This window comes from Nicotiana sylvestris, chromosome 7 (genome assembly GCF_000393655.2).
Source record: "Nicotiana sylvestris chromosome 7, ASM39365v2, whole genome shotgun sequence".
In the NCBI taxonomy this organism is placed as follows: domain Eukaryota; kingdom Viridiplantae; phylum Streptophyta; class Magnoliopsida; order Solanales; family Solanaceae; genus Nicotiana; species Nicotiana sylvestris.
This window is the reverse complement of record NC_091063.1, coordinates 81,170,894-81,242,982: the sequence shown is the minus strand read 5'-3', so window position 1 is coordinate 81,242,982 and position 72,089 is coordinate 81,170,894. Positions and strand designations below refer to the sequence as shown.

Genomic DNA, 72,089 nt, shown 5'->3' with positions numbered 1-72,089 from the left:
TGTTTGTTATATTTGTGGTTATCCAGGCCACATTATGAGGGATTGTCCGATGAGAGGTGATGCAAGCATAGCTCAGTCAGTGGGATCTATAACTGGATTGTCATCATCAGTACGCCCCCTAGGCAAGGTCCCCAAGCACCAATGAGTCGTGGTAGAGGCAGAGGCGGAGCATCTAGCTCGAGCAACCCTCAGAACCGCATTTATGCGTTGGCAGGACGACATGACCAAGAGTTATCAACTGATGTTGTTACAGGTATATTATCAATCTCCTCCTACGATATATATGCACTGATTGATCCAGTTCCACCTTACCATAAAGTTTGAAATAAAACCTGAATTGGTTAAACCTTTTGAGGTGTTTACACCTGTTGGGGACTCGGTGATAGCTAAGCAGGTATATATGGGTTGTATAATAATAGTTCATGGTCGACCTACCGTAGCAGACTTAATCGAGTTAGATATGGTAGAATTTGATGTTATAATGGATATGGATTGGTTGGCTTCTTGTCATGCCAATGTTGATTGTAGATCACAGATAGTCCGTTTTCAATTTTTAGGGGAGCCTGTTTTGGAGTGGAGAGGTAACACGACATCGCCGAGAGGTAGATTTATTTCCTATCTCAAGGCAAGGAAGATGATCAAAAAGGGCTGTATTTATCACTTAGTTCGGGTTTAGGATGTGGAAGTAGAGTCACCAACTATTTAGTCCATCCTTGTGGTAAATGAGTTTCCAGATATCTTCCTTGATGAACTTCCGGGTCTCCCGCCAGAGCGAGAAATTGAGTTTTCTATTGACCTACTACCAGATACTCACCCAATATCTATTACTCCCTATAGAATGGCCCCCGTAGAGCTAAAAGAGTTGAAAGAACAACTAAAAGACTTGCTTGAAAAAGGTTTTATCAGACCTAGTACGTCACTGTGGAGAGCTGATCACAGCAGACTCTACCTAAGGATGAGTGGGCGCTAATACCTTTACCCAATAGCGATATCGGGGTCGATTTTCCACTGGGAACTTCCAATTGGAGTCGAGTATTTGTATGGTCTAGGATAGTGTTTTAGCTCATAATTGATCTTCTAACATTTTTGGTTTTCTTTTGTTTAAGAGCTACAATTTATCAACTACAGTTGTAAAACTAGGTTATGCTAAAATTACGATTCTAAATTGTATGCAAGATAGATAAAAGCACTAGGGATGCAACATTTACCTAGGTGGTCCACTAACGGGTAGAAATTCCTAATGCCAGAATGACACATATGGGGCTTATGCTATAACCATTGCACCTTTTACACCCACTCTCACACCTCTCGGTAGAGAGAGTGATTTTGCCCAATTGACTCTCTCGAGACCAATCAGGTAGGCTAATTTGCCCAAGCAACTTATGGTTCAAGTTGGGTAATTACTCTCTCGAGGTCTAACCCGTTAATTGGGACTACCATTCTCATGGGTCCATCTCGATTCCTTGTTGGAGTTAATCTTGAGGTCATAGACTCTCTTTCTCAAGGAGAGTCAAGACCCACTAAGCTAGACTTAGTGTTTGCAACCACCAAATCTTAGTGAAAACTTAAGATTAATCCAAATAGCAAACACCCACATCATTCATGCACTAAACAATCACACCCATCAATTTCCCACACTAGGGTTGAGCCACAACCCTAGCTAATGGGTTTAGCTAGACATAGTAGTAACAAAAATCAAAGAAATAATAGATGAAATTGACATAATAGTTAACTACAATGTTAATCTACTTGATTCCCCTTTAAAACTAGAAGAAATGGCCCAAAATAGGCTGATAATAGGGTAACACGAGTTCAGCTTCTCTCTACTCTCGAACCGCCTTCCTCAAAAACTCCGTGCTAAAAAGTAAAATGTTCTATTTATACTTCACAGGAAAAACCGGACAAAAATACCCCTGAGGGTCTGGCGTGGACCGCGCACAAATGATGCGCGGCCGCGTAGGGCTCTAGGTCTTCATTACTTCCATCTGGTACTGGGGGGCGCGGACCGCACAAAAGTGACGTGCGGCCACATGAACTTCATCCATGCGGACCGCACTGATTAGGTGCGCGGTCGCATGAGCTTTTGTCTCGAGTGATTGCTTCTCTGATTCTCTTAGGTGCGGACCGCACAAAAAAGGACGCGGACCGCGCGAGAAGAGGCGCGGACCGCGCAGCTTATCTTAAAAATATCATGGCCTCTGAACTTTCCTGCGCGGCCGCGTGGCAAAACAGTGCGGTCCGTGCAGGTTGAACTTGGATATGCCCAGCTTCTGAACTCTCCTGCGCGGCCGCGTGACTAAACAGTGCGGACCGCACAGGGCCTTTTGATCCCCCCTTTCAGTTGTCTCTTGACACTCGGCAGATTTCACTCCTTTTTTGAGCTGATCTTTAGTATTTGTCATCTTGTCGCTCAAACCTGCAATCAAGTGTCATTTGTAAGCATTTTGGGACTATTATATGGCAATAAATGCACAAAGCTCAGGTAAGAATGGGTATAAAAAACATGCAGAAATCGCAGTTATCAACTCTCCCAAACTTAAACCTTTGCTTGTCCTCAAGCAAATAGAATGAGACCTACCCCTCAATGGAAAACAACCAAGTAATTCCTGTTTATCCTAAAGTAACCTCAGCAGGCATCAATTGGGACTAGCAATTGCCCTCAATGCAAATGCATCCTCAACATATTTAAACTTGCAAACTTGTGGATCAAGTGCGACACAAGAGCATCAAGAGTTGACACATTTCATCACGGAACCTTTCTCAATTTCTTTGGTCATCATGGAACCCAAACTCACACATCCTTGACTTTCTCTGAGTGAATCTCACCTATTAGGGTATTTGCACACAAATCGAGATGAATGGATTTCTCTCTCGTCTCTCACAAAGAAGAGGCCCTGAGTCCGGCTCTAAGTACCATATGCTTGCCCCTTATGTAAGTATCCACTAATGTAGGCTTCCCTCAACTCAAGATCATATAGGGCTTTTGAGGAGTCATTGTGAAGGCTTTTGGTAAAGGTAGGACGTGTTTTTGTTCAAATGGGTTTAATCTTCCCTTAAGCCCTTCTTTTGATTTATTTTGGCACACTTTCTTGACTCAATTGAGTAGTTCACTTCTTTCAAGGGGTTAGAGGGACACATTGTCACTCTTTCTTTTGCAATTCAAATCCTTTCTCCTTTTTATCACTTTTCTACACCTTTTCACTTCTTTTTGTCGTCCTTGGATTCCCTTTTTGGTTTTTATTCATTTTTGTCTTTCTTTTTGTCTTTTTCTCTTTTTCATTGCCTTCCCCCCCCCCTTTTTTTTACACATTGATGCCCTTCCTGTCTCTCCCCCCAAACTTAGACATTTTCCATTTACTCAAGGGAAGATTTGGGTGCCAAGAGGGGGTTTCGTTAGGAACGGGTATAGGTTTTTAACTTGGTTCATGAACGAAAAAGATTTAAGGCTCAAAAGGGTTGAACTAGGGATTATTTCATTGGTAGGTCATGAAAAGTGTTCAAATTTTGTATTTTGGATCAAGGAGAGCCTATACTCATGTCTCAAGTCAAGTTCTACCTATGATTTCGCCTCAACAAACATTCAGGGCAAGTTCTAGACCATCGGCTCGGTACTTGGGCTCGCAATTCGAATTCTCACCACACACACTCAAGGGTTGTCTAAGACGGAGTCGAGGGCCCACAACAACCTTAGATATGATTCAAGCGCCCCATGGCCCAAAATAACCACGTGATGATTATTTGGTCAACACAAGAGTCTCAAGGCCACAACTTTCACCATCCTAAACACAACATAATGTCTTCGACCATAAGATCAAAGGCAAATGTGTTAGGCCCAAGTGAGGCTTTGCCTGAGGTATCCTTAACTACAAAAACTTGAAGATAAAAAAAACGGACTCAAACTCTTAAGAAGGTTGTCACACCATCTATCATTGGGAAGAGCCACCCGGTTCGCACAATATCTACTCTTGGAAAGAACCGTGGCATTAAGAAAACCAAGGGCTTATTGCAAACGCCAAAACAAAACACAAAGGCTACGAGCCTAACTTTGCAACTAATAAAACGAAAAATAGGAAATCAAGATGAAAACCTAATGAATATGAACAAACGGGGAGTAGAATATACAACCAGGGAGAAATGAATATATACATAAACTCTGAAGATCATCTGGAATGAACAGTTATATACAAACCATCTATCCACTACTAATGTATAGAAATTAAAAGAAGGTAAAATAATATATACAGTCATCCTAACAGTTAATTCAAATAGTAGGGCCACACCCCCATGAATAAGAGCTAGCATTGTCCCCAATACTAACTACCAAATAAGACATCAAAAATCAAAAATAAGCAAAGGATATAGGGCGACCCCTCAAGCCTCATCAAACTGGTCCCCAGCCTGCTGATGTGTTGCTGGGACAGGTGTCTGCTTATGATCCTGCTCATCAACTGGTGGAACTGACAAGGGCTCAACATCTGCTGTACTAGACGGGGGAGCCACCTCGATCACTATTCCCTATGTATTCGGGAGCTTCCTCTTCTTCCTTGGCCTATCCTCCTCTGCTTGTGGCTGCTCTGTTGCTGGCTCTCCAGCTGGATCTCCAAATAATAAGTCGAATGGCATCTGATCCGCTAGCAGCTTGTCCACATCCCCTCTCAACTGTGCAACTGACTCCTTGGAAGCTTTCTGTTTCCTTAGCTTTTTGTGCTCCCGAGCCAATTTTTCCAAAGCTTTTCCATGTTCCCCAACCGCCTTGGTCAAGGTATCCTGTGTTGCCATCATCTTTTCCTGGTTGGCCAGGATCTTTTTCAAAACATCCTCAATGGCGGAGGGAATCTCTACAGTAGCTGGTGCTCCCTGTGCCTGCACAGCAGTGGTCAAAGAAGATAACTTGGATGTCGCAACTGACATCCAGTTGTTTAAACCTGGCAAGAGAGTGTGCTAGCTGGTTAGCAGTGAACCGGTGAGTCTTTGATGAAGGAATCACCGGATCAGATGCAACTGATGGACCAGCTGTGGAGGAAGGACCTGGGGGAAGTGTCTCATCAGGAGTAGGGCCAGAGGGCTGCTCTGTCGCAACTGGCTCTTCAGACTGGCCAGGTGCGGAGGAGGTAGAAGCTGGAGTTTTCTGTCCTCTCTTTGGGTTGTCCGTACCCAACTGATCATACCATGAGTAGGGGTCCACTGGAGGTACCGTAACATCATATCTTTTCTTCTTCAATTTCAACTCTCTGAAGTAAAGGGAGAGTGTGTTCGGAAAGGGGAAGTTTGTTTTTGTTTCGTTCCCGACTTGATAAATCACCCTCGACATTATGTTTCCCACATTCAGAGGGAAGCCCGCCATGATAGCTGCCACCAAGACATCCCGAGGAAGGGGGACAGAGTGATCGTGTGTAGACAGGTTAAGTCGACTACACACGAAAGTTAACCACCCTTTTGCTTCAAAGTTGAGGGTGTTCCGCAAAATCTTTTCCTGTGCCTTCAACCACACAGGGACTGTACCTGGAGCTGCTAAATGCTCGGCCAACCACGGACGAACCTCCTCTTTCAATGCCAGCTTCTCAAGATATTGAGACTCGTCCTCATCTGCAAACCCCAAAAAGTCATTTAGCGACTTCCCATCAAAGACTACTATCTTGTCCCTCACTTTTGTTGCTTTGGAGTTCCGAACTGTGTGGTGAACATTGCAATAAAACTCCTTCACCATATGCTCGTTTGCAAATTCAACTCTCTCTTTGAAGAATCCCCAACCCTCTCTAGTGCGGAATTGTGCTTGCATGTGAGGGTTGAGTGGGACAAGATCGGCGTCTATGAACCGCCTTTCCGGAATCAACTTTCTCTTTGGCCACCATTCCCTGAATTTGTGGAAAGCGACCTCGTTGACAAACCTATCCTCCCATACTTCTGGTTTCCTGGTTCTCTCTATACCTCCAACCTGTGGTTCACCCCCTTCAGCATATCCTCCACTATCCCCTGATATTGAAGCTGTGGGAGACGTGGAGTAAGTGCTCCCCTTGTCTTTTTCTGCTCCGGACTCATCAGACGAGTCCAAGATAACATCGACCGGCTCCTTGGAAGAGGCTATATCAACATGATTCGGGGAAGGAGGGTCACAGAGTTGGAATGAAGTGGCCCTATGTGTTGGAGAAGACTCCGAGCTAATGCTCCGTGACGGAGCATATTCACTCCCCGTGGAGTGAGATGCAGCTTTATCTGCTTCCCTGGTCTTAGGATTTAGCTTTCCAATTCCTTTTCCCCTTCCCCCACGGGAGGAACTACCTCTCCCGGATTGTATTTGTTTCCCCGTTCGCTTCTTAGCCACATGTTTTTGAACCATTGTCTGCAAAGAGGACATGTCTAGCATTGTTAGTAAAAGCACATGATATGAAATGGACAGTTCAATTGAATGAAAGAATTGCAGACACAGTTTCACAGACAGAGGAACGCAGACCGCACCAAAAGGCACGTGGTCCGCGCAGTTTACTGATTCACACAATGGTTTCTCTGAATGAACCGACGCGGTCCGCACTGTTTTGCGTTGCGGCGCGTAACTTCAACGCGGACCGCATAGAGATGGACGCGGACCGCACAGGTGAACTGCCAAAATGGTGACTTCTCTGAACTTTTCACATGCGGTCCGCACTGTTTTGATGCGCGGCCGCGCTGGACTCACGCGGACCCTATAGAAATGTCACACGGACCGCATGTAGGCGATTCATCATAGCACACAAAAAAAAACATGCGGACCGCGCAAAAATGTTGTGCGGCCGCATAGGGCAGATTTAACTGAGGCGGAAAATTTTTTCTCTTTAAGTCCCATTTTGATCGGAATGACCCCTCAGTGTCCCTACTCAATTAATTACATGGATTTATGCCCCTAAGTCTCACTAAACAATAGAAATCCAAACTAACAGTCATTAAGAAGAAAAAATGAAAATAAGAAGTTATACTAGTAGAGAGTAATGAGAAGAAACAAAAAATTAGGCTATGCATGAAATGAACAAGATTTGTTACCAGGGATTAGTGAAAAATCGACTAAATGAGCAGGGAGTGCGGATGAACAGTGAAAATTTAGAGCTCCAGATGAAAATTTGCGAAAAGGTTCAAATGAGGCCCAAGGCTTCTATTTATAGAAAAACCCTGGGGCTTTCAGCTTACCTACCAGCGCGGCTGCATAAAAATGGTCGCGGTCCGTGCTGGTTTCTTTTAGTCACATTTTGACTACTCAGCCCACGCGGACCGCACTACTTTGATGCGCGGCCACGTGGGAGTTTATCAGAGACTTGGTAATTCAAGCTTCTCACACGCGGACCGCACAGAAAGGGACGCGGACCGCATTGAATTTTTTTATGAGGATGAACTCACTGCTGCTCAAGCCCACGCGGACCGCACTACTTTGATGCGCGGCCGCGTGGGGCAATTTCTATGGATTGATCATTTTTTTTGTACTTCTTCCCTATACTGGTTCAACAAAATTCCTGCAACACTTCACAAATTATCAGCTCAAAAATCCTACTCTACAACAGAAAAACAAAGAAAAGGAAAAAGACATGGGTTGCCTTCCACGAAGCGCCTGATTTAACGTCGCGGCACGACGCATGTTACCATCACAGTCATTTCAAATGAATGCGTGCCACCACGTGGCTGTCATCAATCTTTCCCAAATAATGCTTGACGCGATGCCCATTTACTCGGAAGACTTCACCATTTTTATTTTTGAGATCAATGGCACCAAAGGGAGTTATCCCAACCACTTCAAAAGGGCCACTCCACTTGGACTTCAACTTGCCCGGAAATAACCTCAACTGGGAATTGAAAAGAAGAACCATATCACCCATTTTGAATTCCTTCCCTCTGGCATACTTGTCATGAAGGTACTTCATCTTGTCCTTATACAAGGACGAGCTGGAGTAAGCACGAAACCTAAACTCATCAAGTTCATTCAATTGCTCCACCCGAAGATTTGCAGCTACATCCCATTCTAAGTTCAACTTTTTCAGCTCCCACATAGCTTTATGTTCCAATTCTACCGGAAGATGACAAGCCTTCCCAAACACCAACCAATACGGTGACATACCAATCGGCGTCTTGAAAGTTGTACGATAAGCCCAAAGAGCATCATCCAACTTCTTCGACCAGTCAGTCCTATTTGCATTGACAGTTTTGGATAAAATACTCTTAATCTCACGGTTGGACACCTCAACTTGGCCACTCGCTTGAGGATGATAAGGAGTGGTTACCTTGTGATTTACCCCATACTTGGCTAGCAGAGAGTCAAAAGCCCGGTTGCAAAAATGAGAACCCCCGTCACTAATTATGGCACGTGGAGTGCCAAACCTCGTGAAGATACTCTTTTTCAAAAATGCCACCACACTTCGAGCTTCATTATTTGGAAAAGCTATGGCCTCAACCCATTTCGACACATAGTCAACCGCTACCAAGATGTAAGTGTTGCCACAGGAACTTACAAATGGTCCCATAAAGTCTATCCCCCAAACATCAAAGATGTCAACCTCTAGAATTGTGTTAAGGGGCATCTCATCTTTTTTCGAAATCCCTCCGGCACGTTGGCATTCATCACATCTTTTCACAAAGTCACCGGCATCCTTGAACAACGAAGGCCAATAGAAACCACAGCTCAACACTTTAGACGCCGTCCTTGCCCCGCCATGATAGCCACCATAGGGCGAAGAGTGACAAGCTTCCACAATACTCAGTTGCTCATCTTCAGGAACACACCGGCGAATTACACCATTGGTACAGATTTTAAAAAGATACGGCTCATCCCAATAGTAATCCAAGCAATCCCGCTTGAGCTTCTTCCTTTGGTTAGAAGAGAGCTCATACGGAACCACACCGGTAACAAGGTAATTGGCAATGTCGGCAAACCATGGCATGTCTAGCATTGAGACCGAGAGGAGTTGTTCATCCGGAAAAGCATCATTTATCTCAAGGCCGTCCAAAGGCCTCCCTTCCTCCTCCAATCGAGACAAGTGGTCCGCCACTTGGTTTTCACTACCTTTTCTATCAATGATCTCCAAATCAAATTCTTGAAGAAGAAGCACCCATCTCATTAACCTCGCTTTAGAATCTTTCTTCGTCATCAAATACCTAAGGGTGGCGTGATCGGTATGAATAATCACTTTGGCCCCCATAAGGTATGGGCGAAACTTCTCCATGGCAAAAACAATGGCAAGCAATTCCTTTTCGGTGACCGTATAGTTCCTTTGAGCTTCATTCATTGTCTTACTTGCGTAGTACACCGGATGGAACATCTTGTTGATTCTTTGGCCCAAGACCGGCCCCACCGCAACATCACTAGCGTCGCACATGAGCTCAAAGGGCAAGCTCCAATTTGGTGCGGTAATAATGGGGGTAGTCGTCAACTTTTGCTTTAGAAGCTCGAAAGCCTCCATACATTTCTCATCAAACACATATTTGGCATCTTTCTCAAGCAATTTACACAACGGGTTAACTACCTTAGAGAAGTCTTTGATGAATCTTCGGTAGAAACCCGCGTGTCCAAGAAAACTCCTCACCCCTTTGACAGAAGTAGGGGAGGGAGCTTCGAGATAACCTCAATTTTCGCTTTATCAACCTCAATCCCTCTTTTTGAAATTTTGTGACCCAACACAATGCCTTCTTCTACCATAAAATGGCATTTCTCCCAATTGAGAACCAAGTTTGTATCTTCGCGTCACACCAATACACGATCCAAGTTTTGCAAGCAATCACCGAAAGAGTCCCCGACCACACTAAAATCATCCATGAAGACCTCCAAAATGTCTTCCACCATATCGGTGAAGATTGCCATCATACATCGTTGGAAAGTCGCCGGTGCATTACATAACCCAAATGGCATTCGAGAGAAGGCGAATGTGCCATAAGGACATGTGAAAGTTGTCTTTTCTTGGTCTTCCGGGGCAATGAGAATTTGGTTATAGCCTGAATACCCATCCAGAAAACAATAGAAAGCCCGGCCTGCAAGATGATCAAGCATTTGGTCCAAGAACGGCAGTAGAAAATGATCCTTTCTAGTCACCTTGTTCAACTTCCGGTAGTCCATGCATACCCTCCAACCCGTCACAGTGCGAGTCAAAATAAGTTCATTATTCTCATTAGTCACCACAGTCATTCCTCTCTTCTTTGGCACACATTGCACTGGAGAAGTCCACGAACTATCAGAAATTGGGTACACCACACCGGCGTCAAGCCACTTGATGACTTCCTTTTTAACCACCTCTTGCATGGCTTAATTGATTCTCCTTTGATGTTCAAGAGACTTCCTAGCATCATCCTCCAATATTATCTTGTACATGCAAAACGCGGGGCTAATACCCCGAATATCCGCCAAGGTCCATCCAATTGCCCGCTTGCGCTTTTGAAGAACCGCCAAAGTGGCTTCAACCTGCACGTTAGTCAAGCAAGAAGAAAGTATAACCGGCAAAGTAAAATTAGGACCAAGAAATTCATACCTGAGGTGAGGAGGAAGTGGTTTCAACTCCAACACCGGTGGCTCCTCAATAGATGGCTTGGTGGGAGGAGTTTTGCGATTTTCAAGATCAAGAGATAACTTCCTCGGTTCATAAGAATATGAGCCCATGCCATGTAATGCATTCACACACTCCACCCTTCTAGCATCATCATCAACATCCATGTTCAATAGCACGGCCTCAAGTGGGTCCTCAACATTAGCCATAGCGCTTGTGTCATCCACTATCACTGCCGTGACAATGTCAACAAACGAGCACACCTCGTTGCTATTTGGTTGCCTCATTGATTTGCATACGTGAAACACCACCTTTTCATCACCAACACGGAAGGTCAATTCTCCCGCTTCCACATCAACCAAGGCCTTTCCCGTAGCTAGGAAGGGCCTCCCAAGAATGATAGGCACCTCAAAATCCACTTCACAATCCAAGATCACGAAATCGGCTGGCAATATGAACTTATCAACACGAACAAGGACATCATCAATAATCCCCAAATGCCGCTTCATTGACCGGTCCACCATTTGAAGCCTCATAGAAGTTGGACGAGGTTGTCCGATTCCCAAGGTCTTGAAGACCGAATATGGCATTAAATTGATACTTGCCCCCAAGTCGCAAAGGGCTTTTGCAAAGTCGGCACTTCCAATGGTACATGGGATAGTGAATGCACCGGGATCCTCAAGTTTTGGAGCCATAGAATGCACAATTGCGCTCACTTGATGGGTCATCTTGATTGTCTCACACTCCATTGATCTCTTTTTGTAACCAAATCTTTCATGAACTTTGCGTATCCCGGCATTTGCTCGAGTGCCTCCACCAACGGCACATTGATAGTCAAACTCTTCATCATTTCAATAAATTTCTTAAATTGGTTGTCACCCTTTTGCTTGGCCAACCGTTGAGGGTAGGGCGGAGGAGGTCTAGGCAAGGGTGCCTTGGCTTTTGGCACCACCGGTTCGGGCATATCAATGACGTGTTCCCTAGATGGGTTCACGGCCTCTTGAGTCTCCTCCTCACCCTCATCAATTGCAATTCTCCCATCATCATTTGCACTTGGCTCGACAACATCCTCAACTACCAACAGAATCTCATCATTTTGCAACTCATCTTCATCTACCGGAACTCGGTTATCTCTTGAGGCATGCACATCACCGCCTCTTCCACTTCGTGTTGTCACTGCCATCACATGATTGTTGTGCCCTCCCTTGGGGTTTACTACCGTGTCACTTGGTAGAGCACCCTTTGGGCGAGTATTTAAAGATTGAGAGATTTGGCCTAATTGCACTTCCAAGTTCCTGATAGATGTGTTATGCGAAGCTAATTGGGCCTCGGAATCTTGACTTTTTTTCATCATTTGTTCGAACATGCTCTCTATTCGACTCATGTCATTGCCCGACGAACTCGACCCTTGAGATTGGAACGGAGGCGGGTTATTGGGCTGTTGATACATTGGGGACCTTTGATAGCCTTGCTCCCTATTACCTTGACCACCATTGTTGTTGTTCCAATTGTTGTTCCCGCTCCAATTTCCTTGATTCCCAGAATTATTGTTCCCCCAATTGCCTCCTTGATTGTTGTTGTAATTCCAATTGCCGCCTTGTTGATTGCCCCAATTACCTTGGGGTCTCCATTGCTGATTCCCTTGGTTGCCTCTATTCCCTTGGTAGTTGTTGACATATTGGACTTCCTCACTTTGGTCATCAAAACCTTCATTCGAATACCCACCACCATCATTGTTGTTGTCATATTGTTCACAATTACCTTGAGGTTGTTGTCCTCTTTGCCTCCTTTTCAACATAGAAACACCTTCCATTGCATTGACTTGGCGCGGGTTTTGGACTTGTTGCAATTGCGCCTTTGCTAATTGATTCATAGTTGTTGTAAGTTCGGCTATCGCTTGGCCATGATCATGCAATTCCTTGTGCAAATGGATGACCGTGGGGTCACCTTGTGGCACGTTTGCTCGGCTTTGCCATGCCGAAGAGGTGTCAGCCATTTCATCAAGTACATAACATGCCTCTTGGTAAGAAAGTTTCATAAAATTCCCTCCGGCCAATTGGTTCACAATGCATTGATTTGTGGTGTTGATGCCCCGATAAAAAGTTTGTTGAATCATAGCCTCGGTCATGTCGTTATTAGGGCACTCCTTCACCATTGTTCTATATCTTTCCCATATTTCATGCAAAGGTTCTGTTGGCTCCTGCTTGAAAGCTAGAATTTCATCCCGAAGAGCCGCCATATGACTTGGAGAGAAGAACTTGGCAATAAATTTGTCCGCCAATTCATCCCATGTTGTGATAGAATGATTGGGGAGCCTTTCTAACCAATCCAATGCTTTACCCCCAAGAGAGAACGGGAAAAGCCTCAATCTCAACGCATCCTCGGACACATTTGTCTGCTTGCTACCCCAACAAGTATTCACGAACCCCTTCAAGTGCTTGTAGGCATTTTGATCGGAGGCACCCATGAAATAACCTCGTTGCTCGAGCAAGGGCAGCATAACATTTGTGATTTGAAAGTTCCCCGCCCGGATTCTGGGAGGAACAATAGCGCTGGCGTATCCTTGATTTGGTAGAACTCTGGGAGCCACTCTCGGCGGTTGCGGAGGAGGGTCTGGAATGTTGTTGTTCTCATTTGCATTTATATTGACATTTCGGCCTCTCCGTGGAAGTTGAGGTAAGACCTCATCTTGTTCTAGATCTTCTACCTCCTCCCCCGCTATCACATTGCCGAGAGGGTCATTTGCATTAAGAGCCATGGTACATGATTGATCAACACACAAAATTAGTGAATAAGAAGGAAAGAGAAGCAAAACACAATACTAGCTACACAGATAGTCAACACCGTAAAGTTCCCCGACAACGACGCCAAAAAGTAATCACAGCAGACTCAACCTAAGGATGAGTGGGCGCTAATACCTTTATCCAATAGCGATATCGGGGTCGATTTTCCACTGGGAACTTCAAATTGGAGTCGAGTATTTGTATGGTCTAGGATAGTGTTTTAGCTCATAATTGATCTTCTAACATTTTTGGTTTTCTTTTGTTTAAGAGCTACAATTTATCAACTACAGTTGTAAAACTAGGTTATGCTAAAATTACGATTCTAAATTGTATGCAAGATAGATAAAAGCACTAGGGATACAGCATTTACCTAGGTGGTCTACTAACGGGTAGAAATTCCTAATGCCAGAATGACACATATGGGGCTTATGCTATAACCGTTGCACCTTTTACACCCACTCTCACACCTCTCAGTAGAGAGAGTGATTTTTCCCAATTAACTCTCTCGAGACCAATCGGGTAGGCTAATTTGCCCAAGCAACTTATGGTTCAAGTTGGGTAATTACTCTCTCGAGGTCTAACCCGTTAATTGGGACTACCATTCTCATGGGTCCATCCCGATTCCTTGTTAGAGTTAATTTTGAGGTCATAGACTCTCTTTCTCAAGGAGATTCAAGACCCACTAAGCTAGACTTAGTGTTTGCAACCACCAAATCTTAGTGAAAACTTAAGATCAATCCAAATAGCAAACACCCACATCATTCATGCACTAAACAATCACACCCATCAATTTCCCACACTAGGGTTGAGCCACAACCCTAGCTAATGGGTTTAGCTAGACATAGTAGTAACAAAAATCAAAGAAATAATAGATGAAATTGACATAATAGTTAACTACAATGTTAATCTACTTGATTCCCCTTTAAAACTAGAAGAAATGGCCCAAAATAGGCTGATAATAGGGTAACACGAGTTCAGCTGCTCTCTACTCTCGAACCGCCTTCCTCAAAAACTTCGTGCTAAAAAGTAAAATGTTATATTTATACTTCACAGAAAAAACCGGACAAAAATACCCCTGAGGGTCTGGCGTGGACCGCGCACAAATGACGCGCGGCCGCGTAGGGCTCTGGGTCTTCATTACTTGCATCTGGTACTGGGGGCGCGGACCGCACAAATGTGACGTGCGGCCGCATGAACTTCATCCACGCGGACTGCACTGATTAGGTGCGCGGTCGCATGAGCTTTTGTCTCGAGTGATTGTTTCTCTGATTCTCTTAGGTGCGGACCGCACAAAAAGGGACGCGGACCGCGTTGGAACTGGGTGCGGACCACGCGAGAAGAGGCGCGGACCGCGCAGCTTATCTTAAAAATATCATGGCCTCTGAACTCTCCTGCGCGGACGTGTGGCAAAACAGTGCGGTCCACGCAGGTTGAACTTGGATATGCCCAGCTTCTAAACTCTCCTGCGCGGCCGCGTGACAAAACAGTGCGGACCGCGCAGGGCCTTTTGATCCCCCCTTTCAGTTGTCTCTTGACACTCGGCAGATTTCACTCCTTTTTTGAGCCGATCTTTAGTATTTGTCATCTTGTCGCTCAAACCTGCAATCAAGTGTCATTTGTAAACATTTTGGGACTATTATATGGCAATAAATGCACAAAGCTCAGGTAAGAATGGGTATAAAAAACATGCAGAAATCGCAGGTATCAGGAGCATCTGTGTTTTTGTAAGGAAGAAAGATGGTTCATTACGAATGTGTATTGATTATAGGCAACTGAATAAGGTGACGATCAAGAATAAGTATCCGCTCCCGAGGATTGATGACTTATTTGATCAGTTGCAAGGTGCCAAGTGCTTTTCAAAGATAGACTTGAGGTCCGGGTACCATCAGGCAAGAGTTAAGGATGAAGATATTCCGAATACAACATTCAGGACTAGATATGGGCACTTTGAGTTTTGGGTTATGTCGTTCGGTCTGACCAATGGCCCAGCAGTATTCATGGATTTGATGAACCATGTGTTCATGCTTTTCTAAGATCTGTTTGTAATTGTATTTATTGACGATATATTGGTATATTCTCGTTCAGAGGATAAGCATGTTGGTCATCTGCGTACTGTGCTCAGAGTTCTACAAGAAAGGAAGTTGTATGCAAAATTTTCTAAGTGTGAATTCTATTTGAACTCTGTAACATTCCTTAGGCATATCATTTCGGTAAAGGCATCTGGGTGGATACACAAAAGATTGAGGCAATAAAGACTTGGCCTAGGCCCACAACACTAACGGAGGTTTGTGGCTTTCTTGGGTTGGCAGGTTATTACAGGAGATTTATGGAAGGATTTTTTTCCCTTTCAGCACTTTTAATAAAGTTGACTCAAAGGGAGCAAAGTTTTAATAGACTGATGCTTGTGAATGGAGTTTCCAGGCATTAAAGGACAGGTTAACTTCAGCACCGATTCTAAAGCTCCCAGAAGGGATCGATGGTTATGTTATCTATTGCGATGCTTCAAGCATTGGATTGGGTTGTGTGCTGATGCAACATGGTAAGGTTGTGGCTTATGCTTCTAGACAACTAATAAAGCACGATAAGAACTACCCAACACATGATTTAGAGTTAGCTACGGTAATCCATGCACTAAAGATGCGGAGGCACTACTTGTATGGCATTCATGTTGATATCTATATGGATCATAAGAGCCTCCAGTACATCTTCAAGCAAAAGGAATTGAATCTTTGTCAAAGGAGATGGTTGGATCTACTTAAAGACTATGACGTTGATATTTTATACCATCTGGGGAAGGCGAACATAGTAGCCGACGCCCTCAGTCGTAGATTTATGGGTAGTCTGTCGTATTTATGGCTAGAAAAGAGGGGAATAGCCCATGAAGTTCATCATCTAGCTAGTCTTGGAGTTCGGTTACTAGACTCATGTGACATTGGAATTACTCTTCAGGATACGACATCATCCTCTTTAGTAACTGAAGTAAAGGAATGCCAGTACGAGGATCATGTGCTAGTTCATTATAGAGATACCACTCTTCAGAAGAAGAAGACACCATTTGAAATTATCGAAGATGGGGTTCTCAGATATGGGAGAAACTCACTATATCCGTTATTCTATCCATCCAGGAGCGACAAAGATGTATCATGACATCAGGGAAATATATTGGTGGAACGGAATGAAAAAGGATATAGCAGAATTTGTTGCTTAGTGCCCTAACTATCAGCAGGTTAAGATTGAGCATCAAAAACCCGGTGGATTATTGCAGGCTATGGAGATTCCGACTTGGAAATGGGAAATAATCAATATGGACTTTATTGTAGGCTTACCTCGTACCCAGCGTAAGTTCGATTCAATATGGGTGATTATTGATAGGCTCACAAAGTCAACCTATTTTCTACCCGTTAGAATTACATATTCCTCAGAAGATTATGTGAGGCTTTATATCAAGGAGATAGTACGACTGCATGTTGTCCCTGTATCTATTATCTTGGATAGAGGAGCTCAATTTATAGCTAACTTCTGGAGGACCTTCCAAAAGGGATTGGGGACTCAAGTAAGTCTTAGTACAACATTTCATCCCTAGACAGACGGACAGGCTGAGCGTACTATTCAAACACTGGAGGATATGTTGCGAGCTTGTGTAATAGACTTCAAAGGTAGCTGGGATAATCATCTTCCGCTTATTGAGTTCGCGTATAATAATAGCTACCATTCCAGCATTCAGATGGCTCCATACAAAGATCTTTACGGACGAAAGTGTAGGTCACCTATAGGGTGGTTCGACGTTGGAGAATCTGGATTACACGGGCCAGACCTGGTTCAACAAGCCATAGAAAAAGTAAAGAAGATTCGGGATCGACTGTTGACAGCTTAGAGTCGTCAAAAAACATATTCTGACATGCGGTGACGAGATTTAGAGTTCAAGGTTGATGACTGAGTATTCTTAAAGGTGTCGCCTATGAAAGGTGTGATGAGGTTTGGCAAGAAAGGCAAATGTAGCCCACAGTATATTGGGCCTTATAGGATCATTCGAAGAGTGGGCCGAGTAGCTTATGAATTAGAATTGCCCTCGGAATTAGAGTCTGTCCATCCAGTTTTTCACGTATCTATGTTATGAAAGTGCATTGGCGATCCTACCTGAGTGGTACCCATGAATAATATACAGATTATAGAGAACTTATCATACGAGGAAATTTTGATTGCCATCCTAGACCGACAAATCCCCAAGCTGCGGAATAAGGAGGTAGCCTCCGTGAAAGTGCTTTGGAGAAACAACAATGTGGAAGAGATGACTTGGGAGGCCGAGGAAAACATGAAGTCTAGATATCCCTACTTATTTCCTCCTCCAGAGAAGGGTTTGACTGAGACGTCATAATTATAAGGTACGTGTATAATTCTTGTGTTGATTATTGTCATTGGTTATGTGAGGCCATTATCGTTAATAATAATTGTGATCCGGTGTGGCGTTGGATTATTAAGCTTCTACAGGGAGATTTGGTAGTAGTGTTGTTACAAAGGCGACCCTGCCAAAGTTATATAGATCACGGGGAGTTGAATATTCAAGGACGAATGTTTCTAAGGGAGGAAGGATGTTACATCTCGCATTTTCGTACGTAAAATTTCGTCTTCAAGTTAACCGACGTAGACTCGAGGATGAGATCATCTTGACGTTAACGTACTTACGCTATTTATAACAAGCGATAAATAAGTGTTATGAAGGATAAAGGGGTACACGGATTAAAGAAAACGAGGTTCGTTGAAAGTGGCCAATTTGGAATAAAATACAGGTCGAGCGATAATACCCGATAATTATGAACTAGTACCATGCAAGGTACCATATGACCACGGTAGTATAATATATAAAGTATATATGAAGTATTTTAAAAATAAATAGAATTTTAAGTAATTTGTGGCAATTTTTAAATTATACAGGTAATTAATTAATTACCAAATAACAGGACATTACACAGTTAACTAATAAGTAGATAAAAATTATAAATTATACCACCCTCCCACGTGTCACAAAGCCACTAATTAGGGAGGATGATTCATAATATACATGTATAGGTGTCTTCAAGGTAAGTCATAAGTAAGATTTATGAAGTCTTATCCACAAAATGTTGAATAAGACTTGAAAACCAAGAATTTATAAAAAGCAGACTTTAAAACGTTAAAGCCACTTATTCCAAGCCAAAAGTTAACAAAGATAAAGACTTAAAAAGTCTCATCTCTTTTCAACGTTAGGGACTTCTGATCCTTGGTAACATTTAAAAGACAATTTTGTCTTTAAGAATAAAAAAATCATTCAAGAACAGAATGGAAATCGAAATTTGTCCAAAATTTCAAGACCAAGCGAAGTTCGTCTAATTTAAAAGAAATCCAGTGTAAATTTTGTAGAAGCAGATTCGTTCAAGTAATTCCAGGAACAGGTATGTTAAGGCTCTCCCTTCTTTCTTTTAGCGTGGTCCAAATTATACTGGAGAAACGAGCAAATACAAAATTTTCTATAAGTTACTCTATTCATAGAAATTGTAGGAGTGTCTATATTCTTGATTCCCCATGAGAATTATTATTATATTCTATTAATGGGTGTCAGAATAATACGCAGTTGGGAAAGGTTTATCCGTAAGGAATATCGAGATTATTATGTATTTTTCATGCATTTCAATCATTTATACATGTGCATTGACACATGACCAGATGACGTTATATACGCATATATATGTAAATATATGTATATGAGATATGGGAAAATGTTACGACATTATATACACACCACCACCTGATCAGCTGGTATATGATGATGATGTTGCTCATAGTGGCTGAAATATAATTCAAACGGCGTTATATACACGTATATATGTATGCATATGTATATGGGATATGGGAAAAGGTTACGACATTATATACGCACCACCACCTGATCAGCTGGTATATGTTGATGACATTGCCCACAGTGACCAAGATGATATGATGGGATGCCCTCAATGACTTGATGATATTATGTACACCCATACCTATGAATGGCATGACATTTACACGCACGTGCATAACGTTATAAACGTTTCAGAATTTACAAAGTTATTCAGATTTAAAGATGTGTTTCAGTATTCCATGTTTCATATATGTCTTTTACGTACTAATTTCCATACCTTACATACTCAGTACATTTTTCGTACTGACGCCCTATTTCACGGGGCATGCATTTCATGCCCGTAGGTGCAGGTAGGCAAGTTGACGGTCCCCCTTCTTAGGATCCCTGATCAGCCAGAGTTGGCATGCTCCATTTGATCTGGAGCTACTTTTGATATTGGTACAACACGTTTGTACATATATATGTATATGGGTATGATGTGGCTTAGTCCCGTCTTTGTACAGTTATGTTTCTGTTAGATGTCTGTAGACAATATGTCTAGTTGGGTTGTATGTGGCCTTGTCGGCTTTCAGTTTTGGATGTACAATTGTCTATAGCAGCCTTGTCGGCTCGCCCACTGTATTCTGCACGTATACGTACATATGCCTTGATGGCAGGTTTCCTTCACGTATGTTATTTTCGTGATACATCAGATGTTATACAGGTTCATATCTTAGACGCATGCTTAAGGTGTTTGACAGATAGTACTCAGGCAACCATTGCGGCCCATCGGTGTGGATCGTGACATAATAAAATTTTAGTACTAGAATCAACAGATTCGCACGACAGAAATTTCAAGAATGTGAAGTTTCCTAAAGGTTCTGCAGCCTCCCGAGGATAAGTACAGACGTCTCTGTACAGATCCGCGAAACTCTACTAAACCGGCTCATGACCCATGAGACCTATGTAACCTAGGCTCTAATACCAACTTGTCATAACCCCAAATACCCCGGCCGTGATGGTGCCGATCGCAGTACTAGGCCAGCCAAAACAACACGAACAATATGAAGATCTTTTGCAAGATTCATTTTTTCTAAATAGATTAAGTCTTAAATCTTTCATTTTTAAAAAAATCAAGGAAACACACAGAAATAAGTATATAAATACATCACACAGTCCGAATCTTGTGTCACTAGTCATGAACCATAAGTACAACTCAACACTATCTCCTTAATACAAAATAAATCTGAAATACGAAGTACTAGAATAGAAAGGATAAAGGGAGGGTTGAGAACGCCGTGCAGCTACTTTGCAATATCCGGATAAGACTCTAAGAGTGTTGGAAGCTCTCACTCTGATGCTCGGGAACCTGGATCTACACACAAGGTGCAGGGAGTAACATGAGTATGCCAACTCAGTAAGTAACTAATGTAAATAAAGTCTGAGTGTAGTGACAAGCAATTTAATATCATATGCATACTTTATCAAAAATTTCAATAGAATTATCAAAGTTAAAATCTGCAGTTCAATAACCGAATACCTCGTAAAAGCTTCGATTTCATTGAAAATCTTTTAAAGCATTTATTCAACATTTTTCAATAGAGGCTCAGTATAAACAGAAGAGTGAAAATAGGAAATCTCATAAACAAGCCCCTCGGGCAAAGTATCACTCATAAGTATAGCATCTCGCGCAAGCCTCTCAGTCACTCGTGACTCAACTCTTGCCAATCAGTACCCACACTCAGCACTCCAGCTCAATAGCTATCTCATAGTAATAACTGTTGTGGCGTGCAACCCGATCCATAGTATATAAACGACTATGCTCAGTGGGGGTGTATAAACTCCGGAGGGGCTCCTATAGCCCAAGCATCATATCGCTGTGGTGTGCAGCCCGATCCAATATATAATTCGTTGTGGCATGCTGCCCGATCCATATATATATATATATATATATATATATATATATATCGCTGCTGCGTGCAGCCCGATCCATAACATATATATAATCCTCACCATTAGGTCCTCAACCTCTCTCAGTCATTAACCTCACGGTCACTCGGGCATTTCAGTGAAAATCAGGGAAACTCACCCCAAATAGTTTTCATATATTCAGAAGTAGAGTAATGAAATCGGATTAAACAATAAATAGATAAAAACATGATTGACAATATGTTTTCAAATCAAAACAGTGCGAGGAAAGTAGTTAAAAAACCTTAAGGGTCTAAACAGTTCGGCACAAAGGCCCCAAACAAGGCATTCAACCCAAGTTAACAAAACCAATTTCTAAAACACATGGATATCATATACAATATATCGAAATATGCAACTATACAATCTCCACGGGACGGACCAAGTCACAATCCCTACGGGTGCATGCCTACACGCTCGTCACCTAATGTGTACGTCACCTCATCTATCAAACAGTACGAAATTCTGGGGTTTCATATCCTCAGGTCTAGATTTACAATCGTTACTTACCTCAAACCGGATGAAATCCTACTCCACGACACCCTTGCCTCTCGACTCGGCCTCAACTCGCGTCGAATCTATCCAAACTCAGAATCATAACATCAATATATGCTAAGGGAACGTAGCCCATGCTTTCATAATCGAATTACATCAAAAATTCCGAAATTGGTCAAACCCGACCCCTGAGCCCACGTCTCGGAATCCGATAAAAATCATATCAATAAAATCCTTATCCTCCCACGAGTCCATACATACCAAGAACATCGAAATCGGACCTCAAATGGCCCCTCAAATCCCCAATTTAACCTCTCCAATTTCAAGCCCTAACTTCCCCGATTTTTCACCCTTAATCTCATAAATTTCATGCTTAAATGGTTGAAAATCAACATAGAATTGAGTTTTAGGTTCAAGAAACTCACCTCAAAGAAAACCCCATTGATTCCCTCTTCAAAACCTTCTAAAAAGCTTCAACTCCGGATAAAAATGGTGTATAACAACCCAACTTTCGCGAAGGCAGGTATATATAGTTTCTGCCAGGCATTTCCGCACCTGCGGACACATTAACGCATTTGCGGTCTGCACCTGCAGACAATTTCTCCGCGTTTGCGGATTTTCAATCAAATCCCCTCATCGCACCTGCGGCCAATTAGCCCGCAGGTGCGCCTCAACTCTCGCTTCTGCGCTGCCCAACCGCATCTACGACCCTTCATCGCTTCTGCGATCATCGCACCTGTGGTCCCTAACTACAGGTGCAGTTATGACAGAACCAACAGCTTCAGCTGATTCTCCAACTTCTAAACTTTTCGATAACCATCTGAAATCATCCCGAGGCCCCCGGGAACTCATCCAAAAATATGAACAAGTAACATATCACTATTCAAACGTGTACCAACCTTCGGAACACTCAAAACAACATCGAGTCATCAAAACACCCTCGGATTCAAGCCTAAGGTTTTCAAGACTTCTGAATCCCGCAAACGATCAAAAAGCCGACAAACCTCCTCCGAATGACCTAAAATTTTGTACGCACATCACAATTGACACAACGGACCTACTCCAATTTCCGGAATTTCATTCGGACCCCGATATCAAGATTTCCACTACCAACCGGAAAACGCCAAAATTGCAATTTCGCCAATTCAAGCCTAAATCTACCACGGGCCTCCAAATTACATTCCAAACATGCTCCTAAGTCCCAAATCACCTCACGAAGCTATCTGAATCATAAAAACCAAATTTCGAGATTGTTTACTCATAAGTCAACTTTCAGTTGACTTTTTCAACCTAATGGCCAACTTAAGAGACTAAGTATCTCATATCACTCCAAAACTACTCCAAGCCCGAACCAACCAACACGATGCGATGAAATATAGCTGAACACTACATAAGAAAGCAGAAATGGGGGAAGCGGAGTGGTAACTCATGAACGACCGGCCGGGTCGTTACAAGCCCGAACCAATACAAGCTCAGACGAATAAAAATTGACTCAGTTGGAGTCCGATAGCTCAACTAATTTGCCAAAATATTACTCTTGGGTGTTCTTAACCCAAGAGTCCAACCCACGCTAGTTGGGTCCCATATCGTCCAAAATACTCTTCCAAAAATCGCCAAATTCGAGTATGTGGTCGTGTCTAACTCATTTTTAATTTTTAAAATTTAGGACATAACTCTAGGTCCTGATATAAAGAATTAAATGGTTTTTTAATTAAAACTATGGATTAAAACTCAAACCAAGGGAATGAATCAAAGGGAAATACTTAGGTTATGGTTTAGACCTTAACCCATGGAAAAAACTTGAAGAACATCTTTGAATTCTCTCAATCCCAAATTTTCAAGATGAGGAAAACTTTAACAACATTAATAGCCAAAAATGCATAGCTTTTATGCCTCATTTTTTGTGCCAAATAATTCCGAAACTCGCTTTTGATGCCTCCAATGAAAGTTAGGATTTTGAATCACTCCATTTGACCTTATAATGAAGGAGATATGTTGGTTTCAATATTTGAAAATAGTGCAGATTTTTAAATACGAATTCAGTGGCAATTTCGCAATTAATCTAAAAAATTGACAACTCAATTCTTAGTAAAATGACTATAAATTCCTCATACGGTGTCGAAACTTGATGATTTCAGTTGCTGTGATTCCAAAATTATGATACGAATATAATGGTATAGCCGAAACACGGATCAAGAATCAAAGGCCATTTGCTCAATATGGCAACATTTATGCTCAAATCAACGTCGAAACCGAAAACAATCACCATACAACCCAAACTTATTCAAAACTCATCAGAATTTAACCAAACTTTGTGGACATGTCCAAAATCATCATACAAACTTATATGAATAATTAACACTCGATTTCGAGCCCGTTTATCCAAAAGTCAAACCTTGGTCAATTCTTCCAACTTAAAGCTTCTAAAACAAGAATCATTCTTCTAAATCTATCCCGAACGGCTCGATAACCAAAATCAACCATACACGCAAGTCATAACAAATAATATGAAGCTACTCAAAGTCTCAAACTACCGAATAAAATGCTAAAGGCCAAAACGACCGGTCGAGTCATTACTGTGTGTGTGCGTCTCATTCGAGCATGATAGGATCCCACTATCATGCTAAAAACACTATCATACTCTAAAAACACTGCAATCTAACAAAAACAGAGAATTAAACTCTCACAGATTAAGCTAAAAGAATCACACCAACAAAAATTATATCCAAACCAAACGACCCTTTAGACTACAGTCAACCCTCTCTATAACAGCCTCGTTTGTTCCGATATTTTTTTGCTTTTATAACAAATGGTTGTTATATACATATAACAGCATTTGACGTTTAAATATTTTTTGGCTATTATATAATATCCAAAAATCAATTATTTTTCCTTTTTTTAATGTTACATATAAAAACTAAGAAAATTATTCAAATTTAAAATCTTAAAAGATATGCATGTTTCACTAGTTAAATATTGAAAAAAATTATACATTATTAATAAATTCATAACTAAACGTATAAAGCATTAAACTATAAGGAAGACATTGTAAGCTACATAGAAAAATAAATTCTTTCAAGATTAATAGAAGAAATTTGTAATTGTAGCTTGTTTCGCAACTTTCATTCTCTTAATAGCAATATAATACTTGAATTGGTGAAGATTTGTGTCCAAATTTTCAGCTAAAAGGTATCCAGTAGCTTTTTCTTAAAGACAATCTAAGAGTTTAATAGTTGAATATTCTATCTAAATATTTTTTGAAATTTGTCCAATTGAAGATATCATGTGCAAATCTTTAAATATTATATCTTATACAAGATAGAAACTTTGTTTAATGGAAAATATTGTGTGCATTTTTTTAGAATTATTATTAGTAATCTTAAAGATTCCATATGGTTGTTATAAAAGGGTAATTTTACAAAGAGCGTTCAGCTACAAATATAGATGTTGATATCATAGGTAAAAAACTGCTATAGAGAGGTAAAATATAACTTAAAAATCGATTCTGAGAAAAACTTTTTTTTATAGTGAATGACTATTATATAGGGATGTTTAATTTTCATAAACCACTATAGTTTAGAGCCTAATAACTTAATTTACCTAATTACCATTCGTAGCTATTGTTCAATTGTTACTAACTTGTATCACTTGTATTCAAACGCACAATAAATACAACATGTGTCAATTGTATTTGTTCGCGCAACGAATACAACCTGTATTAATTGTATTCATTCGCACAATTGTATTCATTCGTGTAACGAATACAATATGTATCAAATGTAACCAACGCAAAATACAAGGGTGTATACAACGGACACAAATTGTATCAACTGTATACATGGGTATATACAAAGGATACAACTTAAATCGATTGTATTTATTCGCACAACAAATAAAACCAAGGCGAAATACAAAAATACAGAAAAGTAAAATGTTCTTGTTGAGATTCGAACTCAAGACCTTCGCTAGCTAAGAAAGCGCTCTAACCAACTAAGCTATGATAGTTTGTTGTTCTCTTGTTTCAGTTCAAAACAATTAATCTCTTATTTTGTGAATTTGCTATAAAATTCAAATATAGCTACGAATCATAAAATTGCTAAAAGTATAGCTAAGAATGGTAAATATAGTATAAATATGTGATGTGTCACGTAATATTTTAGTGTAATTTTATTGTAATAACCAATATGGATATTTTCACTCTTGGGCTTAGGCGAGCACATAAGAGCTATTCCACTAGTGTCCAGGACTGATATGAATTCGTATCGAAAACATGAATAATGCAAAAAATACACGGAATCAAAAAGATAGAAGATTAGGATTTAAAACAGAGAAAGACAAGAACCTAACTATGAACTAGTTAGACCCCTTAAATTTACTATGATAAACACTAATTGAGGAAGAACAATAATAAAAAAACACGGATTAAGATAAGTAAAGAATGCAATCAAAAGCCCCTAGAAGATATATCAACTAGAATAATGAATTAACATTCAAATACAAAAGAATAATCCAAGAGTATGAACATGAACTCATACATAATAAACCTAACATAGATAATCTAAAAAATATGGTAAATAAAGAGAAATAAAAGATACCCTAAACCTCTCAAGGTTTGGTCTTTGTTTATCAATCCATCAGCAAAAGCTTCCTTTCAAAATAAGAGGAAGAGACTATTTATACTAGAGTGATATTTAGGCTAGATGACTTAAATACCCTTAGTCTAGTAAGGAAGCTAAGTAGACCTAAATTATAAGACAAGCCTAAATAGCTAAATTGTCAATATAGCCTTCTTGATCTTGACTACTTTAAAGCACTCTAATGTTATGATATTGACTATGAAATCATTCTTATTAAGCGTGCTCATCCGGATTGTATCATCCTTCCCTCCCCTCCCCCCCCCCCCCCAAAGAAATTCGTCCTCGAATTTGGACCTTGCAAAACCAAGAAAGGGGCAAACATAAGTACTAAACCAATCACAATTAAAGCATTGTATGTTCAAGCTAAAAGATCAAAGTTCGCAACCTTGCACTCAAAAGTAACACTCTTATGATATAGCCAAGTGTCATAATCTATAAAGAATACATCTTCAACACAAATGACACAAACTTGACTATAAGAAAAATAATACTCATGAGAAGAATCAAGAGAAGATAAAGTCCCATGCCTCCAATAAAACCATAATCTTGTAAAGGTATCAACAAAGTGCACACTTTTATAGTATAACCAAGTGTCATAAGAAGCAATAAAAATCATACTCTCCAATCCAAATAAAGACACTTTACCATAGTAAGAACAACTCCGGAGTAAAAAACAAACTCTAATCCCCAAGTATCCACATACTTTCCAACAACAAACTCACAAGGTAATTTAAGAAATAGGCCAACATCATGAATCACCGTATAGAGAATATCAAAATACTCAAAGTTATGAATCTCTACCTTAATGGCCTTAGATAAACACAAAATTATCATAAGCCAAATGTACATACTATTCTTGCTTTCGGGGAAAGGAAAAAGCTATTGACAAATAATATGCCAAAGTGTAAGTTCAAGACTTTCCTTATCCTTAGAAACTTTTCCTTGTTGAACCTTTACAAAATATTCAATCAAGTTAGGTTCTTTTTGCTCACAATGATCAATCAAACAACCAAAAGAAACATTTTTACCTTTTCTCATAGAAGCAATAGCAAAATCTAACAAAAATGTTCTTCAAAAGTAGGAATAAGATAAGTAAAGCAATTAATACTAGTGTTAGCATCAAAAACTTTACTTTCCTTTTTATTCTCAACCAAATCACCACATTCAAATTTGCCCATTTCATCATAAAAATTGAATCTTTCTTCCAAAGGAATGGAAATAAAATCAAAAAATTCATCAACACATTCTTCTTGACTCGTTTCTTCATAATGTTCAAAATTTTCTACCAACAAAGTTAAAGTGGAGTCAAAAGAATCATCACATGCATCATCCTATAAAGGTGGGCTATCATAAGACTCAACATCATCACTAGCTAAAGAGTCATTAAACAAAGAACTAGAATCATCCAATAATCAACAAGAACTCTTAGCTAGTTGCAAGCCACAATTATTTTTCTCATCACAAGATAAAGAATTATCAAACTCATCAATATCATAGGTATCTTTCAAACTCAAAGTGTCACCACAATCAACTAAAGTATCAAGAGTAGAAGGATAAGCTATTTTACCTTGAAGCACTTCTAAAGTATTCTCTTTACCTTGAATTTGCTCAATAAATTCCATAAGTTCTCTTGAAAAGATAGATTGATCTTCTTTCAAGCTCTTCAAAGTAGGTTGAATGTTACTTGATGGCTCCTCTCCAAAATTCCCTACACAAGATACAAAACAACTAGAGAAAGAAGAAAGATTAGTAGCATTAGAATAAGGAAAATCCTCGATCTCTTTTTGTTTTTCCACTTTCTTTTCTCTCATTTTCTTGTCAAGCTCTTCACTCTTTTCTTGTGACAACTCACTCACTTCACTCCATACATTCTCTCCTTTTTCCACTCTAGAGTTGTCACTTTTCTCTCCCTCACTTCTCTCTTTCTTTTGTCTCTCATCCTTACTTTTTCTCTTTGCATTTTTCAAGGATGTTCTCGAACTCATTTGTTCTTTCAAGACTTGACTTGGTTCCAATGGTTCAAGTGTCACCAACTTGCCTTTCCACTTAAGAGAATAGTGATTCTTCCCTCCTTGATGCAAAACATCTCTATCACACAACCAAGGTCGCCCAAGGATGATACGGCAAGCATGTAATGGCACAACCCCACAAATTACTTCATCCTTGTAATCCCCAATCATGAAAGGAATCTTCACTACTTTGTTCACTTTAAGTTCGCCACAAGTATTCAACCATTGCAACTTACAAGGTCTAGGATGATTGAAAGTTTCCACCTTTAACTCTTTCACTAAGGTAGCACTCACCAAATTGTCACAACTTGCTCCATCAACTACCAAAGTGCACATCCGATCCAAAATCAAACATCTAGTGTAAAAAATATTATGTCTTTGTGTATTTTTCACTTCTTCCTCCATAGAAGTAGGCAGCCTTTCTCACCAACATATCTTCATTCCTCCTATATTCTCCATTAGAAATTTGTTGGATGGCATCCAACTCATTCAAGATGGTCTCATGATCATGTTGAAAAAAGAGGGTTGTTAATCATTCGAGGCTCTTGAGGTGGTATGAGTGATGGAGGAGGGAGATTGTCCCTCAATAGGAATATTATGATCAAGAAACCAAGGTTTTCCCAATCGAACATGGCAATACTTCATAGGATATACATCACATCAAACCACTTCTTTAAAGTCTCCTTTGGTTATGGTAACCATCACACCTCTATCAACCTGCTCACCCCGAAATTTATAAGGCGACTCCCTTGGAATACAACTCAATCCAACCATTAAACAAAGGAAGAAGCAATAAAGTTGGTCGCATAGTGATTACTTATAGCAACCATCATAGCCTTCTACATTCACCACATAATGCCTCAAATTTATCTTTCTCCCACTTTCATCATAAAAGATTTCAACACTTGGAGAAGCACAATTAGTTTCATAAGAAGAACCCACATAACCATCCATACCTCCCTTATGACTCCTTGTACCTACAAAAGAAAACTTAAAGCAAGAAAGTTGGTTAGTCAAAAATAGGACCTTACTATTCACTCCCTTAGTGTTTCACTCTATATATATGGCACTCAACACTCGTGTTAACACTCAGGTCAAAGGATTTTGCGACCTCGCTCAATTGAACTCACCACTCTAGCCTTTTTCCACACAAGGGTATCTAAAAGTTCTCTTCACAACCAACATTCTCAAATAAATCCAAGTAGGCAATCAAATATCAGTTCGGAGTGGAATGTATGTGACCAAAGAAAGCACAATTAAAAGCTAACGGACTTTATCCAAACAATTCACAACGAAATTAGAAGAGAAAAGCATGAAAGAAATGGCACGAAATAAAATAAAGCACACAAAGAAACTAGAAATAAACTTAATATGAACTAATATCAAGTTTACACTAGTTGAGAGTTCAGTTCACTACAAATTGGAAGAGAGAGAAAGAAAAGAAACTACAAAGCTAGACACTTTTCAAAGTTTGGTCATATTCTCAAAAACCGATTATTTTTGCAAAACTGGTCATATTTGCAAAACTTAAACTGGGAAGAAACTATAGGTTGTTGAACTTGTAACGACCTAACCGATCGTTTTGAGCTCTAGCACGTCGTTTGGAAGTTTGAGGACATGAACAGCTTCACTTCAGGTATCATGACTTGTATGCGTGGTCGGAATTGGAATTTCGGAAGTTCAGAGTTGATTTGGAAGGAAAATTTTCATTTCGGAAGCCTTAAGTTGGAAGGATTGACTAAGGTTGGATTTTTGAGTAAACGGCCTCGGAATTGGTATTTAAAAGTTCCAACAGGTTCGTAGGATTATTTTGGACCTAGGAGTATGTCCGGATCGGGTTTTGGATGACCCCGGAGCGTTTTGGCGCCTATTGTGAAAGTTAGCATTTTGGAAGAATTTCATAAATTTGGGTTGAAGTGCATTTCAATATCATCAATGTCCGTTTGAGATTTCGAGTTTGGGAATAGCTCTGTATGGTGATTCTGGTGTTGGTCGAGCGTCCAGAAGTGGATTCGGTGGTCCGTAGGTCATTTTGGGGTCATTTGACGAAAGCTAAAAATTTGAAGGTTTTGTAGGAGATCGACGGGAAGTCGACTTTTTGATATCGGGGTCGAATTTCGATTCCGAAAGTTAAAGTAGGTCCGTAATGTCAAATGTGACTTGTGTGTAAAATTTGAGGTCAATCGGACGTGATTTGATAAGTTTCGGCATCGAACGAAGAAGATCGAAGTTCTAAAGTCCATAAAGCTTGAATTGGATTGCGATTCATGATTTCAACGTTGTTTGATGTGATATAAAGCCTCGAGCAGGTCCGCGTTATGTTTTGGAACTGGTTTGTATAATTGGACGGGGTCCCGGGTGCGATTCATGGATTCTGGATGGTTAACGGATCGAATTTGGAATTTGAGAAAGGCTAAGATTGCTGGTATCTGGTGTAATTGCACCTGCGTGGAAAGGGCCGCAGGTGCGACTATAGGTTCGCAGAAGCGACATTTGAACGGAGCTGGGATGGCCGCAGATGCGAGGGTATTTCTGCATCTTCGATCTCACTGATGCGAGATGAGCTTCGCACGTGCGAAGGGGCAGAAGCGCATGGGTAACAACAGAATCGGATTTCGCCTGGCTTGGAGGGAACCGCACCTGCGATGGACTTTCCGCAGGTGCGGCCGGTGTACTGCAGGTGAAGAAGGACGGCTACGAAAAATGTTTTAAAGACGGGATTCGGCTCATTTTTCTTCCATTTCCCACTTGGAGGGGCGATTTTGGAGAGCTTCAAGGAGAGATGTTCATCGGGAAACACAAGGTGAGTGATCCTCACCTATTGCAAGTTAAATACCTAGTTTGTAAAAGGATTTAAGCATGGAAATTGGTAGAGATTTGGGATTTTCAAGAAAAATTTAGAAATTGATATTCTTGGATTTTGACCACTAATTTGGGCATGGAATAGGAAACAAATTATATATTTGAGTTCGTGGAGTTATGGGTAAAGTTGATCTTTGAATTTGGGCACGTGAGCCCGAGAGTGATTTTATCAACTTCTCAAGCGGAGTTGGGAAATTGTTATAAATAGGATTAAAATGAGTATTTGAGTATATATTGATGGGTTTGCACAATTATTGACTAGTTTTGGAGCATTGGCCACCGATTTGAGTCGTCGGAAGGGCTTGTGAGCCGGTTATGAAGCTTTGGAGCGAGGTAAGTCTCCTTTCTAACCTTGTAAGAGGGAATTAACCCCATAGGTGAAATAATTCAATATGTGCCTCTATTTGTGGGGGGCTACGTACACACGAGGTGATGAGAGTCCGTGCGTAGCTACTATTATGCTTAAGTCCGGGTAGTCTAGGACCCAAAAGCATGCTATACTTGCGAAATTGATAACCTTGTTGTCAATTTAAATTGCTTAAATCATATCGAACTTGGTAAAGGAATTTCCAAAAGGTTAAACCTCGTTTTCTTGACTGGTAAAAAGGGGATTTACATTTCTTTGGATAATTGCTCCTTGATGAATTCTTGATTGACTAATGATTGTGTTTTCCTTTGGTGGAACGGGCCGAATGCCATGACAGATTAAATAGATGCATCTATGGTTCGCGTTGTTCGACCCTCTGGATGTGCACAGTTTAAATATTATGTTGGATCGTGTCATACGACCTCGACATGATTTGCGCATAACTTAATTGATTGTTCTGGAATTACTGATAATTGATGTGGCCTAATTGGCCGGAGATATAAATTGTTAAAAGATAAAAATAAATTTTAAAAATTTCCTATTAACAAAAGAATTGTTTACCTGCTTCATGTTATTGAGTTTACAGTCACCTTATAAAATCCATAATTTATTATATTAGCGGTATATTATTGTTGGCCATAGTAAGTGTCGGAGTCGACCTCTCGTTACTTCTTCTTCAAGATTAGACATGATACTTACTGGATACGCGTTGTTTTCGTACTCATACTACACTTGTGGTATATTTTGTTGTACTGGCACATGTATGTCTAGTGGCCTTGTGAGTGCAACGGCGTGGTTGATACAGGGACTTAGGTGAGCAGCATCTTATGAGACGATCCGCAGCCAGCAGAGTCTCCTTCGGAGTACTTGTATTTTCTTTTCTGTCCAAATTTGTATTCCGGACAGTTAATGTATTTTATTTTATTTCCTAGTAAATGCGCATGCACTTGTGACACCGGAGATGATTATGCGATATTCAGTGTTGAAATTGGAAAACATTATTATTATACTGTAAAGTTCATCTTTTACTAGTTAAGTTGAAGGAAATTTATGATTTCAAAAATATTAAAATGAGAATTTAATTAACTATTTAGTGTTGGTTTGCCTGACAGTGGTGTACGGCGCAATCACGGCCTTTAATGAATTTTGGGTCGTGACCGAACTCATCAGCCGAAGCTGGACTGTGTAGAATTAACTGTGCAGAAATTGCAGAAGTTTGGCTTCAGTTGTGCTGATTTCAAATGCAGTCCCAAACAGTTCTAAAACTCAACTGATTAGTCACATTAACTATTCTCATGGACAACTATCAGAAGACTTATTTCAAGGCACAGCTGTGCAAAAAATGCAGTTGGAACTTAACTGAATAAGGTGCTGCATGTTTGCAGCTTAACTGGAGCTCAACAGTGCATATTTGTCGCTTAAACTGTAGCCCAACACTTCAGCTCAAAGCCTCTAATTTCCGAACTCAAAATGCTATCTAAAGCTGCAATGTCAGCAATACACTTACCCAACACTCGGCAGAATATTAAAACCATAACTACACTCAGAACAACCAGAGGTTATTTTCAGTATATGCTTAATCGACAACCTTCAACTCAAAACTCATAAACCAAAAAAGAACTTCAGCAGCAAACTCAATCCTTAGCAGCAGAAACTGAGATAGATTTACTACAAGGATTAGAAATTGAATCCCACAGTCAACTTAACAAAAATAAACTCAGAAGTGCATAACAGGTATGAAACCAGAATTCCAATACTTACAACAGCTGTTTTTCAAACCTCACTTCGAAATTTTCAGTTCACCCCAGCTGTAGTTGTTTTTCTTTAATCAGTTTGAATAGCTATCCCCAATCAGATTATAAGCTGCTACCTATCTCAAACTTTAGTTACAGCAGCAAGCAACATAGTGCAGAGAATTTCTAAATAGTGCAGCAGCTCTCAAGATTCGGAAAGGACAAACAGTCGCACCAAATAGTAGTCAAACTCATAGAAGCAGAATTCAACTTCAAAACACAGGGAAAAAACTTCAGCGTCTCACAACAAGCTCTAAACAGTTATCTAGTTCACAATTCAACAGCAACCTCCGGTGGCGCTCACAAATTCACTCAATAACAAACCAACAAGAAGCTCGAGTCGACTTATGAACTCAAACTCAATCAATTCCAAAGAGCTAAAGATGAATTTCAATCTTCAATTTTTCAGAAGTCGAGCTTAGCTTAATACTCAGAAATCAAACCTGTGCAATTCTTCAACGATGAATTGCTGGAGTCAGCTATGCGTCGATGCGTAGAGACGTTGTGTAGTCTATGCAATACAATCAAAAACTCAATTCCAGAAATCGCAGCTGTTCGCCCAAGTTCTTCGAGCTTCAATGGCAGAGAATTCGATTCTTGATCAATCCTTCAGCAGATGCAATAAAACTTTGGATGCTGCCTCCAAACCACTCTAAGATCAATCCCCAATGTTTAATTTGTGCGAACAATTCCTCAATCGAAAGACCCTAGTGGTTTTCTTCTTCGCAAAACAGCTTCAACTGACTCAATCGAAACCTAACCAAACCTTCGCAAAACGAGCTCAAATCTAGAATACGGCTTCCCAATAGCAGCTCGAACAAATCCCAGTAACTTATTTAGTTCAATGCTCAAGAAATCGACAACCCTAGGTCTTCTTCTTCGTCAAAATGGTTCGAATTTTTCTGAACACAAACCCTAGAAATTCAGCTCAAATCGTTCTCAAATCTTCATATGGAGCTTCACAATGATGTTTCCAACCAAAATCATGACTACCCAATCGAATTCAAACACAATTCCTCAACGAAATTCAAATCTGAGTTAAGCCGATAAAATTTGAAGTCACAAATGGAGATACAGTGGTGAAATTCGAACTAGAACCCAAGTAATCCAAGGATTTCCACTTAAAATCAATCAATTTCAGTGGATTCAATAATTTTCGGAATCAAAAATTAAACAAAGAGGAGAAGGAATTCGATTTTCAGCACATACAACTCCAACAGACCTCAAAAGAATGGGATGAACAATGATCTCTCAATTTTTTCTGAATTTTCGAATTTTTTTATTTTTAGATTACATGATAATCAAAACAAAGACCCAAGGATTGATAGAACAATCCAAAACCTCCAGACTAATAGGAAATACGGATTAAGCTTAAGTAAAGAATGCAATCAAAAGCACCTAGTATAAGACATATCAACTATAACAATGAATTAACGTCCAAATACAAAAGATAATCCAAGAGTATGAACATAAACTCATACATAATAAACCTAACATAGATAATTTAGAAAACGTGGTAAATAAACAGAAATAAAAGATACCTTAAGCCTTGAGGTATTTTGTTTAGCAATCCATCGTCAAAAGCTTCCTTTCAAAATGAGAGGAAGGGACTATTTATACTAGAGTGCTATTTAGGCTAGATGACTAAAATATCCTTAGGCTAGCAAGGAAGCTAAGTAGGCCTAAATTATAAGACTAGCCTAAATAGCTAAATTTGTCAATATAGCCTTTGTGATGACCCAAAGGGTCATCTTTTATTTTAGAATCCAATTCTGTATTTCGGAGCCTTGAAAACCTCATTTTCTCTCTTCTCGATTTGTGTGTACAGTCTGAGCGTGCTTCCGAAAAGCTTTATATGAAAATTTGAGAAAAAAAATATTGAGTTTTGCCTTTAAAATTGGTTTAAGTTGATTTTGGTAAACATTTTGTGTAACCGGACCCGTAATTTGACGATCCGGAGGATCCGTAGTAAAATATGGGACTTGGATGTATGTCCGAAATTAAATTTCGAGGTCCCTAGCCCGAGAAATGAATTTTTGAAGAAAATTGTTTAATTGGAAATATAATAGTTTATGAAAATTGAATGATGTGTGAATTTATTGGTATCGGGCCCTTATTTTAATTCCGGAGCTCACTACAGGTCCATTATAATATTTAAACTTTATCTGGGAAATTTGGTAAAAACGGAGTTGATTTGACGTGATTCAAACCTTTGGTTGACAAAATAGGAAGTTTGAAACCATCTTGAAAATGTCATGTGTTTTGGTGTTGAATTCATAGTTCTAGGTGTTATTTTGGCGATTTGATCGCACAAACAAGTTCGTATAATGTGTTAAGACTTGTGTGCATGGTTGGTTTGGAGCCTCGAGGGCTCGGGTGAGTTTTGGATAGGCTATGGAATGATTTTGGACTTAGGAAAAGGTTGTTGGTATGCTTCAGCAGTTGCAGGACCCTGATCTTGCAATTGCGAGATCAAGCATCGCAATTGTGAGCCTTGTAGGGTTCGCTTTTGCGAGCCTTTCTTTGCAAATGAGACTAGGAATCTGGGCCAGCAGAGTTCGCAAATGCGAAGTAGTTAAGGGAGATGGATCATCGCAAATGCGACCAAAGGCTCGCATTTGAGACAGTAGCAGAAATGCGGTAGGTTCGCATTTACGACGGTTGTCTCACATTTGCGAGCTTCGTAATTGCGAAGCTCCTATCACAAATGCGACATTTGCGACTGTGCAAAAAGGGACTTAGACGGGATTTTCAATTCATTTCTCAAATTCTCAAACCCTAAGCTTCAAGAAACGATTTTCTAAAGACCAATTCTTGCACAAATCATAGGTAAATGATTCTTAACTCATTTTCTTTCAATCTATCTCATCTTTTTACAAGATTTCAACACAAAATCTAGGGCTTTTCATGGTGGAATTGGGTGTTCTTGGGTAGAATTTAGGAATTTTAAAATTTAGGGATTTAGACCTCAAATTGAGGTCGGATTCCAAAATCAATTGTATATCCGGGCTCGGGGGTGAATGGGTAATCGGATTTTGGTCCAAATTTCGAGTTTGGACCAAGCAGGCCTAGAGTCGATTTTTGACTTTTTGGGGAAAGTATTGGGAAACCTATAATTATGCATTGGAATTGATTTCTCAAGCATCTATTGATGATATTAAGTTAATTGTGTCTAGATACGAGTGAATTGGAGGTGGAACAGAGAGGTAAAGCGGTAAATGAGGCTTGATTTTGGTCGTGGAATCGAGGTAAGTGTTGTGGCTAACTTTAGCTTGAGGGATTAGGTGTTGTTGTCTTAATTGCTAGTTGTTTAGTTGTTGAGTACGACGTATAGGTGAGGTGACGAGTATTTATACATCATTATTAGGTCATAGCATGCGAGTGAGTCTTATACTTGTGATTGTGGTGTTCCTTTATAGGTACTAATCAGGCTTTAATTGGTTAATTTTCCATGCTAAACCAATTTTATTATATATTCTTCCCTGTTTTGGATATTAGTTGAGTATTGACTCAAATTAAGATTCCTATTGTGAAGATAACTGTTGAAACGAGATTGGTTATTGTTGATACTCTTTTCGGGATGTTAGTGTTTCTATTGTTTGGGTGAGGAAGAGTGTAAATCACGAAGGGTAATGCCATACACGACATTGTGAGTGAGTGTTAATGCACGAAAGGTGATGTCGTGCCATACTCTGTGAGTGTTAATGCACAAAGGATGATGCTGTGTCATAATCTATGAGAGTTAATGCACGAAGGGTGATGTCGTGCCATGATTATGAGAGAGTCAATGCACGAAGGGTGATGCCGTGTTGTTTCTATTGTTTCTTATGGTGAGGACGAGAGTAAAAACACGAAGGGTGATGCCTTCCGTTATGTTTTGTTAAATTTCTATTGTTATTACTTTCTCGTATATGATTTAACTGCACAAGTTTGTATATTGTTGTCGTGTCCTAGTATCGTCACTACTTCGCCGAGGTTAGGCTCGGCACTTACCAGTACACGGGGTCGGTTATACTGATACTGCACTTTCTGTGCGGATTTCGGTACCGGACCTCGTGAGTAGAGTTTGGGTTGCTGCCTTCAGTCCACCGGAGACCCAAGGTAGATCTGCTGGCGTTCGAAGACCCTGGAGTCCCCTTCCCTCTATCTTAGATTTCCTGTCTCTTTTCATTTCGAGAACAAATGTATCTCTTTTAAACCAGGATTTGTAGAAATTCTTAGACATTCATGTCACGACCCAAAATTCTCACCATCGGGATCATGATGGCGCCTAATATTGAACTCGCTAGGCAAGCCAATGTTACTGATCATTTTGCCTTTTTACTTTATCATTTAACAATTTACCAGTTATCATAAGAAAATCAGCGGAATAAATGCGGAAAAACAGAATTTAACAGATTATCTTAATAGAAACACGATTCCGAAGTAAAACTCCACCTAGAACTAGTGTCACAATTTCACGTACTGTCTATGAATACTACAAATAGTGGTCTAAACAAGGAAATACAAATCTGTCTTAGAAATAGATAAAATAGAAAAGGAGCAGTATAGAAGGGGACGCCAAGGCCTACAAACGCCTACAGGACTACCTCGGGTCTCCACTAGACTGAAGGCAGAAACCTTGAACTACGGTCCGAATGGTCCAATATCGGGATCTGCACAAAAGTGTAGAGTGTAGCATCAGTACAACCGACTCCATGTACTGGTAAGTGCCGAGCCTAACCTCGGCGAAGTAGTGACGAGTCTAGGATACGACCAACACCATAAATCTGTGCAATTAAACAATATCTAACAGAATAACAATAATAGAAGCTATCAGAAATTTACGGCAAGGGGCAACATGCTATGAGGGATACTAGAATAAGAAAACACAGAGATAACGGAAACAAAACAATTAAGGCACTTGAACCGATAACACCAAATAATCACAGTACAGAAAAATTGATGCACGACATCACTCTTCGTGCTTTACTCTCAATCCTCACCATGCAATCAATAATGAAAATGTGCACGGCATCACCCTTCGTGCTTTATCAGTCTTCCTCACCATGTGAATAATAAGAATATGCATGGCATCACCCTTTGTGCTTTATCTCTCTTCCTCACCATATGCATCAATATAAATGTAAATGTGCACGGCATCACCCTTCGTGCTTTATCACTCTTTCCTCATCATATGCATAAGTATGAATGTGCACGACATCACCCTTCGTGCTTTATCACTCATTTCTCACCCAAACAGTAGAAACAATAATATCTCGGCAAGAGAATCAACAATAGAAACAAACACCCCGGCAAGGGAATCAGCTATAACCAATCTTGTTTCAACAGTTAACTTCGCAAAACAAATCTCAACTTGAGCCAATACTCAATAATGGTCAATTACCAAGAAAATACCATCAACATTGATAATCATCAAGTTAATCATGAATAGTACATAATAAGAATCACAACGGCCACAATTTAAGACTTATGAGCATGCTCGACACCGACGTATAGATACTCGTTACCACACCTATATATCATACACAACACTAACACGTAGCAAATAGGACACAACACTTATTCCCTCAAGCTAAGGTTAGGCCAAATACTTACCTCGATTCCACCGCCACCAATCAAGCCTCAAATACTGCTTTCCCTCTAGATTTTCCTTCCAATTCACTTGTATCTAGTCATAATTAGCTTAATAACATCAATAAATGCTAAAGAACTCCAACCCAATGCTTAATTATAGTTTTTCCAATATTTTTCCCAAAAGGTCCAAAATCGACCCCGGTCCTGCTTGGTTAAAACTCGAAGTTCGGACCAAAACTCGATTACCCACTCACCCCCGAGCTCGAATATGCAATTAATTTTGGAATCTGACCTTAATTTGAGGTCTAAATCCCCGAATTTTGAAATTCCCAAATTTCACCCAAAAACACCCAATTTCCCATGAAAATCCTTAGATTTTGTGATGAAATCTTGTAAAAAGATGAAGTAGATTGAAAGAAACGAGTTAAAAGTTATTTACCTATGATTTGGGAAAGAAACTTTTTTGGAAAATCGCCTATGGGAGCTTGGGGTTTAAAAATTTGGAAGAATGATTTGAAATCCCGTCTAAGTTATAATTTACACAGTCCCAGATATCACATTTGCGATAACAGGTTCACAGATGCGAACTCGCAAATGCGAAGCTTGGCCTGCGATGCTGACTTCGAAATGCGAACTATTGTTCGCAAATGCGATGACTGCTGGAGTCGCAATTGCGACATTGAAATTCGCAAATGCGAAGGTTCCCTTCCCTGCCCTCTGATTGCAATTCCGATGTATCTTCACAAATGCTATGCTCGCATTTGCGATTTGCGAAGTCTATAGATCTGCAACATAACAGTTATTTCCCTTAAATCTCAAAACACTCTACGGCCTATCCAAAACTCACCCGAGCCCTCGGGGCTCCAAAACAAACATGTACACAAGTCTAAAAACATCATACGAACTTGATCGTGCGATCAAATTGCCCAAATAACATCTTAAACAACGAATTTAGCACCAAAATCAATGAAAATCTCAAGAACTCTTGAAGTTACCATTTTCACTACCGAGGGTCCGAATCACGTCATATGAATTCCGTTTCTTACCAGATTTTACAGACATCACTTATATACCATATTAAACATGTACTGAGCTCCGAAACCAAAATACAGTCCTGATATCATCGAATTCACTCATTATTCAATTTCTAAACTCCTTATATTTTTTAGTTAAAAAATTTTCTTCAAAATTTATTTCTCGGGCTAGGGACCTCGAAATTCAATTCTGAGCATACGCCCAAGTCATATATTTTTCTATAGACCCTCCGTGACCGTCAAATCACATGTCCGGATCCGTTTACCCAAAATATTGACTGAAGCCCATAAATTCAATTTTAAAGGCAAAATTTAGCATTGTTCTCAAATTTTCACATAAGGACTTTCCGGATATACATTCGGACTGCGCATGCAAATCGAGGTAAGATAAAAGAAGGTTTTAAGGCCTTAGAATACAGATTTGACTTCTAAAATAAGAGATGACCTTTCGGGTCATCACATTTTGTGGATTGACACACCATATCACTATCGTGTTTTAGAGTTTTGAACTGTTATAAAAATTTTTGCACTTATATCTGTTTAGCTTTAATTATTATTTAATACAGTTTTGGGTAAATGATTAATGTGTTAGAACCGTAACTGTTGGCTTGCCTAGCATTCAAGAGCTAGACGCCATCACGACACTAACGGTAGGAAATCCGGGTCGTGACATGTTGGTATCAGAGCACGAGGTTGTCTAGGTCCCACAATTCACGAAGAAGCTAGGTAGAGTCTGAGGGATCGGTATGGAGACGTCTGTGCTTATCCCTCAGAGGCTATAGAGCTTAGGAATAACTTCATATTTATTCTTCTCTGTCGTGCGATTTGACTTCTCAATGCTAATTAAATTTCTACTCTATTCTTTCGCAGATGGTAAGAACACGTACCGCTTCATCAGCTGATCAACAGCCCGAGCCCTCAGTGGCAGCTCATACGAGGGGTAGAGGATGAGGCTGAGGTCGTGCTAGAGGCCTAGGCAAGAGCAGGGCTTAGCCTAGAGATCGAGTAGTTGTACCAGCAACGGAGCCTCAAGTGGAGTTTGATGATGAGGTTCCAGCTCAGACTGTTCCAGCAGGGCCAGCTCAGGTTCTCGAGGGGTTCATCGCTACCCCGGTACTTCAAGATGCTTTGGTCCGTCTAGTGGGCCTTATGGAGAGTGTAACTCAGACTGGCATATTCCCTATAGCACCAGCCGTCTCTCAAGCTGGGGGAGGAGCTTAGACTGCCTCTACCTATACCCCGAAGCAAATGGCTCCTCAGTTCCAGGCTCCAGCAACTCAGCCAGTGGGAGTAGCTCAGCCAGTTATTGTGGCTCAAGCCGATAATGGATCATCTATGTCTTCTGAGGCTTTGTTGAGGTTGGATAAGTTTACCAAGCTTTTCCCGGTTCATTACAGTGGGGAAGCATCTGAGGACCCCTAGGATTATCTTGACCGCTGCCATGAGGTGTTGCGAAACATGGGGATAGTAGAGACCAATGAGGTCGACTTTGCTGTATTCCAGATGATAGGGTCTGCCAAGAGATGGTGGAATAATTTTATGTTGACTAGACCAGTTGGGTCGCCTGACTTAGGACTAGTTCTCTCAGTTATTTCTGGAGAAGTTCTTTCCTATCACTCAGAGAGAGAACTACCGCAGGCGGTTCTAGCATCTTCAGCAGGGTTCTATGACTGTCACCTAGTACGAGACTAAGTTTCTTGATTTGGCTAGTCATGCTCTTCTTACACTCCCCACTAAGAGAGAGAGAGAAAGAGTAAGGAGGCTCATTAAGGGACTCGCTCAGCCTATCAGATTGCATATGGCTAAGGAGACAGGGAGCGGAATTTCTTTCCAGGATACGACCAATGTGGCCCGGCGGGTTGAGATTGTTCTAGCTCAGGGGAGCAGTCAGGGGTCTGACAAGAGGCCTCGTCATTCTGGTAGGTTCAGTGGTGCCTCATCTAGAGGTAGGGATTCTTTTAGTAGGGGCCATCCTTCCAGGCCATTTCATTCAGCACTTCAGGCTTCTCACGGTGCTTCAGGTGGTTATGGTTCTCATATGCAGTATTCTGATCAGCTACCCTACAGTGCATCACTAGCTCCTGTTAGTGCACTTTCGCTCCAGAGTTTTCAGGATGGTTACTCAGGCCGTCAGGGTCAGTTTTAGGGTCAGCAATCTCAACAACTGAGGTTTTGTTATACTTGTGGCTATCCAAGGCACATTGCTAGGTATTGCTCTCGAGCATCGAGTGGTTCTCAGCATCAGGGTTCTCATCCCATGGTTCAGGCACCGGGTGCTCCACCGCCCGCTCAGCCAGCTAGAGGTAGGGGTCAGACAGCTAGAGGTGGAGGTCAATGTATTAGAGGTGGAGGTCAAGCCGCTAGAGGTGGAGGCCAGCCAACATGAGGCCGTCCTAGGGATGTAGTTTAGAGTGGTGGGGCTCAGCCCTGATGTTATGCTTTTCCAGCCAGGCCTGAGGCTGAGGCATCTGATGCCGTTATCACAGGTACAGTTTAAGTTTGTAGTAGAGATGCTTCAGTTCTATTTGATCCAGGGTCTACATACTCCTATGCGTCATCTTATTTTGCTACGTATTTGGTTGTGCCTCGTGATTCTTTGAGTGCTCCTGTATATGTGTCCACACCGGTGGGTGATTTTATTATTGTAGATCGTGTCTATCGCTCGTGTGTTGTTATTATTGTGGGCCTTGAGACTCTATAGATCTCCTACTTCTTGATATGGTGGATTTTGATGTCATTTTGGGGATGGATTGGTTGTCATCTTATCATGCCATATTGGACTGTCACACCAAGACTGTGATCTTAGCCTTGTCGGGGTTGCCTCGATTGGAGTGGGGAGGGACTCTTGGTCATTCTACCATTAGGGTCATTTCTTATATGAAGGCTCGGTGAATGGTCGAGAAGGGGTGTTTGACTTATTTGGCTTATGTTCGTGATTCCAGTGCAGAGGTTCCTTCCATGGATTCCGTACCAGTTGTTCGTGAGTTTCCAGAGGTATTTCCTGCAGACCTGCCAAGGATGCCACCCGACAGGGATATTGACTTTTGTATTAATTTGGCTCCGGGCACTCAGCCCATTTCTATTTCGTGTATCGCATGGCCCCGCCAGAGTTGAAAAACTTGAAGGAACAGTTACAAGATTTACTTGATAAGGGCTTTATTAGACCTAGTTTCTCGCCCTGGGGTGTCGGTGTTGTTTATTAAGAAGAAAGATGGGTCGATGAGGATGTCCATAGACTATCGGCAGTTGAACAAAGTCACCATCAAGAACAAGTATCCATTGCTGAGGATTGATGATTTAATTGATCATCTACAGGGTGCCAAAGTTTTTCGAAGATTGATTTGAGGTCTGGCTACTATTAGTTGAGGATTAGGGCATCTGATGTCTCTAAGACAACTTTTCGGACTCGGTACAAGCATTATGAGTTCTTAGTGATGTCATTTGGGTTGACAAATGCCCCAACAACATTTATGGATTTGATGAACCGAGTGTTCAGGCCTTATCTGGATTCCTTTGTGATTGTTCTCATTGATGATATCTTGATCTATTCCCATAGCCGAGTGGAGCATGAGCAGCATCTTCAAGTCATTCTTTAGACTCTGAGAGACAGTCGGTTATATGCTAAGTTTTCGAAGTGTGAGTTTTGGTTGAGTTTAGTTGCATTCTTGGATCAAATTGTATCAGCAGAGGGTATTCAGGTGGATCCTAAGAAGATTGAGGCAGTCAAGGACTAGCATAGACCCACATCAGTTACAGAGATCCGGAGTTTCTTGGGCTTGGCGGGTTATTACCGTCAGTTTGTGGAGGGGTTTTCATCTGTAGCAGCCCCGATGACCAGGTTGACCCAAAAGGGTGCCTCGTTCAGGTGGTCAGACGAGTGTGAGGCAGCTTTCAGAAACTCAAGACAGCTTTGACTACGACACCGGTGTTGGTGTTGGCCACAGGTTCAGGGCCATATATAGTGTATTGTGACGCATCTCATATTGGGCTTGGTGCGGTGTTGATGCAGAATGACAAGGTTATTGCATATGCTTTGCGGAAGTTGAAGATTCACGAGAAGAACTATCCAGTTCATGATTTGGAGCTAGGAGCCATTATCCACGCGCTGAAGATTTGGAGGCATTATCTATATGGCGTGTCGTGTGAGGTGTTCACGGATCATAAGAGTTTGCAATACTTGTTCAAGCAGAAGAAGCTAAATTTGAGGCACATGAGGTGGTTGGAGCTACTGAAGGACTATGATATCACCATCTTGTATCATCCCGGGAAGGCCAATATAGTGGCCGATGCTTTGAGTAGGAAGTCGGCTAGTATGGGCAGCCTTGCATATATTCCAGTCGGTGAGAGACCGCTTGCTTTTGATGTTCAATCTTTGGCCAATCAGTTCGTAAGGTTAGATGTTTCTGAGCCCAGTCGTGTTCTAGCTTGCACGGTCACTCGGTCTTCATTATTGGAGCGTATTAGAGATCGGCAGTATGATGACCCTTATTTCTTGTCCTTAGGGACACAGTGTGGTACGGTGGTGCCAAGCATGTTACAGTTGGAGATGATGGAGTTTTGAGGATGTAGGATCGTGACAGCCTTCTTGATCTTGACTCTTTTTAAAGCACTCTAATGATATGATATTGACTAGGAAATCATCCTTATTAAGCGTGCTCATCCGGCTTGTATCAAGTTTTTATTTGGTCTATTAAAATTTGACATACAAAAAATTGGAGAGGGAAAAAGAATAGCTCGCCAGCTTGTTTAGATGGTTGTTATCTATTGTATTGTATTGTTACTTTAAATAAAATATTTATTTTGATTGTTACTTAAATTTTAGTATATCATTTCATTAAATCCGTTATTACGTAACGGCGAAAAGTGGCACTTTATGTAAGATGGATTAGATGTGGTCGCGTTGTTATCATATTTTTTTCTCTCATTTTGCCTTTCTTTATTTATTAAATAATTCTATTTCATCTTTTACCCTACTTTTTTAATATATAAAGAATAATGTTATTCTTTATTTGATATTGCGTATATCAAAACGATATAATACAATAAAATATAATATCATACGATACAATATGAATCGATACATAACAACCATCCAAACAATGGTTTTAGAGATTAAGATGCATTTTTCCTACTTGGAAGCAACGAATAGGTCTGAGAGTGCTCCGATCTTGCTAACATCTACGGGGAACTCATCAATTTCATCGCGCCATGGATTCATCTCGTCGCGATCAATGGATCGGGTCGCCCGCCAAATCACACTGCTACATTTGAAACCCGACCCGAATGCAATCTGCCACAATGTGTCTCCCTTTTTCACCCTACCTTTCGCCTCCACATAAGCCACTTCATACCAAATCGAACTGTTGGAAGTGTTACCAAATCTGTATAATGTCATTCTAGAAGCTTCCATTTGTTCATCGCTAAATCCCAGTTTCTTCTGCAAATCATCCAACACTGGTTTCCCGCCGACGTGTGGGAAGAAGTGATCGATTGCTCTGGAGAACTCAGGATTATAAGGCTCCATTTTACTTCCCGTGCGAAAGCGCCGCACTATAATATTCATCAAGTAACGGAATTGCTCAGATAGAGGAAGGACTAGGGGAGCTACAGTGGATATGTTTGATCGAATGGTTTTCATAGCTGCGTACAAGAGATCTTTGTTAATCGAGATTCCTCGGTGTCCTTGTTCATCTTCTTCCATGAAAATACAGTTGTAGGAGCGATCAGTGTTTGTTGTTTGAGATCGGACGGTGTGGACGAGCTCATACTTGCAGGTATTCTGATCGGACGGTTTGTTGGAGAGGAGAAGGGCGACCGCACCAACACGAAATACGCAATTGCTTAACAATTTTGACCGGTCATTGCCTTTGTATACGTTGTCTGTGGTGCTCTCAGTCGTTACTAATAGGGCATAGGAATTATCATGTACCTGCACAACAGTATATCATGAGTGGATGAACAATGTTAGTATGTTAGTGTGAGGGTGTTTGGCCGAGCTTATAAGCTGGTCAAATTGGCTTATATACGCTTTTTGGCTTATCTACACGTTTGGTAAAATTAAAAGTGCTTATAAGCCAAAAATAAGCCAAAAGCCATAAGTTGGTCTCCCCCAACTTATCAAATTTCAGCTTATAAACACTTTAGGTTTAACTAAAATATTTATTATTCAGCTTATAAACTTTAGGTTTATTAGCTAAACAGTCTCTTGTCTGATTTATGAGTTTTGCGTCAACTAATACACTTAATATCTAGTGAAGGCCTAAGAATTTTAACTTTTCTAATTTTTTTTTTTAAAAAAAGTTACTCCATAAAAGATCATAATTCATTCTCAAAAGTACTGATCGGAAAACACATATTGCCACTTCAAGAGATGGTACTAATTTTTCACATTACTTATACTCTTTTGGTTGAAAAACGACAACATTAGGAGTACGAGAATTAAATTATTTGTTTTTCAATGTTAGTCCAAACATCGGGTTCTCAATATTTGCATGTGAAAGAACTTCACGAACAATACTATAACTCACAATTTCATAATTGAAAATATTTACAGAATATTAATAATAATAATAATGATCAAAGGATTTTGTATACCAGACAGGGGCAGATGCACGCTTGTCGAAGTGGTGTCACACGATATCGTTTCGTTGGAAAATTTTACTCAATATATTTATTAATACTGTACGAAAATAGATAAGTAGGAAAAAATAACACCACTTGATATAAATTGTATCTTGGTGTGATGATTAGGTGCTTGATTTTCCTATAAGAGGTCAAAAGTTATTTAATACTCAACAAAGCCAATAGACTAAGACTATTTCTTGTTTAAAAATATGATACACAAAGTTATATTCCAATTCTTCTATAAATTTCGACACCGCTTATAAAATTTTCTGTGTACGCTCCTAATACAAGATAATAACAATGTTATATAATATGAGATAGATGGCATTTCCTAAATAATTGTTCATATCAAAGCAAAAGATAAGATGAATTTAGGGTATCACTGTACAAAAGGTTGGCAGTGAGACCAAATATGGAAATATTAGTGAGGATATTTTAGTCGTTCTCTTCTAATATTTTCTCTGTTTCAATTTAGATGAGTTAGTTTTATTCGGCACGGAGTTTAAGAAGAAAAAAAATAATTTTTAAAATTTGTGGTCTTAAAAACTTAAGGGGTAAAAACTTTATGAGACTATGATATTTGTGTGGTTATAGAAGCTTCTCATTAAGGGTAAAATAGGTAAAATAAAGAGTTTAAAGTTAAATTATTTTCAATTGAAAAAATATGTCATTCTTTTTGAAACTGACTAATACAAAAAGTATATCATTTAAATTGAAACCGAGGAAGTAGTTAGGTTGTGAGGTCGAAATAACCGAGAAAAGAAAGCATAGAACCAATATTGGTCAAGACGTCTAACATTTAAGTTTCTTTTTTCTCTAAAAAGATAGATAGGTATGGAGATTTTGTTAAAAGTGGGTGGGAAGTTACCACGAACATTGTTGGATAGATGACATCCCACTAGGGGTGTTCACGGTTCGGTTTGATCGGTTTTTGATTAAAACTAAAACCAAATCAATTTAGTCGGTTTTTAAAATTTTAAAACCAAAATTAAACTAAATTAAATACAAACCATCTGTTTGGTTGCCATTGGTTTGGTTTGGATCGGTTTGGTTCGGTTTTTCGGTTCGTAGTAAGCTAATAATACGTCGATAATAGTGAAACAACACTAGACAATAATCTGAAAATAATTTGCTAAATTTATATTTTTTATATATTTCTTTAGGAACTGAAAGTTTATTTACCTCTTTATATGAAAAGAATGAACAAAAAAACAACTAAAAGTTTGCTTTCTCAAGCTTTAGCCACTGTAGTCCTGCAATTTGAGTTTGCTTTCTTTACTCTTATGGTATAATTTTTTTTAACTCTTCTGTTAGGCAAAAGTATGTGCGGAGAGTTAGAGAATTAAAGTCTATTAAGGAAAAGAAAATTGGCTGATTCCTATTGTTTTGGGCTTAGGCAATCTTTTAAGATATAAGTAGGATAAACCAAAATTCAATATAACAATTAAATTGCATAAATATGTAAAATTATTTAGAAAAAGATATTATATTGCATATAAATAATTATTAAATTTTGTATATAATTAATCGGTTTGGTTCGGTTTAATTTTCGATTTTTTATAATAGAACCAAAACCAAACCAAATATTATCGGTTTTTAAAATTTAAAATCAAAACCAATCCAAATCAAAAAAAATATCGGTTTGGTTTGGTTTTCGATTTGGATCGATTTTCCGTCAAACCGTGAACAACCCTACATCCCACGCCTTAATTAGATATCGATCTAGTGATTTCTCTTAATAAATAGTGACGGGGCACATATACCTTCACCCAGATAATTACATTGTGTAGCTAGGTAAAAAAAATTCTTTTTTAGGTATATAATATATTGATAAATCCTATGCGGCGCTAACCCCTATTAGTTGATCCAGTAGATACAGATATCCGATGATTCAAAATAGAAAGATAATTGAAGTTGCATTAAGAAAAACGATTTAAGTTATATGGTATATAGATAGTACAATTTTTTTGTATATTACTATTAATTACTAGTGAAATTATACTGTTGTTGTACTATTAGTTACTTCAAATTAATAATTGAATATAACAGATCATTATTTTATATATTTTTGGTAATAATAAAATTATTATTAACATAATGTAATGGCGTATAAAATTTATAAACACGATACTTAACCTCGGGGTAAAAAAAGGAAGTTATAGCATACATGAAAAAGGGTGAGATCCAGTTGAGAGAAGAACCTTGAGTAGATTTTGAACAAGTCCTAAGGCAATAAGACCAGCACTGCACCCCATTCCTGTCATATTATAGCTGCGGATATCTTCTCTTAGCTTGTAACGTTTCACTATGACACTTGACAATGATGGCATAATATTGAAAACGCCGCAGACAGAAACCAATATACCTATTTCCTCACATCTAACTCCAGTTTTCAGCAGAAGCTCATCTATGGCTCCGAAAACCGCCATCTCCACTTCTTCCTTAGCAGCTTTTGTGCTCATATCCATAGGATCGCTTAACAAGCCTTTAGAAACATACGTTTTATCTCCTAAGCCAGATCTTTGCAAGATCCTGTCCATGAACTTCAGTGTGTCACTGTTAAACTTTAGTTCTCTGCTGCTTCTGTTGAGAAAATTTTGTCTGCAAATTTGCTGGTTATTCTGGGGCTTGTAACATGCAAAATCTACCAGGAAAATTCTTGACCCGGCCGTGCTTTTGCAAAATACATACCAAAATATGACAATTATTAAAGTTGGCACTAAAATGAGGAAAAGCTTAGGGTATATTATGATCAATTCCATGAGATCGATCGTCGAAAACATGGTGCCAAATATGACGAGTTTCAGCATATGAGCTATGCTAGCAGCATTGTTTATGGGTAATTTATAGCGAAGGATTGTTGATTAGGAAAGTGGAAGGTCTGTTGGCTCATTTATTACTTGATGCGTATGGACAATAAAGCTATTAACATTACCTCGATCTCAATTATTTTGTATTGATTATTTAAATTTCGTATGCTCATTCAAATACTATATATAATTTGTCCTTTAGAATAGTACTTGGCAAGCATACAACACAGAGGTGTGGGACGGTTGCCCTGGGTCAATGGTGATTGCGTTCTCAATCACTACATACTTTCTCTGCTCCCGGGTAATTACCTAATTTCCCGGTGCATTAATGTTATTTTTCTGTTAATTTCCAAAATTCCTTCTTAATTTTTCCCACCCTCACCAACCCATCCCACCCCCTCTTTCCAAAAAAGACTTTTTTTTTCAAATTTCAATATTTCCGTTACCACCCACCCTACTACCCCTCCACTCCACCCCAGCCCCTCACCTCACTCCCCCACCCGCAAACAAAATTATCTTTTTTACCTTAATTTTTTTTTTTTGCAATTTCAAATTTCTGTTACTTCGTTTTTTCTGCACCACCCACCCCAACCCCCTCTCCCCTTCCCCGCATATTTTTTTTTACTTTTTATTAGTAATTTAAATTTCTATTTTTTTTTTTGTAATTTCAAATTTCTATTTTTTTCGTTTTTCTGTCCCTCCCCCCGAAAAAAAAATTTAAATATATTTTTCAGTTTTAATTTTTTTATTTATCGGTTTACAGGTTCAAAATCTTACAAGTTCCAAAATTATGAGTTCGGAGGTTTATGTGTTTGGAAGTTTACGGGTTTAGAAATTATAAAGTTTACGGGTTCGAAATTCCGCGGTTCGAAAGTTTATGAAATTTGTGGGTTTGGAAGGTTGTTGGTTTGAAAGTCTATGGCTTCATGTTTATTATATCTAAATTATTTATGAATACTCTTGAGAAGTCATTTTCCTTAATTTGCGTACCAAACACCGAAAAATGAATAAGATTACTACTTGTTTTTCAAGAAAATATTTTCTTGGAAAATATTTTCCACGGAAAACATTTTTCGTTATACCAAACACACCCTGAGTGTATATGGAATTTAACTTATCTATCTATACTATACTAAATGTCCTTACCAAAGTTTTGTTCCCCTATTTTACCTTTTAAAAACTGGTTTTACAAAATTATAATTTTGGTTAATTTTCTTATATTTAGGACTTTTAAATCAACTAAATTTTAGGTATTAAATCTTTATTTATTGAACTAGATAAGAAATACTAATATTTATAACTTTAAAATCGACTAAGATTTTACCTTATTTAAATCAAATAATTCGCTTATAGCATTTTTCCTTTTAATATACGTCGGCATACAAATTAGGCACGTACATGCGTAATTTCATAAAGCAATTCAAAGTTTTATTCAATGTACACGTTATTTCACCTAAAATAAATATTTAAACTATTATATGTACTTTGTTATAAATATATTATATTATGGATGTTCATAATCTTCCTGAAGAAGCTTATCCATATGGGAATCCACCGTAAATATGTTTATCCATTTAGTACTCTATTGGAAATAAGCTTCCTCAAGAAGCTTATCATTTCGGTACCCGGTTATGGATAAACATTACCCTAGGTAGAAGATTATCCATACCGGGTATAATAAGCTTATCCATTCAATACTCCGTTATGGATAAACGTTGCTCTCAGTAGAAGATTATCCATATCTGGTATGGTAGCAGCTTACACAGCAGCTTGCAGTAACATCTTACACAGCAACTTGCAGTAGCAGCTTACACAACAGCTTATACAGCAGCTTGTGTTGCAGCTTACACAACAACTTCCTTTCTTCTATAAATAGAAGAGATTTCAGTTCATTATGTACATCAGTTTGAATTCGAATAATATATCAGTTTCTCTCTATACTTGTCTTTACTTTATAGTCTTTATTTTATAACACGTTATCAGCACGAGACTCTGCCATCTCGAGCAAATATTTTGAAAGTATCTGAGGTAAGAACTTTCTTTTCCTAAATAATATCAAATCTTTCTAAACTTGAATTTGTAGCCCTGGATATATCGGGCAAAAGCTACATGTCTTGGGTGCTTGATGCTGAAATTCATCTTGATGCGATGGGTCTGGCAGACACCATCAAGGATAAAAATCAGGCATCAAACCAAGACCGTGCCAAAGCAATGATATTCCTACGCCATCACCTTGATGAGGGCCTGAAAATGGAATATCTCACTATTAAAGATCCAGTCATACTGTGGAATAATTTGAAAGATAGATATGACCACCTGAAGATGGTCGTTCTTCCACAGGCACGTTATGATTGGACTCATCTAAGGCTACAAGATTTTAAATCTATCAGTGAGTATAATTCTGCTATGTTCAGAATTATTTCCCAATTGAAATTATGTGGTGATAATATTACTGATCATGATATGTTGGAGAAAACTTTCACCACTTTTCATGCCTCGAATATGCTCCTGCAGCAGCAATATCGAGAGATGGGATTTAAAAAGTATTCTGAACTTATCTCACATCTTCTTATAGCAGAGCAACATAATGGGCTATTAATGAAAAATCATGAAAGCCGACCTATTGGTTCTTGTCCATTCCCTGAAGTGAATGAGACGAACTTCTACCAAGCTAAACCTGGAAGAGGTCGTGGCCCCAGTCATGGTCATGGCCGTGGTCGGGGAAGAAACCCCAATCATGGTAATAGTAATGCACCAAAGAAGCCTCCTCATCACCAGCAGTGGAAAAGGAAGGAACAAAAGCATGAAGCGGTGCAAGCACCAAATGCAGAAAATATATGCTATAGATGTGGAGGAAAAAGGCACTGGTCACGTACCTGCCGTACGCCAAAGCACCTGGTTGAGCTTTATCAAGCCTCTCTAAAGAAGACAGAGAAAAATGCTGAAGCAAATTTTATTTCTGAAGATAATTTAGACTTCATGCATTTGGATGTAACTGATTACCTTGCACTCCCAGAAGGAGAAACAAGTCATGTAATCGGTGGTGAATCTATAGAAATGTAAATATTTTAATTTTTGTTGTTTGTAATAGATAGTATGGTTATGTAATTGTTGTACATAAAGAATAAATTATGATTTGATAATGATGTTTACTATAATATATCTTATTTATGTCATTTTGAAGAATATGGATAATATTATTAGATCAACTTAAACTCTAGCAGAGTTTGCAAGAAATATACAACCACCAGAAGTAGTTATATTTCATATATCTCATTGTAATTATATTTTGTTAACCACCAGAAGTGGTATATGTCTATGATCACCAGAAGTGATAATTTAGGCTTTCTATGGTTACAATTGAAGATAAGCTACATAAATATTCTCTATATTAAATGCACGCCTCGATTTGCTCCTGAAGTAGTAAATATTTTAAAAGAGGTTGAGGCATCACAATTTGATGTGATTAATGCGCATTCAGATAATTATGTTCGATTTCCTGAAGGATGAGAACTTTTGATAATATTAATCCATTCCCTGAAGTGAATGTGACAATACTAATAAGTCGGGTAAATATGAACGCGCTCTTGATGTGAATACATTACAATTCACCTCCAGAAGAGTTAATATAATTGAGAGAATATATACTCAATATTTCGTATTTTAAATTTGCTCCTGAAGAAGTAACACAATTGAAATTGCCTCCTGAAGTGGAAAAATATTATGAAGAGGAGTTTTCGTGTGCTTAAACAATTGTTTTACATTGTTTATTTGATTGTGATTTTCTCTCATGACACCAGCAGTGTCTGAGCAATATTTGATAGTACAAAATGTATCAACAACTCCTGAAGAGCTAAATGTTTGCCTAAAGAATACATGACACCAGTAGTGCCAGATAAATATTAGATTGTGGATAATAAATGAAGGCTCTCGAAGAGCTTATATACAAATATGTCATTCATATTATATGATTATGGTCAAAACATATGTTGTAGTAAACCTGAAGTTTACTAATACAAATGGCTATCATATTGAGACTACAAATGATTGGAAGATTGATAATCTTCATGTTTCCACAATCATAGGGGGTAAAATAATATGTATGTGAGAAGTTACCCGCCTTATTCTTTAATTTGTACTATATCATGTATCACAGTAAACCAGAAGTTTACTAAAGCAAAAGTTTATGCCATAGTAAACCAGAAGTTTACTAAGAGATAGCACATGACATGATAAACTTGAAGTTTTCATTTGCCATTTTTAAATGAGCTATTTGAGAATTCAGATAAGCATATACTAAAGAACTAGAAGATTCTTCAGGAATTCTCATGTGTTGCTTGCTCTCATAATGAATTGATTATACCAGCTAAAGTTGGGACTAAGACCCCTGATTCTGAAATATATAAAAGGTGAATATGGGCCCGTTCACCTATCATGTGAACCACTTATAGGTGCATATATGAGATGGTTACATGTGTAATTATTGTCAACCTGCAGTTTGGCATTTGGAATTGCTTTTCTCGATTAAGAGCATAATTTTCAGATTATGAAATCAAGACAGTTCATCTTGATAATGTTGGTTTATATCCAAGCTGGTTTAGCATTGAATACCTCCTATTAATGGCTAAACCATTGCTTATGAGAACAAAGCTTCATGTGTTGGTCTAAGATTTTCTAAATTGCATATAGCAGCACTTGTATGCATCAGATCAACAATATATGATAAGTCCTCCCTTCACAATTGGTTTAGGATCAGAAACCAAATATTTTTACTATCTTTTGTTGTGTGGTATATGATTAATTTCTCTACCATAATACACAAAGATATGTTTCCCAAAGATGATTGGGGATATATGTTAGTTTTTCTAACATTTGGGGGATGGAATAAACAGTTGAAAAATATGCTATATGAATCGAATTATCATGATCCTCACTTAGAAGATAATTCAAGTCGAATGCCAGAAGCATTTGCTGATCCAAAATTAAATATCATATTTCAGCTGCAAATGCTCCTATTAAAATTAAAGTCCCTGAAGGATAGAGTTTACTGTACGCATGAAGCGTGGTAGACCAATCGGTTCCAAAGGTAACAATCCTTGAAAAATAGTAGGAGCTAATGATCAAAATGATCATAATGAGGAGGAAATAAGCTCTAGAAGAGCCCACGACATAACATTTCATGAAACTCCCGAAAAAGTTCAGGTACCTGAAAATAAAGAAAGTGATGAGATCTCCACAAGTTATGTCGCTTCGGAACTGACACAAAATGATCGTCGACGATATATTTAATACAATATAGTGCACAATATTGTAAAAGATTGTGAGGATCGGACTAGCAGTCCAGACACTTGAAGATGTCATACCATTTAGATACAAGTCTTAACCTATATGACTTATTTGGCTAAATCTATATGAAGATCCTTGAAGGATTGAAAATGCCCGAAGCATATAATTCAAAGTCTTGAGAAATGTACTCGATCAAATTATAAAGATCTTTGTACGGTTTAAAGCAATCTGTGCGCGTGTGGTATAATCGCCTCAGTAAATATTTGCTGAAAGAAAGTTACATAAATTATGTTATTTGTCCATGTATTTTTATAAAGAAAATGTCATCAAAATTTGTTACACTTGCTGTTTATGTTGGTGACATAAATCTTATTGGAACTCCGGAAGAGCTCCAAGAGGGTCTTAAAAATACTTTTACATGGACAAAGTGTACCCATTAAGTACACCAATGAATATTCAATCACTTGAAGTGAATAAGGATCCGTTCCAACCTCTAGAAGAGGATGAGGAGCTCCTTGGTCCTGAAATACTCTATCTCGGTGTAGATGGTGCACTTATTTATCTTGCTAATGCTAACAAAAGTGGTGCAGATCGTATTGGTAATGCAGATGCAGGTTATTTATCCGATACCCATAAAGCTCGATTTCAAACCGGCAAGTAGGGAGTGCATATAATTGAGATCAGTGATTCATTCGAGAAACATGTGGGTTGGAATGTGATAAAAGACCCACAATATTATACGGAGACAATGTTTCATGCATAGCCCTATTAAAGGGAGGATTTATAAAAGGAGATAGAACGAAACACATTTCACCAAAATTATTCTACACACACGATCTTCAGAAAAATGGTGACATTGATGTGCAACAAATCCGTTCAAGTGATAATCCAACAGATTTATTCACTAAATCTTTGCCAACTTCAACTTTTGAGAAGATGATATACAAGATTGGAATGCGGAGACTCAAATATTTGAAACAAGGTTTTCATCAGGGGAGTAAAATACGCGATGCATTCTTTTTCCCTTACTAAGGTTTTTTCCCATGGGGTTTTCCTTATAAGGTTTTTAATGAGGCACCTTGCAATGCGTATTACTAAATATGTGTACTCTTTTTCCTTTACTAGGATTTTTTCCCACGTGGTTTTTCCTAGTGAGGTTTTAATGAGACACATTATCTTTTAATGAACATCCAAGGGGAGTGTTATAAATATCATTTAGTACTCCGTTGTAAATAATCTTCCTGAAGAAGCTTATCCATATGGGACTCCACCGTAAATATGTTTATCCATTTAGTACTCTATTGGAAATAAGCTTCCTGAAGAAGCTTATCACTTCGGTACCCGATTATGGATAAACATTACCCTAGATAGAAGATTATCCATACCGGGTATAATAATCTTATCCATTCAGTACTCCATTACGGATAAACATTGCTCTCAGTAGAAGATTATCCATATCTGGTATAGTAGCAGCTTACACAGCAGCTTGCGTAGCAGCTTACACAACAGCTTGTAATAGCAGCTTACACAGCAGCTTGTAGTAGCAGCTTACACAGCAGCTTGCGTAGCAGCTTACACAACAACTTGTAATAGCAGCTTACACAGCAGCTTGTAGTAGCAGCTTACACAGCAGCTTGCGTAGCAGCTTCCTTTCTTCTATAAATAGAAGAGATTTTAGTTCATTATGTACATCAGTTTGAATTCGAATAATATATCAGTTTCTCTCTATACTTGTATTTACTTTATAGTCTTTATTTTATAACATACTTTAATTTATATAATTATTTTCTTGAAAATATACTTTTCCATTAAAGTGTAGCCCATGTTTTGACTACCTATAATTTTAGTTTTAACCATCTATATTACGACCCGGAATTCCCATCGTCGGGACCGTGATGATACCTAACATTTTACTTGCTATGTAAGCCAACATTAGAACAATCTATCCATTTTTAACAGTTTAGATTAAATAAAGAGAAAGAACTGGAATAACTACAGAAATCCAAAGTAAAATTCGGAAGCTAAAACAACCAAACGTCTGCTAAAATTCCTAGACCCGGTGTCACAGGTGCACGAGCAACTAGAATAGTGCATACAAGAATCTGAAATAAATATAAAGTTGTCTGAAGGAAAATACACAACTAAATAAAAGGGAGGGGGACTCTAGGAGCTGAAGGCGCAAAGCAGTTGTATCTCAAGTCTCCGCAAAGCTAATCAATCCAAGCACGCTAATAGCCGCCGCTAGGACCGACTCCAAAATATGCACAAGAACTGTAGAGTATAGTATGAGTACAACCGACCCCATGTACTCTGTATGTGTCGAGCCTAACCTCGACAAAGTAGTGACAAGGATAAGGCAGGTCACCTACACTACAACTTTTACGCAGTATATAATAAAGACAAAAGGAAATACGGAATAAAATAAGACAGTTAAGCGAAGATAATAGGTGCATTCTCAAGAAATAAGCCAGTGTCATTCAGAATTACCAATCCTTAGAGTTTCAAATGAAAATACCGAAAACCAACACTGCTCAAGGAAATAGAAACACATAGGTTGTTGCGGCGCGCAACCCGATCCCATCGTACAACACAGAATTCTTCCTTATTTCACCGTAACAACATCAACAATAATAAATAATATTTATGTTGTGGCGGGAAACCCGATCCCACCAAATATCAATATCAATATCATAATTTATCCTTATTTCACTGTATCAATCCACCCGTCTTCTGCATGTTGCGACGTGCAACCCGATCACACCATGTCATTGCGAATTCACCCTTATTCCACCACATCAATTCACCCTTATTTCACATGTTGCGGTGTGCAACCCGATCCCACCATATCAGTACCAAATACTCAATATGCATAGTCAAATCAATAATTCAAATCATGAGAACCGTTAAGATCAATAAACACCTAACTAAACTAAAACGAAAACCTTGTACAACACGTGAATTCATATAGGTAATACTACACAGTAGGTCAAGTCCGGTAAATGACAATTTGAAGGTGCAAGTAAGTCACTTAAGCCAAGTAGCAACGAATCATGAAAATATGAAAGGATCTAACATTATTAACAGAAGGAAACACGAATTAACATGTAGCAATTAAGCATGGAAGGCATTACAGAATGTAACATTTAAGACATGAAATGAGATAATTAAGGAAAAGCGGAAAATCAGGGAGAACAAGTAATTCGGCGATATATAAGCACTCGTCACCTTGCATATACACCGCAACACATGAAATTCACATAGCACATAGTCCGAGGGTTCCTTATTCCCTCAAGTCAAGGTTAGACTCAACACTTACCTCACTTTGCAGTCAATTTAGAGCTCTACCAGGGCTTTTCCCCTAGAATCAGGCTCCAAACCACTCGTATCTAGCCACAATTGACTCAATAATATCAAATATTGCTAAAGGAATCAATTACAATGCATAAATTTAGAATTTCCAAACTTTTTCCCAAAAAGTCAAAAATCGACCTCGGGCCCGCTTAGTCAAAATCCGAGGTTCGGACCAAAATCTATTTACCCATTCACCCCCAAACCCGATTATGTCATTAGTTTCGAAATTCGACCTCAAATTGAGGTCTAAATCCCCAATTTACGAAAAATCCCAATTTTTCCTAAATTCCTAGTTTTCTACAATGGAAAAATAAAGATTAGGGCTAGGAATTAATCGGTGATATTAGAAATGGAAGAAAATGAGTTAAAGTGTACAAACCTATGAATTGGTGTTGAGTTTTCTCTTAAAAATCGCTCCTAGTCCGAGCTCTAATCGAAGGGTTATGAAAAATGGGAGAAATCCCATTTTTGAAATGTTTTAAGGTATGGGCATCAGGCCTTCTTTGCAATCGCGAAGGCCTGCCGCGTTCGCCATGTGCAGCAGCCCAAGTGGCCTTCGCGTTCGCGAAGGGCCTGCCGCGTTTGCCATGTGCAACAGCCTAAGTGGCTTTCGCATTCGCGAAGGCTGCTCCACCTGGCCTTCATGTTCGCGAGCCAGTGTTCGCGTTCGCGTATCAGAAGCAACTGTCCCCTCCCCCATGTCCCTAAAGCTACGCGTTCGCGAGAATCTGGTCGTGTTCGTGAAGGGTAAGGCCCCCATTGCTCCGCATTCGCAACCCATCTATCCCGTTCGCGATGAAGAAAATCTACCCAGACTCTGAGGAAAACCAGATTTTCTAAGTCCAAAACTACCTGTAGCCTATCCGAAATTCACCCTAGCCCTCAGGGCTCCAAACCAATTATGCACACAAGTCCAAAAACCTCATATGACTCGCTCGCGCGATCAAAATGCAAAAACAATGCCTAGAACTACGAATTGGATACCAAATCAAATGAAATTTTCAAGAAAACTTTAAAACTTCTATTTTAACAACCGAACGTCCGAATCACGTCAAACCAACTCTGTTTCTCACCAAATTTGACAAACAAGTCATAAATATAGTAATGGATCTGTACCGGACTCTAGAACTAAAATATGGACCCGGTATCAATAAAATCAAACCTCGGTCAATTTTTAAAAATCATTAAACCTTTAAACTTTTAATTTTCGACCAAAATCAATAACCCGAGCTAGGGACCTCCGAATTCGATTCCGGACATACGCCCATGTCCCAAATTATGATACGGACCCATCGGGATCGTCAAAATACGAATCCAAGTCCATTTGCTCAAAATGTTGACTGAAGTCAACTCAAATAAATTTTTAAGGTAAAATTCTTATTTTAAACAGTTTTTAACATAAAAGCCTTTCGAAAAAAACCTGGACTGCGCATGCAAATCAAGGAAAGATAAATGGAGCTATCCGAGGTATCGAAACACAAAAATGAAGAGCAAACTATAAATGACCTATCGGGTTTTCACATTTTCCACCTCTAAAATAAATGTTCGTCCTCGAACGGACATAGAAAGGTGCCTAGATTGGTGAAAAAGTGTGGATATCTGCTCCGCATGTCCGACTTAGACTCCCACGTGGTTGCCTCGACCGATTGGCCTCTTCACTACACTCAAACTGAAGGATAATTATTTTACCTCAGCTGCCGAGCTTGCCAGACTAGAATAGCCACCGGCTCCTCCTGATAAGTCAAATCCTTGTCCAACTGGACTAAGCTGAAATCTAGAACATGGGATGGATTACCGTGATACTTCCGAAGAATGGACACATGGAACACCGGATGGATTGCTGATAAACTAGGTGGAAATACAAGCTTGTAAGCCACCTCTCCCACTCTCTCAAGAATCTCAAAAAGTCTGATATACTTAGGGCTCAACTTGCCCTTCTTTCTGAACCTCATCACATCCTTTATGGGTGAAACCCGACGTAACTCTTCTGCCTAGACTGAGCTGTGCGAAGTTGAACCTGAATAATCTTGGCCTTTTCCAAGGCATCTTGTACCAAATTTGTACCCAACAACCGAGCCTCCCCCAGCTCGAACCACCCAACTGGCGAATGACACCGCCTCCCGTATAATGCCTCATAGGGAGCCATCTGAATGCTCGACTAGTAGCTGTTGTTGTAGGCAAACTCCGTAAGTGGCAAGAGCTGATCCCAAGAACCTTCGAAGTCTATAACACAAGCGCGGAGGATATCCTCTAATATCTGAATAGTGCGCTCGGACTATCCGACCGTCTGAGGGTGAAATTCTGTGCTTAACTCAACTTGCGTGCCCAACTCACGCTGTACTGCCCTCAAGAAGTGCGAGGTGAACTGTGTACCCTGATTAAAAATAATAAACACGATCACACCATGAAGACGGACGACCTCGCGGATGTAAATCTCAGCCAACCGTTCTGAAAAATAGGTAACTGTGACAGGAATGAAATACGTTGACTTGGTCAGCATATCCATAATGACCCATACTACATGAAACTTCCTCTGAGTCCGTGAGAGTCAAACAACAAAATCCATAGTGATAAGATCCCACTTCCACTTAGGAATCTCTATCTTCTGAAGCAAACCACCAGGTCTCTGATGCTCATACTTTGCGTGTTGACAATTTAGACACTGAGCTACATAGGCAACTATATCCTTCTTCATCCTCCTCCACCAATAATATTGCCGCTAGTCCTGATATATCTTGGCGTCACATGGGTGAATAGAATACCAAAAACTGTGGGCCTCCTCAAGAATCAACTCACGAAGTTTATCTACATTGGGCACACAAACACGACCATGCATCCTCAAAACTCCATCATATCCTACAGTAACCTGCTAGGCACCTACATGCCGCACTGTGTCTCTAAGGACAAACAAATGAGGGTCATCATATTGCCATTCCCTGATACGCTCAAACAAGGAAGACTGAGCTGCTGTACAATCTAAAACACGACTGGGCTATGAAATATCCAACCTCACGAGCTGATTGGCAAAGTCCTGAATATCTGATGCAAGCGGTCTCTCACCGACTGGAATGTACGCAAGGCTGCCCATACTCACTGCCTTTCAACTCAAGGCATCAACCACCACATTGGCATTCCCGAGGTGATATAAGATAGTGACATCATAGTCTTTTAATAGCTCCAACTACCTCCTTTGCCTCAAATTGAGCTCCTTTTGTTTGAATAAATACTACAAGCTCTGATGATCCGTGAATACCTCACACGACAAGCTGTAAAGATAGTGCCTCCAAATCTGCATCGCATGAACAATGGCTGCCAACTCTAAGTCATGAACATGGTAATTCTTCTCATGAACCTTCAATAGTCGCGGCGCATATACAATCACCTTTGTCATCCTGCAACAATACCGTACCAATTCCAATACGAGTGCATCTCAATATACCGTGTAAAATCTTGTGACGCCGTAGTCAAAGCAGTCTTAAGCTTCTGAAAGCTCACCTCACACTCGTCTGACTACCTGAACGAGGCACCCTTTTGGATAAACCTTGTCAACGGGGATACTATAGATGGAAACCCCTTCACAAACCGATAGTAGTATCCCGCCAAATCCAAAAAACTCCGGATCTCCATAGCAAAAGTGGTCTAGGCCAGTTCTGAACTGCCTCAATCTTCTTAGGATCCACTTGAATGCCTTTGCTAATACAACATGCCCAAGAAAGCGGTCGAGCCCAACCAAAACTCACATTTTGATAACCTAGCATATTACTGACTATCTCTCATAGTATGAAGTACAATCCGAAGATGCTGCTCATGCTCCTCTCGACTACAACAGTAGATCAAGATATCATCAATAAATAAAACCACAATGTAATCCAGATAGGGCTTAAACACCTGGTTCATCAAATCCATAAATACTGCTGGGGCATTTATCAACCCAAATGACATTACTAGAAACTCATAATGCCCATACTAAGTCCGAAAAGCTGTCTTAGGGATATCGGATGCCCTAATCCTCAAGTGATGGTAGCCAGACCTCAAATCAATCTTCGAAAAAACTTGGCATCCTGAAACTGATCAAATAACTCATCAATCCTTGGCAATGGATACTTGTTCTTGATTGTGACTTTGTTCAATTGCCTATAATTTATGCACATCCTCATCGATCCATATTTCTTCTTCACAAATAACACCGGCGTCCTCAGGGCAAGATACTAGGTCTAATGAAGCCCTTATCAAGCAAATCTTGCAACTGCTCCTTCAATTCTTTCAACTCTGGCGGGCCCATACGATATGGCAGAATAGAAATAGGGTGAGTGCCCGGAGCCAAATTAATACAAAAGTCAATATCTTTGTCGGGTGGCATCCCCGGCAGGCCTGTAGGAAACACCTCTAGAAACTCATGAACAACTGGTACTGAATCCATGAAAGGAACCTCTGTACTAGAATCCTGGACATAAGCCAAATACGCTACACACCCATTCTTGACCATATGTCGAGCCTTCATATAAGAGATAACCCTGTTGATAGAATGGCTAGGAGTCCCTCTCCAATCTAATCGAAGCAACCCCGGCAAGGCTAAGGTCACCATCTTGGCATGACAATCCAATATAGCATGACAAGGTGACAGTCAATCCATACCCGAGATAACATCAAAATTTACCATATCGAGAAGTAGAAGATCTACACTACTCTTAAGACTCCCAATGGTAACCACACACGAACAATAAACACGAACTACAACAATAGAATCTCCCATAGGTATGGACACAAACACATGAGCACTCAAACAATCATGAGGCATAACCAGATATGAAGCAAAATAGGATGACATGTAGGAATAAGTAGAGCCCAGACAAAATAAAACTGAAGCATCTCTATGGCAAACTGGAACAGTCATGTGATAACAACGTCTGATGACTCAGACTCAGGCTTGGATGGGAAAGCATAACACTGGGGCTGGGGCCCACCACTCTAAACTACATCCCTAGGACGGTCTCTAGTTGGCCTGCCTCCATATTTAGTAGTCTGACCTCCACCTCTAGCGGCCTGACCTCCACCTCTAACAGCCTAATCTCCACCTCTAGCTGGCTAAGCGGGCAGTGGTGCAATTGGTGCTGAAATTATGGCACGAGAACTCTGTTTTGGCGTGCCGCCCAATAATCTCGAACAAGTCCTCCTGATAGGCCCAAACCACCACACTCAAAACATCTATCCTGGTGTTGTGGCTGCTAAAACTAATACTGACCCGAACAGGCCAGATAACCACGGTGATAACTCTGAATATGAGGTGCACTGATAGGAGCTGATGGTGCACTGTAAGCTTGCTGCCCAGAATGAGGCACATAAGAACCATGACTCCCTAAAGCACTGTGGGATGCCTGAAGCATTGACTGGAACGGCCTGGGAGGATGGCCCCTACCAAAAGTACCCCTGCCTCCAGATGAGGCACTACTAAAAGAACCGGAATTATGAGGCCTATTATCAGACCCCTTCCCTCTCTCTTGTGAAAAAACATCCTCGATCCACCTTGCCACATTAGCAGTAGTCTGAAAAGAAATCTCACCCAGTCTCCTTGGCTATCTGAAGCTTGATAGGATGAGCGAGTCCCTCAATAAACCTCCTCAACCTCTATCTCTCTCTCTCTCTCTCTCTCTCTCTCTCTCTCTCGTAGGAAGCAGAAGAATAGCATGACGGGCTAGATCCACAAAATGGGTCTCATACTGAGTAACTGATATAATCCGCTACTGGAGACGCTCAAACTGTATGCGATAACTCTCTCTCAGCGTGATAGGAAGGAACTTCTCAAGAAATAGCTGAGAAAACTAGTCCCAAGTAAGAGCAGGCGACTTGGCTGGTCTAGTAGATACATAATCCTTCCACTACCTCTTGGCGGAACTCGTCATTTGAAATACAGCAAAATCAACCCCATTGGTCTCAACTATACCCATGTTCCGCAGCACCTCAGGGCAGCGGTCAAGATAATCTTGTGGGTCCTTAGAAGGTGCTCCACTGAAGTGATATAGGAAGAGCTTGGTAAACTAATCCAATATTAATAAGTCCTCAGAAGATATGGCATGTCCATCACCGGTCTGTGCCGCAATAACTGGCTGAACTACCCTAACTGGCGGGGAGCTGGAGTCTGATACTAGGGAGCCATCTGCTCCGAAATGTGAGTAGCGGGAGTCTGTGCTCCCCCCGCCCCTAGCCTAAGAGAAGATTGGTGCCATAGGAAATGTACCGGCTTGGGCCACACTCCCCATAAGACCCACCAACATACCAAAGCGTCCTGAAGCACTAGGTGGCGATGAACCCCTCCGGGACCTGAGCTGGTCCAACAGGTGCAGCCTGAGATGGAACCTCCTCATCAAAATTTACCTGAGGCTTTACTGCTGGTGCTACTGCTCGAGCTCTAGGCTAAACTCTGCCTCTGCCTCAACCTCTGGCGCGTCCTCGACCTCGATCTATACCCCTAGTAGGAGCTACTATTGGGGACTCCGGCTGTTGTCCAGCTGAAGATGCAGTGCGTGTTCTCGCCATCTACGAGAGATCAAGAATAGAAGAGTTCAATCATTAATGGTAGAATAAACTCGAACGACAGAGAAGAATAGAAGTGAAATTGTTCCTAAATCTTAGCCCCTGGAAGATAAGTACAGACGTCTCCGTACCGATCCTCCAGACTCTAGTAAGTTTGCTCGTGACTCGTGAGACATATGCAACCTAGTGCTTTGATGCCAACTTGTCACAACATGGATTTTCCATCATCGGGACTGTGATGACGCTTAACATTTCACTTGCTAGGCAAGCCAACGTTAGAACAATCTATCCATTTTTAATAGTTTAGATGAAATAAAGAGAAAGAACTGAAATAACTAAAAATATTCAAAGTAACATGCGGAAGCTAAAACAGCCAAACATCTACTAAAATCCCTGGACTCGGTGTCACAAGTACACGAGCTACTAGAATAGTATATATAAGGGTCTGAAATAAATATAAAGTTGTCTGAAGGAAAATACACATCCAAATAGAAGGGAGGGGGACTGCAGGAGCTACGGGCGCTGAGCAGTTGTACCTCAAGTCTCCGCAAAGCTAATCAATCCAAGCACGCTAATAGTCACCGCTGGGACCGACTCAAAAATCTGCACAAGAAGTGCAAAGTGTAGTATGAGTACAACCGACCCTATATACTCTGTAAGTGCCGAGCCTAACCTCGACGAAGTAGTGACGAGGCCAAGGCAGGTCACCTACACTACAACCTGTAGGAAATATATAATAAAGGCAGAAAAGGAAATACGGAACAAAATAAGACAGTCAACCGAAGATAATAGCTACAGTCTCAAGAAATAAGCCAGTGTCGTTCAGAATTAGCAATCCTTAGAGTTTCAAATGAAAATATCGAAAACCAACACAGCTCAAGAAAATATAAACACATAGGTTGTTACGGCACGCAACCCGATCCCAACATATAACACAAAATTCTTCCTTATTTCACCGTAACAACATCAATAATTAGTTTCGGAGTCCGATCTCAAATTAAGGTCTAAATCCCCAATTTGCAAAAAAAAACCCAATTCTTCCTAAATTCCTAGTTTTTTACTATGGAATAACAAAGACTAGGGCTAGGAATTAATGGGTGATATTAGAAATGGAAAAAAGTAAGTTAAAGTGTACAAACCTATGAATTGGTGTTGAATTTTATCTTCAAAATCGCTCCTACGCCGAGCTCTAATGGAAGGGTTATGAAAAATGAGAAAAATCCCATTATTGAAATGTTTAAGGTCTGGGCGTCAGGCTTTCTTTGCGTTCGCGAAGGGCCTGCCGCCATGCGATGTGTAGCAGCCCAAGTGGCTTTCGTGTTCGCGAGTCCTTCTTCACGTTCGCGAAGGCTATTCCCATGGACTTCGTGTATGTGAGCCAGTGCTCGAGTTCGCGTAGAAAAAACGACTGTCCCCTCCCCCAGGTCCCTATGCTACGCGTTCGCGAGAAGCTGGTCGCGTTCGCAAAGGGTAAGGCCCTCATTGCTCCGCGTTTGCGACCCAGCTATCGCATTCGCAATGAAGAAAATCCACACAGTCCTAGTTCACTCTTCGCGTTTGTTCAAAACGTTGACCAAAGTCAACTCAAATGAATTTTTAAGGCAAAATTCTTATTTTTATCAATTTTTAACATAAAAGCCTTCCGAAAAAATATTCGAACTGCGCACGCAAATCGAAGAAGGCTTAAAGAAGCCTCAAAACACTAAATTAGGTTCTAAAACTATAGATGACCTATCAGGTCATCACAATCTAAAAGTTATGCATAGAATGAAAATTTTAAAGATTAAATTTTGAAATAATGCAAAAAAAAAAAAGATAAAAGAAATGACGAAAAATATAAATATACAGCTCTATAGTTGAAAAAGTAAAATACTGATAACTTAATCATTTATTCATATCTATTTATGTTATTATAAAAGCATAAATTTTTATCTTTTAAAAAGAAATTTTATATTGGATAAGATTATAATTAACTTATTTTTTTAATATTTAGAATTTATAAGTTATTCATATAACTTCTAAGGACTTTCATGTGACAAGATTTTATCGTTTATTGATCTAGCTAAATGAAATCTAAAAATATATATTTAGAAAGTTGTACTTTTTTATTTTATTTTATATCTCAAACACATCATTTAATACTACTTATATGATTTTTAAAAATTATTTACTCATTGACATAAGGAATATGCGCAAAGCGTGTATACTAACACTAGTACTTATCAATAGTATAAAAAACAATTACACTATCAAGTTAATCAAAATATTTACAAAGAATTTTTTGGATCATTCCGAACTGCGAATAGTTTCAAATAATTTGAAATCGTTTATTTAATTTATGACTAACAATTTGAAAAATTGTATAATTACTTACTCAAGGTCATCTCTTTCAACATTATGAAAGTCAATTTAGATCTGCCAACCCTAGACAGAAGCAGTGATTAAGGACAATGGAAAGAGACCATTACTGCAGTGGTCCTATGGAAATGCTAAAAAGCTGGCTAAGAACGAAAGTGGAGAAACATAAACCCTCCAATCCGGGATATTGATTTTGACATTTTTCTAAAACTTGAACTAAGAATCTTTAAGAATTTTATTCGATGTTTTCTAGATATAGCTGTTTGAAAAGGAGGCATATAATACAAGTAGAACAGCATTTAACAAATTGGTTCCAGTTTGTGAGTACTATTAACTGTAACATGAAGTTTCACCGCATATTCTGAAGCGTCAAAAAAAAAAAAATTATAAAAGCTATTGAATGAAACTTTGACTGCATGTTAAAATGTATTCTTATGCTTTTTTTGAATTTAGAAAACTGCAAATTATGATATTTTTTTGTTTAAATTTAGAACATTTAAACTTTAACTTAGAAAGTGAATCAATTAATCTAATTCGATTTAACTATAAAATTGAACGAATTGGCATTAAACAAGTGAAAAATGTCAAACAAAATGCGACTAAGTTACTACCTTTATTCTAATCATGTGAAATTAATCCAAAATATGCACATTAAATTTAGAAGGTGAGGCCATATGCCATCATGAGATCATATTATCTTTTCGCATTATCAACCAAACCAAATAAGACTGTATTGAACAGGAGCAGCCAAGAGACAGCAAGCTATATATATTTATGTGTTTAGTGCTTAGGTTTTATGTCACGATCCAAATTTTCCTCCGTAAGATGTCGTGACGGTACCTAATTTCTAAGACTAGGTAAGCTTAATAATTACAGAATAACTGAAATAATAATTGAAATAACGAATATATACTTCAACAGATATATAATACTGAAAACTGCCGCTCGGTATGTATAAGTAAAACCAACAACTACGAGTATAAACAACTCCCAAAACCCGATAGTCACAAGCCACAAGCTCTAAGGAATATACTAATTGCCTCTGTACATTAGCATTTAAGAGAATAAAGAAAAGTCAACACTCTAAAGGTAGAGGGGGACTCCGAGGACTGCGGACACTAGCAGATATACCTTGAAGTCTCCACGTACTCACTGCTCACTAATAACGGGGCTAGTAGGAGGTACCTGGATCTGCACACAAAATATGTGCAGAAAAGTAGTATAAGTAGATCACAACAGTGCCCAGTAAGTGTCAAACCTAACCTCGGTAGAGTAGTGACGAGATCAGGTCAGGGCCCTACTAAAATATAATAATTAAGGCAGAAAATATAGTAATTTAATGAAAAGACTGAGAATTTAACAATGAGAAATTACAAAAAGATAACAACACAACACATAGGGGGTAAACAACATGGGCGCTCCCGAGGTACTGCCTTGTAGTCCCATAAGTAAATACTCAATAAGGGAGCTCCCGAGGTACCGCCTCGTAGTCCCAAAAGTAAATATGCAACAAGGGACCTCCCGAAGTACCGCCTTGTAGTCCCAAAAGTAAATATATAACAGGGGGCATGTTGCACAGATTTTAAGTAAGAATTAGACACGTAGACATGCGATATTAGGCTAAACATGATAACTACACATGCTGGGATAACTCATTTAAGATATCAACAGGTTACTACTTACCAAAAATCGGATTTTTAACATTTAGCCTGTGTACGCACTCGTCACCCCGCGTACTTGGCACTCCCATATCACAAATTGTTACAACAGTACCAAATCCTAAGGGAATTTCCCCCACACAAGTTTAGACAAGTCACTTACCTCAAATCAAGCTCAATCAGTCAATAAGGATGCCTTTCTCTCGACTTTTCGACTCTGAATGGCCCAAATCTAGCCAAAAGCAATTCGTACTATAAATATAACTATAAGAAACTAATCTAATTAACGAAATCAAAACTTTAACAAGAAATTAGAAAATCGCCCCAAAAAGTCGATGCGGGCCCACGTCTCGGAATTGGGTAAAAGTCACAAAATCCAAACACCTATTCAACCACGAGTTCATTGATACCAAATTACTCAAATCCGATACCAAAATCTCGAGCAAAACCTCAAAATTCAGCCTAAATTTTTTTTCCAATTTTCCATCCCAAATCGCTAATTTAATGATGAAATCAAAGGCATAATCGTGAAAATTAACCAAAACTAGGTAAGAATCACTTACCCCAAACACCCAGCCGAAAATCTCTCCAAAAATCGCCTAATTCCGAGCTCTCAACTCCAAATGGTGAAAAATGATATAAAGCCTCGATTTTGGGATTTTAAATTCTGCCTAGGTGCTTTCCTCTTTGCAAATGCGAAAGCTTCCTCGCATTTGCGAAGCACAAAAACATAATAGTCCCAAATACTCTTACTTGAACACGAGGGACCACTCGCGAATGCGGAGCTTCTCCCTGTCTGACCCTTCGCGAACGCGTGACCCTCTATGTGATCGCGTCGGCTAAAAACCTGATGACCCAACGGACTACTCCTCTACGTGAACGCGAAGGCCTTCTCGCGAACGCATAGACCTAGGACTCAACAGCTTCGCAAACGTAAAGGAAAAAATCCAGCAGCACTCAAACTCCTCTACGCGAATGCGAGATAACCTTCGCGAACGCGTAGAAGGAAACCAGACACCAGCAATTCTGAAGCTTCAGCCATCATCCAAGTCCAAATTCCAATCCGTTAACTATCCAAAATCCACCTGAGGCCCTCAGGACCTCAACAAAACATACCAAGAAGTCCAAAAAATCATACGAACTTAGTCGAGCCATCAAATCATATCAAACAACGCTAAAAACACAAACCATACCCCAATTCAAGTTTAATGAACTTAGGAAATTCCAACTTCTACAAACGATGCCAAATCCTAACAATTCACGTCCGATTGAACTCAAATTTTGCAAACAAGTCACATTTGACATTGCAGACCTACTCCAACTTCTGAAATCGGAATCTGACCCTGATATCAAAAAGTCCACTCCCTATCAAACTTTCCAAAAATCTTTTAATTTTCTAACTTTTGCCAAATAATGCCGAAATGACCTACAGACCTCCAAATCAACATCCGAACGTGCTCCTAAGACCAAAATCACCATACGGAGCAATTGGAACCAACGAAACTCCATTCCGGAGTTGTCTTCACACAAGTCAAACTACAGTCAACTCTTACAACTCAAACTTGACCGTTAGGGACTATGTGTCCCATTCCACTCCGAAACTCTCCCGAACCCGACACCAAACACCCCGGCAAGTCAGGTAAGCATAAAATGAAGTAGAGGGGAGAATAAATAGGGGCTCGGGGCTCGTACTCTCAAAACGGCCGGCCAGGCCGTTACATCTTCCCCCTCTTAAAATAATCATTTATTCTAGAACGAGTATAGAGACATACCTGAAGTGGTGAAAAGATGAGGATAACGGCTGTGTATCGTGCTCAGTCTCCCAATTTGAGTTGCCTCCTCGACTTGCTGACCCCTTCATAAACCTTCACTTAAGTAATGCTCTTCGACCTCAACTTTTGAACCTGCCTGTCCAAGATGGCCTCCGGTTCCTCAACATAAGACAAATCTTTGTCCAACTAGATTGAGCTAAAATCTAACACATGGGATGGATTGTCGTGATACTTCCAAAGCATAGAAACGTGGAATACTGGATGAAATCCTACTAGACTGGGAGGCAAGGCAAGCTCATAAAAAACCTCCCCAACTCACCGCAACACCTCGGATGGGCCAATAAACCTTGGGCTTAACTTGACCTTCTTCCCGAACGTCATAATACTCTTCATGGGCAAAACTCAAAGCAAGACCCCCTCCCCAACCATGAATGCATCATCGTGAGCCTTCTGATCAGCATAATTCTTCTATCTGGACAAGGCTATGTGAAGTCAATCCTGAATCACTTTAACTTTTTCCAAAGCATCCTGAACCAAGTATGTACCCAATAGCCTAGCCTCGCCCCGCTCGAACTAACCTACTAGAGACCGACACCGTCTACCTTACAAAGCCTCATACGGGGCCATCTGAATGCTCGACTAATAACTATTGTTGTAGGCAAATTCCACAAGTGGCAAGAACTGATCCCATGAACCCCCAAAGTCCATCACACATGCACAGAGCATAACCTCTAGTATCTGAATAGTGCGCTCGGATTGCCCGTCCATCTGAGGGTGAAATATTGTGATCAACTCAACCCGAGTACCTAACTCATGTTGTACGGCTCTCTAGAACCGCGATGTAAACTACGTACCCTGGTTAGAGATGATAAATACCGACACGTCATGAAGCCTGACAATCTCACGGATACAAACTCAAGCCAGCTGCTCGGAAGAGTAAGTAGTCATCACTGGAATGAAATGAGCCGACTTGATCAAACTATCCACAATCACCCAAACTGCATCAAACTTCCTCTGAGTCTGTGGAAGCCCAACAATGAAATTCATAGTGATCCGCTATCATTTCCACTCCGGAATCTTTAGCTTCTGAAGCAATCCACCTGATCGCTGATGCTTATACTTCACCTGGTAGTAATTTAGGCATCGAGCTACATACTCTACTATGCCCTTCTTCATTCTCCTCCACCAATAATGCTGCCTCAAGTCCTGATACATCTTCGCGGCACCAGAGTGAATGGAGTACCGCGAACTATGAGCCTCCTAGAGAATCAACTTACGCGAACCATCTACATTGGTTACACATAGTCTGTCCTGCATCCTCAATGCACCATCATCTCCAATAGTAACCTCCATAGCATCACCGTGTTGAACCGTGTCCTTAAGGACAAGTAGATGGGGGTCATCATACTGACACTCCCTGATATGATCATAAAGAGAAGACTAAGAAACCACACAAGCCAAAACTTGACTCAGCTCAGAAATATCCAATCTAACAAACTAGTTGGCCAAGACCTGAACATCCAAAGCCAATGTCCTCTCTGCTGCTGGTAGATATGCTAAGCTGCCCAAACTCTCCACCCTACGACTCAAGGCATCGGCTACCATATAGCCTTTCCGGGATGGGATAGAATAGTGATATCATAATCCTTAAGCAGCTCTAACCACCTCTGCTGACGCAAGTTAAGATCCTTCTGTTTGAAAAGATGCTGCATACTCCAGTGATCGGTGTAGATCTCACAAGGGACACCGTACAAATAGTGCTGCCAAATCTTCAAGGCATGACAAATAGCTGCTAACTCAAGGTCATGGACATGATAGTTCTTCTCATGC

General features: G+C 39.7%; 2 protein-coding genes across 5 annotated transcripts; both read right to left on the bottom strand.

Annotated features, from left to right (window-relative positions):
• Window positions 1-20,269: 20,269 nt before the first annotated feature.
• Window positions 20,270-34,944, bottom strand: LOC104238195 (uncharacterized). 3 transcript variants are annotated; one of them, XM_009792491.2, is made up of 3 exons: window positions 34,800-34,942; window positions 27,795-34,291; window positions 20,270-20,502 (listed from the first exon to the last, which is right to left on the bottom strand). In XM_009792491.2, exons 2-3 carry the CDS (start codon window positions 28,639-28,641, stop codon window positions 20,477-20,479), a joined length of 873 nt encoding a protein of 290 aa, XP_009790793.1. In that variant the 5' UTR covers window positions 28,642-34,291; window positions 34,800-34,942; the 3' UTR covers window positions 20,270-20,476. The 3 variants fall into 3 exon arrangements, with proteins under 3 accessions (XP_009790793.1, XP_009790794.1, XP_070006648.1); XM_009792492.2 differs by having other exon boundaries at window positions 27,825-34,291; XM_070150547.1 differs by lacking the exon at window positions 20,270-20,502 and having other exon boundaries at window positions 26,030-34,291; window positions 34,800-34,944.
• Window positions 34,945-37,642: 2,698 nt separating this feature from the next.
• Window positions 37,643-49,454, bottom strand: LOC104238196 (3-ketoacyl-CoA synthase 2-like). 2 transcript variants are annotated; one of them, XM_009792493.2, is made up of 3 exons: window positions 48,695-49,434; window positions 45,002-45,798; window positions 37,643-37,913 (listed from the first exon to the last, which is right to left on the bottom strand). In XM_009792493.2, exons 1-3 carry the CDS (start codon window positions 49,301-49,303, stop codon window positions 37,844-37,846), a joined length of 1,476 nt encoding a protein of 491 aa, XP_009790795.1. In that variant the 5' UTR covers window positions 49,304-49,434; the 3' UTR covers window positions 37,643-37,843. The 2 variants fall into 2 exon arrangements, with proteins under 2 accessions (XP_009790795.1, XP_070006647.1); XM_070150546.1 differs by lacking the exon at window positions 37,643-37,913 and having other exon boundaries at window positions 44,908-45,798; window positions 48,695-49,454.
• Between the last annotated feature and the right edge of the window lie 22,635 nt (window positions 49,455-72,089).

Excerpts from the sequence above, each read along its gene's own strand:
- LOC104238195 (XM_070150547.1), bottom strand. The coding sequence starts at position 28,641 with ATGGAGGAAGAAGTGAAAAATACACAAAGACATAATATTTTTTACACT.
- LOC104238196 (XM_009792493.2), bottom strand. The coding sequence starts at position 49,303 with ATGCTGAAACTCGTCATATTTGGCACCATGTTTTCGACGATCGATCTC. Across the intron at positions 45,799-48,694 it reads TTGTTCAAAATCTACTCAAG|GTACATGATAATTCCTATGC; the intron begins GTTCTTCTCTCA and ends ACTGTTGTGCAG. Across the intron at positions 37,914-45,001 it reads GACCTATTCGTTGCTTCCAA|ATCCCGATATTGGACCATTC; the intron begins GTAGGAAAAATG and ends ACTTTTGTGCAG.